Source organism: Lutra lutra, chromosome 15, assembly GCF_902655055.1.
Source record: "Lutra lutra chromosome 15, mLutLut1.2, whole genome shotgun sequence".
Lineage (NCBI taxonomy): Eukaryota > Metazoa > Chordata > Mammalia > Carnivora > Mustelidae > Lutra > Lutra lutra.
The window spans coordinates 69,935,334-69,992,071 of record NC_062292.1 but is presented as its reverse complement, the minus strand read 5'-3'; the positions used below and the strand labels follow the sequence as shown (position 1 = coordinate 69,992,071).

General features: G+C 52.0%; 4 protein-coding genes across 7 annotated transcripts; 1 reads left to right on the top strand and 3 right to left on the bottom strand.

The window, feature by feature from the left end:
• Positions 1-10,639: 10,639 nt before the first annotated feature.
• Positions 10,640-13,567, top strand: S100A9 (S100 calcium binding protein A9). Its single transcript, XM_047704979.1, has 3 exons — positions 10,640-10,853; positions 11,223-11,395; positions 13,218-13,567. The coding sequence occupies exons 2-3, from the start codon at positions 11,246-11,248 to the stop codon at positions 13,458-13,460; spliced, it is 393 nt and encodes a 130-aa protein (XP_047560935.1). The 5' UTR covers positions 10,640-10,853; positions 11,223-11,245; the 3' UTR covers positions 13,461-13,567.
• Positions 13,568-25,557: 11,990 nt separating this feature from the next.
• Positions 25,558-27,074, bottom strand: S100A12 (S100 calcium binding protein A12). Its single transcript, XM_047705164.1, has 3 exons — positions 26,941-27,074; positions 26,249-26,395; positions 25,558-25,814 (listed from the first exon to the last, which is right to left on the bottom strand). Exons 2-3 carry the CDS (start codon positions 26,384-26,386, stop codon positions 25,674-25,676), a joined length of 279 nt encoding a protein of 92 aa, XP_047561120.1. The 5' UTR covers positions 26,387-26,395; positions 26,941-27,074; the 3' UTR covers positions 25,558-25,673.
• Positions 27,075-28,935: 1,861 nt separating this feature from the next.
• On the bottom strand, positions 28,936-52,990 carry LOC125086245 (protein S100-A15A-like). Of its 4 annotated transcripts, XM_047705447.1 has the most exons (5): positions 52,186-52,988; positions 51,511-51,739; positions 49,294-49,480; positions 38,648-38,650; positions 28,936-28,946 (listed from the first exon to the last, which is right to left on the bottom strand). In XM_047705447.1, exons 2-3 carry the CDS (start codon positions 51,655-51,657, stop codon positions 49,304-49,306), a joined length of 324 nt encoding a protein of 107 aa, XP_047561403.1. In that variant the 5' UTR covers positions 51,658-51,739; positions 52,186-52,988; the 3' UTR covers positions 28,936-28,946; positions 38,648-38,650; positions 49,294-49,303. The 4 variants fall into 4 exon arrangements, with proteins under 4 accessions (XP_047561403.1, XP_047561402.1, XP_047561401.1 ...); XM_047705446.1 differs by lacking the exons at positions 28,936-28,946; positions 38,648-38,650 and adding an exon at positions 48,654-49,165 and having other exon boundaries at positions 51,511-51,672; positions 52,186-52,990; XM_047705445.1 differs by lacking the exons at positions 28,936-28,946; positions 38,648-38,650 and adding an exon at positions 48,654-49,165 and having other exon boundaries at positions 51,511-51,721; positions 52,161-52,987.
• Positions 42,257-47,418, bottom strand: S100A8 (S100 calcium binding protein A8). Its single transcript, XM_047705448.1, has 4 exons — positions 47,399-47,418; positions 43,182-43,354; positions 42,587-42,749; positions 42,257-42,444 (listed from the first exon to the last, which is right to left on the bottom strand). Exons 3-4 carry the CDS (start codon positions 42,725-42,727, stop codon positions 42,316-42,318), a joined length of 270 nt encoding a protein of 89 aa, XP_047561404.1. The 5' UTR covers positions 42,728-42,749; positions 43,182-43,354; positions 47,399-47,418; the 3' UTR covers positions 42,257-42,315.
• Positions 52,991-56,738: the final 3,748 nt, after the last annotated feature.

Below are 56,738 nucleotides of genomic sequence, written 5' to 3'. Positions count from 1 at the left end.
AACCCTAACCCTAACCCTAACCCTAACCCAACCCTAACCCTAACCCTAACCCTAACCCTAACCCTAACCCTAACCCTAACCCTAACCCTAACCCTAACCCTAACCCTAACCCTAACCCTAACCCTAACCCTAACCCTAACCCTAACCCTAACCCTAACCCTAACCCTAACCCTAACCCTAACCCTAACCCTAACCCTAACCCTAACCCTAACCCTAACCCTAACCCTAACCCTAACCCTAACCCTAACCCTAACCCTAACCCTAACCCTAACCCTAACCCTAACCCTAACCCTAACCCTAACCCTAACCCTAACCCAACCCTAACCCTAACCCTAACCCTAACCCTAACCCTAACCCTAACCCTAACCCTAACCCTAACCCTAACCCTAACCCTAACCCTAACCCTAACCCTAACCCTAACCCTAACCCTAACCCTAACCCTAACCCTAACCCTAACCCTAACCCTAACCCTAACCCTAACCCTAACCCTAACCCTAACCCTAACCCTAACCCTAACCCTAACCCTAACCCTAACCCTAACCCTAACCCTAACCCTAACCCTAACCCTAACCCTAACCCTAACCCTAACCCTAACCCTAACCCTAACCCTAACCCTAACCCTAACCCTAACCCTAACCCTAACCCTAACCCTAACCCTAACCCTAACCCTAACCCTAACCCTAACCCTAACCCTAACCCTAACCCTAACCCTAACCCTAACCCTAACCCTAACCCTAACCCTAACCCTAACCCTAACCCTAACCCTAACCCTAACCCTAACCCTAACCCTAACCCTAACCCTAACCCTAACCCTAACCCTAACCCTAACCCTAACCCTAACCCTAACCCTAACCCTAACCCTAACCCTAACCCTAACCCTAACCCTAACCCTAACCCTAACCCTAACCCTAACCCTAACCCTAACCCTAACCCTAACCCTAACCCTAACCCTAACCCTAACCCTAACCCTAACCCTAACCCTAACCCTAACCCTAACCCTAACCCTAACCCTAACCCTAACCCTAACCCTAACCCTAACCCTAACCCTAACCCTAACCCTAACCCTAACCCTAACCCTAACCCTAACCCTAACCCTAACCCTAACCCTAACCCTAACCCTAACCCTAACCCTAACCCTAACCCTAACCCTAACCCTAACCCTAACCCTAACCCTAACCCTAACCCTAACCCTAACCCTAACCCTAACCCTAACCCTAACCCTAACCCTAACCCTAACCCTAACCCTAACCCTAACCCTAACCCTAACCCTAACCCTAACCCTAACCCTAACCCTAACCCTAACCCTAACCCTAACCCTAACCCTAACCCTAACCCTAACCCTAACCCTAACCCTAACCCTAACCCTAACCCTAACCCTAACCCTAACCCTAACCCTAACCCTAACCCTAACCCTAACCCTAACCCTAACCCTAACCCTAACCCTAACCCTAACCCTAACCCTAACCCTAACCCTAACCTAACCCTAACCCTAACCCTAACCCTAACCCTAACCCTAACCCTAACCCTAACCCTAACCCTAACCCTAACCCTAACCCTAACCCTAACCCTAACCCTAACCCTAACCCTAACCCTAACCCTAACCCTAACCCTAACCCTAACCCTAACCCTAACCCTAACCCTAACCCTAACCCTAACCCTAACCCTAACCCTAACCCTAACCCTAACCCTAACCCTAACCCTAACCCTAACCCTAACCTAACCCTAACCCTAACCCTAACCCTAACCCTAACCCTAACCCTAACCCTAACCAACCCTAACCCTAACCCTAACCCTAACCCTAACCCTAACCCTAACCCTAACCCTAACCCTAACCCTAACCCTAACCCTAACCCTAACCCTAACCCTAACCCTAACCCTAACCCTAACCCTAACCCTAACCCTAACCCTAACCCTAACCCTAACCCTAACCCTAACCCTAACCCTAACCCTAACCCTAACCCTAACCCTAACCCTAACCCTAACCCTAACCCTAACCCTAACCCTAACCCTAACCCTAACCCTAACCCTAACCCTAACCCTAACCCTAACCCTAACCCTAACCCTAACCCTAACCCTAACCCTAACCCTAACCCTAACCCTAACCCTAACCCTAACCCTAACCCTAACCCTAACCCTAACCCTAACCCTAACCCTAACCCTAACCCTAACCCTAACCCTAACCCTAACCCTAACCCTAACCCTAACCCTAACCCTAACCCTAACCCTAACCCTAACCCTAACCCTAACCCTAACCCTAACCCTAACCCTAACCCTAACCCTAACCCTAACCCTAACCCTAACCCTAACCCTAACCCTAACCCTAACCCTAACCCTAACCCTAACCCTAACCCTAACCCTAACCCTAACCCTAACCCTAACCCTAACCCTAACCCTAACCCTAACCCTAACCCTAACCCTAACCCTAACCCTAACCCTAACCCTAACCCTAACCCTAACCCTAACCCTAACCCTAACCCTAACCCTAACCCTAACCCTAACCCTAACCCTAACCCTAACCCTAACCCTAACCCTAACCCTAACCCTAACCCTAACCCTAACCCTAACCCTAACCCTAACCCTAACCCTAACCCTAACCCTAACCCTAACCCTAACCCTAACCCTAACCCTAACCCTAACCCTAACCCTAACCCTAACCCTAACCCTAACCCTAACCCTAACCCTAACCCTAACCCTAACCCTAACCCTAACCCTAACCCTAACCCTAACCCTAACCCTAACCCTAACCCTAACCCTAACCCTAACCCTAACCCTAACCCTAACCCTAACCCTAACCCTAACCCTAACCCTAACCCTAACCCTAACCCTAACCCTAACCCTAACCCTAACCCTAACCCTAACCCTAACCCTAACCCTAACCCTAACCCTAACCCTAACCCTAACCTAACCCTAACCCTAACCCTAACCCTAACCCTAACCCTAACCCTAACCCTAACCCTAACCCTAACCCTAACCCTAACCCTAACCCTAACCCTAACCCTAACCCTAACCCTAACCCTAACCCTAACCCTAACCCTAACCCTAACCCTAACCCTAACCCTAACCCTAACCCTAACCCTAACCCTAACCCTAACCCTAACCCTAACCCTAACCCTAACCCTAACCCTAACCCTAACCCTAACCCTAACCCGAACCCTAACCCGAACCCATAACCCTAGCCCCTAACCCGAACCCTGATCCCAAACCCGAACCCTAACCCGTACCCAAACCCACCTGCACATGGTCTGTCTGTTTGCTGCCCTTGAGCAGAGCAGAGGCTGGGCTGAGCTGGGTGTGGGTGTCCGGGGGAGATGGCCAAGCTGGCCACAGATGCTACCTGTGGAGGACCTATATAGTACCAGCTCCTGGTCCTCAGCTAAGATGAAACAATCATTAGGTGTAGTGACCTATTTCTGTGGACAGGTCATGTGCCCAGTGCCGGGGTGACTCTATCCTCTCCCACTGAATGTTTAAAAACACCTTAGGCAGGTAAGAATACTGTCCATAGTTAATGTATGTGACTTGACCCTGACCCTCACCAAAATCTCTAGTTAAGATATACTCGATTTAGAACATTGCTCATAAATTAGAGGATGGTTTTTATGAACTAAGGAATTCAGGGACAAACCTTCTGTCTTCTCCCTTGAAGCGGGTAAATCGGAACACATTCAGCCACGTGCTACCTGGAGAGTGGCCACGCGGGGGCAACAGGGAGTCAACAGTGCCCCAAACCCCACTGCAAAGCCAATTCTTCCCTCATCCTGTCAAACCATGTTCATTCAGTATTTACAGATCATTGTAGAGATTATGAAAAGTGTGGCTTTGCTGAGTTTTTTAAAACCAAACTAATTCTCTCAACCTGTTCAGAATTGAAGATGTTTTGTAAAATCTCAGACTTGGCGAGCAGATGAAGACCCAGACCTGGGAAAAGGCTATTACTGTTGAATCTCTTCAGGTCTACTTAGGAAACAAGGACGACTTCCACTCCACTTCGTTGCAGGAAGAATCAGCATCCGCTCACAGCACTGAATCCACACAAAAGAGTGCAACTCAGAGGAAAACAAAGCAGAATCCACAGCCTCCAGAAACAGAGAAAGAGCCACACCCAAGAACCAAGAAGAGAGACCAGGAAGGCTCTGCACAGGCCAACTTGCATTTCTGTAGATCCTCTGGACCTAGACTGCCCCCAGTGCCCCAGTGCCCCTGGGGGTCGTGGGTCAGGCCCGGCGCACACCCTGATGCTGCACTGTTGGAACCCGTGACAAGCCCAAGGAGATGGATGGTCCCTTCCTCCACGAGACACCCCCTACTCCTGGACGACTCCAGGCTGCTTCTTGGAACTCCCATTCCTCTTTCTGACCAGATGGTTCACTTTTCCCATCAAGGCCATAATATAGAGTTCGTCTAACTACTTTCTATTCTGTCATCTAAATTTTTCTTTGTCATGTTTGCTCTAAAACTAACCCTTGCATCATTTACCCTGATGTAGAATCACTTGTTCCTTTGCATGACTTAAATGTGGACCCCGAGTGCCCTCACAATGTCATGGGACTAGTGTCCTGGGCAAGGTCCTCACTAAGCTGGCTCAGCCGTTGCAGTGAACGCCTGATCCAGGCACTGCTATTTTCGTGCAAGTAAGGCAGCACAGCCAAAACCTTGGTTTGGGCTCAGAATTGCTCATGGCCCCTCCGCCACATCAGATGACCTGCAGTCACACCCTGAAGACACTGACTAGTCCAGTGTTGCCCTGGGGAATGTCCATGGAACAGCCACTGTGTCCAATGGGGGAGCTCCATAGGAGTGGCGACGACGGGTTTCAGAACTTCTGAGATAGAAGCCACCTTGGAGACTGCCCAGAACTTCCTAGGAGTTCATTCCATCGTCTTGAATGAATCCCTTCATCTAAAAACATTTCCTCATTTTAGAAATGATGAGCCTGAAGCTCCAAGGAAGTGATTCTCCTAAGTCATGCTGGAAATCAGAGAACGAGCCAGACTGAGAGGGGAGACGGCCTCCAGCGGGTTCCCCCAGAGCGGCTTCAGCTGGAGCCGCAATCACCCATTGATCTTTCCTGGACTCCCCGACTCTCATGGGACTCTTCATGGAAACTATTCAGGGAACAAGGGTCATGTCAGGGCCACAGAAACCTCTGACACTGGTTGTAATGAGACTCTGGGATGTCAGTGGAGTCCCAACCCATGGGCCATCTCAGAGTTTGTCTGCAAAGATACGGTTGGTGAGAAACCCACATGCTGACAGAGGGTAGAGGAAGATGGAAATGGCTAGGGAAAGAGGGGGTGCTTACATCACATCTGGCCCCAGACACGGTGGTGTCCAGCAGGACGAGTCCTCCAATGCCACCAGCGGCTTCACAGAGCTCACCCCTAAAGTCTGAGGCTGAGCTTCCTACATGGGTCATGAGCTCCCTGGCCAGCTCAGGGGAGCATGACGCAGGATATAAGAAAGCCACGGCCTTGACAGATGTATAGTCGTGAAGCAGTAGCCTTCTCCAAATATATTCTGAAATGGTAAAAAATTCACTGACAAAACATGGATATTTTTTATTAAAAAGAAAGCCATACTTGTTTATTAATAAATGTTTATGGAATATCTACTTAGTGCAAATGTATAGCTCCGGTCCCACATGGGAGCTTGCAAAGCATGGGATCAGTGATAGGAAGGAATGCACGCTAAGCGCCAAGAAAGCTGTCCTATTCAGAGAGGCCCATTAAGGAAGCCCACAGAGAAGATGCTTTTCAGCCAAGACCAAAAAGACAGGGCCAGCGAATCCATCCGGAAGAAGAGTGGCAGAGCAACTCTATTTTTAATTATTTTGACAATAAAACATAAACGTCAAGATATTTTGACTTAGGGGCGCCTGGGTGGCTCAGTGGGTTAAGCCGCTGCCTTCGGCTCAAGTCATGATCCCAGGTCCTGGGATCGAGCCCCGCACCGGGCTCTCTGCTCAGCGGGGAGCCTGCTTCCTCCTCTCTCTCTCTCTGCCTCTCTGCCTACTTGTGACCTCTGTCAAATAAATAAATAAAATCTTTTTTTTTAAGATATTTTGACTTAAATGTTGCTTTGGAACATTTGGTGCTTTTCCCTACCTATTTGGGATAAAAGCTAACCTTTACTCACTGTAAAATACTCTAAGAAAATGTCTTGTTTAAGCACTGACATCTTTTATTAAAAGGCAAATAAATTGACCCTGGCTAACCAGAACAAGAATCCTTAAGCCCTAACCCCAGAGCTAACCCTACCACAAGGGGGCAGCACACACCTTGCTCTTGCCTGGGAGAGTTGGCCCACTCCTTGGTCATTCCTCCCCATCTCCTTTGTTTTCTTCTCTGCTTTCTCCCTGCTGCACAACTTCTTAATTACAGGAAATAACCTGTAAGCATGGGTTCCACCAAAACCAAGTCAGCCACTCACGTTATTCTTCAAATGGTTATCAGATGTCTCTCCCACGCCAAACTTATCATCCAGGAATGAGCAAACATGACAACACCCTCTTTCGAGGAGCTAACACAACTGGGGCAGCCCCAGAAGCCGGTACTTGGATGCCAACATGCTAATGCACGTGGAAAAGGGCTGCACACCTCCCAGGTGTTCCTGACAAGCAAAGGAAGTCAACGGGGAGATGCTGAGATACTACTGGTCAGGAACCTGTAGAAGAATCTGGAACCTCAAAAATAATGATGGTTCTACAAGAGATACGAGAGGAGGAAGAATTGGAAAAACAGACGACACAAACAGAAAAGGGGCCACCAGGTTTTTCCATTAAGGAAGTACAGTTTCCCAGAAATCACGATGGCTCTGAGGGAAGCCAGCTGAGGTGGAATTGGGGGGCAGTGATTGGACTCAGGGCCACAGCACATGGAGATCTACGAAGCCAGGTTGCTGGAAGGGTCACGCTGGGGATGCCGGAGCAGTGTGGCCAGGGGCAGCATGTCTCAGGGACCTCAGTGCAGGACACAAGGGGCAGTCAAAGCTTAGTGTAGACTGAGCCCAAAGGTACAGGAAGGGGTCAACAGTACCCATGTCCCCCCATTACACACAGAACAAGCAGTGGGGCGCCAAGGTAAGCTCTCCATGGAAGAGCATCGGGGGTCCTGCGCTGGGATAGAAGCAAGGAAAAGGGAGGAGCTGAAGTGAGAGCACATGGGGAGGAGGATGTGCAGCGGGGAGGGCAGCAAGAGGGCAGGGCATGGGGGATAAGGTTGTGGAGGGGAAAAGCCAGCAGGTTGTAGCCTAGAAAGGGCAGGGCCCAGGCTCAAGCTGCTCTGTTAGTAGAGGAAACATGCCTTTATCTGCAGGGTAGCAGCAGAAAACCAGGGGGTCAGACAGGGCCCTGGGGCCATGAGGCTAGTGGTATTCATAGAGCCCACCAAGACTGCATCGAAACCCAGAGTCAGTGCAAGAAAGGACGTGAAGGCCGGCAGAACCAACCTCTTCCCCTAATGAATAAGAAAAGGGAGTCACAGACACAGAAATATTTTCCAAAGCCCATCCAACAAGTCTGGAGAAGCTAGGACTAGAGTCCAGCACTCAGCCATGAGCTTGCACCCAGGACCCTGCAGGCTGAAGGGCACAGAGCCTGGGGAAGGTTTACCTGTGTGCCTCTGTTACGGCCCCACTATAATACCTGGTTTGATACCGACAAGGGAGAAGAGACAAACTTCCCTGAGACACAACAGCTGGATGGGGGCAGACCCATGGGGACACAGACCCACTCTTGGTCCTGGGCACCGTGAAGGAAGACATGCTTACATGGTCGCTTAATTGTTTTAGCCACAGCTGAGGAAACCATACCCTTTTCTTTCAACAGCAGCCTCCAGAATCACTGTCTGGAACCAGGGGAATGGCCCCAAATCAGGGCCTAGCAGGAGACTCTGAGATTCCCCAAGGAGAAGACCCCACTCCCCATCACCCCACATCCCAATCTCTGGCCTTGGTTGGCAGAGAGGGGGATAGATGGCTTCGGGGCAGCGATGAATGGAGCCAGAAATAGCCCCGCCCATGTCAGGACCTCTACAAGCTCAGCCCTAGGCTCTCCTGAGCTGGGACCAGCCTGGGCCCAGGGGGCCACTATGGTCTGCTGATACAAGGGAGCCCACTGCCCACCTGTTTCAAAGCCTGCCCAGCAGCTCACTCCCACCCGCTGCTGCTCCTGGTCTCCGCCTCCCCCCATTTTACTTCAATCCTGGGTTAACCTTCTGCAGTCACAGACAAGGCTCTACGGAGAGTCATGGGGCAATAGACCAGCGTGCGACATCACGCTTCCTCGTTTCTTCATTTATTCATGCATTCCCGCATTTACTCATCCAACAGACATTCATCCAGCACCTATGGAGCTGGGCCTGACCCAGGGCCGCAGAAGTGACTTGCATGGCAGGCTGGACAGTCAGGGCCTCGGGCTGGGCCCACAGCCCAAGCTGTGACCCTGGGGTCGTGCTTTCTTCAGCACACACCATGCCTTCCTCTTAATGCTTTTATTTTTCTTTAGAATTAGTGGACCAATTTTATAAGCAGGAGTTTTCACATAAAACTGATATTTTCTGGGCCTTCAGGAGATGGGACGACACCTGGTCCACTTTCCCACCACAGCCTGAGGCTGAGGACCACTGCCCTTCCAGGAAAGAAGGGTCCCATTTGCCACCACTCCCTAGTGTCCCCGGCCGGAGGCCTTGCGTGAATCGTCCCAACTTGCCCTTCTGGTGATGCTGCTGCTCCAGAGCCAGCAGCCTCCAGGGTCGCTCCAGTGCCTGCCTCCTGTGAAAACTCCTGCCTGGGGTCCGCGGCCAAGAGCGCACGTGCTCTCACGGAGCCCGCAGAGGGCACCATGGGGCGCATGGCCGAGTCCCAGACACCTGCTGGGGCTCTGGCAGATTCCCTAGCAGCCCGAGCTTCCTCCGCAGGTGCAAACAAGGGAGGGCCGACCTCGCCCTGCTCCGTTCACTCCGTCAGGGGGTGACTGGCTCGGCCACTGCAGCACACATCCAGCGAGGCTGTACTAAATGCTGGCTGTGTGTTTGGCACTGTGCCAAGCTCCCAAGATGTGATTAGGAATGTGAGATATAAGATTATGTCCCCTCCGTGTATGATGACTCATCCATCACGTTCCCCCAGCATCTAGCACTGTGTGGCACGTAGTAGGTGTTCAACCAATACTGATATTAATGAATGAAACAATAACTAATAAGAATGTCTCCTACCTACTGAGTTCTTCCCCCTTTACACGTACGGTCTCAATTCTCAAAACAGGCTGTTCTTTTCCCGTTTTAATGACCAAGAAGTGAGCCCAGAGAGGTTAAGTAAACTGCCTAAGGTCACACAGCCAGTCTGAGCTCTTAACCACAATTCCATGTGCCGTCTCAGCAGAGCAAGGCAGGACGTGCTCGAGACCACGGTGCAGCACACACAGTGGCTGCCTGGGGCTTTCAGAAGGCCGAGCAGGGAAGAGGGGCTCAGCAGTCAAAGAAGAGTCATGATGACGGGACAGAGACGCTGGTGGAGGTGAAAACGGGCACCTTTCCAGATGCAGGAAAGGTCGGAGGGAGCAAAAGCATAAGGGCAGCACGCATAGTTAAGTCCTCCGTGCGTGCTTCCTGGGCCGGGGGGTTGGGGGGCGGCGCGAGGCTGCCACACTGGGCGAGATCCTTCAGCAAGTGTGAGGTCTCCCGTCAGCCAAGCCCTGGGCTGTGTCCTCAGGAGGGTGGGAACATGAAGAACCTCCCTAGAGGATCTACAGGCAGTTGTCAGAGGAAGGCAACATACGTGCACAACCCAGGAGAGGATGCGTTGAGAGTCGGAAGTGGGGGGAACGATTCTGGGGGAAGAACAGTTGTTTTCAGTTGAGGAGAGCAGGCAGGCTTCCGGGCAAGGTGGCGTCTGAACCAAGCCACGAGGGGTCGGTAGGGCTGCCCCCTGTCGTGGGTGAAGGACACTCGGGTGAAAGCCCCGAAGACAAAGGCCTGGGGTGCGTGTGGCAGGTGGGCCCCGGAGACCCCAGGGGAGGGGGCGGGAGGGGACGCCGGCGGGGCAGGGCCGTGCTTCCTGGGAGCTTTTTGTGCTGTGCTAAGCAGCTCAGCTTCCTGCCCCGGGCAAGGGAGGTCTGTAGTCAGGGAGGGACCCGTCTTGCCTAACGAGAAGCTACATAAAAATATTTGTCTTCTAGGTTGTAAGTTCCTAAAGGCCTGGCTGTAGAGACGCAGTCCCCCTGAGGCTCTCTCACTCAGACTGTAAGAGGGAGGTGTGATCAGAATCACCCTTAAGCAAGAACCAGGATGTCTGGGCCCAGTTCCTGCGAGGTCACCAAGCAGGCCCCGCTCTGGCCTCAGTTTCCTCCTCTGCCATACAAGGGGCTGGAGCACTTCCAACAACTCTCCTAGCCCCAACTCGTACCCCAAGAGTCTCAGAACCCCACGCCAACACCTCAGCCTCCAAGGAGGGCTTATCAGGGAGCCAAGCAGACATAGGAAGGCTCCGCGGGCCTGGCTGGGCCACACACATGTGGACCAGGGGGAGAGTGAGGGCCGCCCGGGGAGGGGCGGCTCACTGACTCAGGTAGGGCAGAGGGTTGGGGTGGAGAGGAAGTGAGCTCCCCAGCCAGCTTCCTCCCAAACCAGCTCCAGGCCCAGGGCTGGGCATTTCACAAAAAAGCCCAAGGAACTTTGTGGACATTTCCTGTCCCGCCCCAACCCCTTTCCTGGCACTGACAGTCCAACTCAGGGTTGCCACACTGCTCACCTGTGAAGCAATCTTCGCACGAGAGCTGAGGGTCTGGCCAGGGGCCGCCTATAAATGCTGGGCACACACGGTGCCGTCACATTCCTCTGTGTGGCTCTGTGACTTGGGTAAGTGAGCTCTCAGCTTCCCCCCCAAACCCCGACTCCTTCCTCACCTCCCCGCCATGACAGGCCTCCTCCAAGGCCTCCTCCCAGAAGCCCTCCTGGATTGACCCACCCACTTGAAAATTCCCTCACCGTTTCTTGGCTCCTATTCTGCCTGAGCCCCTTGTCCTCAAACACACTGCTCTTGAGCCTTCTCCAGACACCTAAGCCCACCCCTCCCATGTGTGGGACATATCTTCTCTCAGTCCCATCGCAGCTTCTTTTCCTTCTGTGTTTCCCCTGCTGTTCCCACGTGCAGCCTGTGGGAGGTGTCCAGGGAGCTCAGCAGCCTTTTCTTCTGAACACCTGAGTGCCCGCTTATCCGCTCCTCAGACAGGGTGCGGGAATATAGGAAGATGGCGGACCAGATGTCCCAGATGGAGTGCAGCATCGAGACTATCATCAACATCTTCCACCAGTACTCTGTGCGGCTGGGGCACCCAGACACGCTCAACCAGAAGGAACTGAAACAGCTCGTCAAAAAGGAGCTGCCCAACTTCCTCAAGGTAGGCAGAGGATCCTAGCAGGCCTGGGGCAGCCCGGGCAGTCTGGGCTGAGGTGGGGGGCACGAGGGTGCTCTCTGCAGGGCCACTCCTTCAGCCCAGCCTGCAGAGGCACCGGCTGCCCTGTCCCTAGAGTTGCTCCAAGTTAGAGAGCAGAGTGACTGGCAGCTATGCCGTGTGCAGGGCCCCGTCCCAGGTTGGAGTGCGTAGTGGCAAACAGGGACCCACGGTTGGGATACACAGCAAAGACGCTGGGCAACAAAGAACGTAGATAAGGCCAATGCCCATCAGTGCCCCAAAGGGTGCAAGAGAGAGCGCTGTGGGTGACTTGGGCTGGGTGGGGAGAGCCGACTAGGTGGGTTGGCAAGGAGGGCCCCTCCGAGGAGGTGACTTTTGGGCTAACGCTAAACTGAGGAGGGAAGCAACTGAGGACACCCCTTGGCAGAAGCGGGAAAGATGTTCACCCCCAGGGCGGTCTCAGTGCGAGGGCTGAGGGGCTCCAGAGTAGGAAACACACCACGTGTGGAAAAGCCCCCATGGGGCAGTGGTGTGCACAAAACACACAGTAACATAATTAGTTTATTCCCCTGATCTGCAAATGACTAGGCAGCTCTGGGGGGTAGGGGGAAGGAGGAGAATTGGTTTCATCCAATCTTTCAGTTTTCTTTACAAGTTTGGGGACTTTGGGAAAACAGAGGCCTGGACTCAGAAGGGTGAGGTGTCTGAGTTCCAGTCTTGGCTCCATTCCTGGGGAAGGAGGCAGCCTTCCCGGAAGCCCCACACAGCTCAGGAGGCGATACAGTGGGAAGGCTGGCTGCTCCCCACAGGTGCAGACACGGGGAAGCAGGGCGCTTGGTCAACACGGACAGGAGAGGGTCCAGCCAAGAGCTAGTGGGGGGAAGCTCTCCTCTGTGTGACTCCCACACCTGGCCTAGCACCCACCTCCCTTGTCCAGGAGGAGAAGCTGAGACCCTGCGGGGCCACCGCTCCAGAGTGAACAGGGAACAGGGCAACAGGGAAAAGTGCAGAAGAGAAGGCCGTGTGGAGGGGCTGCTGGAGGGGGAAGGGCCTGGGGTCTGAGCTGGGCACCCACAGGGTCTGGGGAAGGGACTCGGCTGAGCTTCTCAGCCAGAGGGCGGGACCAACGGCAGCCTGGCCCCCCACCTCCCATCCTCCCCTCAGCAGACTTCATCACACCCTTTGGGGTCAATGGACAATATCCACTGCTCTCTGGCCCCACACAGGATACAAAGCATCTTGTTCTCCTAGATGCTGCCCCCTGTGTAGGTTGAAATGAATGTCACTAATGAGTAACCTAGAGAGAGAAGGGAGAGTCAGGAAAAGAGAAAGGAGCAAGACAGTCGGGTACACGGACTGGAACAAGGCTGGGCTCATGACCCCCTCCGGCTCCCAGGCCTTGTCAATCCGCAGGAACTAGTTCCCCTTTTCTACCACGGCTTCCTCAAGGAGGGTATCCAAGTTCACCTGTTAAGCTTGTTATAAAGACCAAATGAGGAGACATTTCTGTGCGTACTAACTACATGACCTCAAGCAAGTCTCTTGATCTCAGTTCTTCTGTAAAATGGAGAGAATCATAGTGCTCAAGTTATATGCAGAATAAGTCCGCAAGTGTCACATGTTCAGCATCTGCTAGACCGTGGGCAACCGCCAATGGTCATTTTTAATTTTTTACCTTAGGCCTAGGAGGCAGGTTTCCCTATGCCTTTGCCTGGGGTCATTGGCTGAGCCCCCGTCCCCAGCACTGGCCAAACCACCAGCCTGACCAAACCAACAGCCCTAACCTCCCGGTCCCCCCAACCCACAGAAGCAGAAGAAGAATGACAATGCCATAAACAAGATCTTGGAGGACCTGGACACAAACGGAGACAAGCAGCTGAACTTCGAGGAGTTCTCCATCCTAGTGGGCAAGCTGACAATGGCCTCCCATGAGGAGATGCACAAGAATGCCCCTGAAGGAGAAGGCCACAGCCATGGGCCAGGCTTTGGGCAGGGTGACCAGGGCCACTGCCATAGCCACAGTGGCCATGGCCACGGCCACAGCCACTAGCCAGGAGGCCAGGACACCCTGCCCCTGCCCAACGAGGGCCCCAGAGAGGCCCCACTGCCTTAGCGGGGGGGGCTGGGAAATGGGGAGCAAAATAAAGTCTTCCTCCAAGCCAGCACTGTGCGTCCTTCTTCCACCACTCCTACCGACCTGTCCTTCCAGGGGCCTGGGTGGCACATGGCCCTGCCCCTTAATGGCTGAACCCCTTCATCTGCTAATGACAGAGTGAGAAGCCACAGCTAAACCCCTTGGACTCACTTCCTAACTGTTTCCCACTCCCACCTCAGGCCCCACTACTCAGGTCCCCTCCATCCAGCTCAGGACTTCCCTGTACTGACCATTATCTGGCTCTCGTCCTCATAGAAGGCAAAAGGCGGATATCCCTTCCTCTCGACATGCAGGCCCCCCCCCGTCTGCCCTGACTTTCCTGCACCCAGGGCTGTCTACCATCATCCACAGCCATCTGTTGTCTCCTAAGAGACCTCACTCTTCTGGGACTTACCCCAGGGCTGTCTACCATCTTCCACAGCCGTCTGTCATCTCCTAAGAGACCTCACTCTTCTGGGACTTACCCACAGGTGCGCCTAGAGCAGTTGTGTCTAAGAAGGGAACTGGGTCAGCTGTGTTTGCCCGTCACCTGTGTCCTGGATCCACAGCACCCTCCCCATGGACAGGCGCTGGGGCAGGTGCGGCAGGGATGAGAGCGGGCGAGTCTGACCCGTACCCACCCAGTGCCCGCAAGATGGAGAGAGAAGAGCCCTGCCTGCTGGTTGGAAGAAAGAGCTCCAGTCCTGTCCCTGCAGCCATTAAGGCCAACCACTTCCACGAGGACATGTTACTTTAGGTCCAGAGCTCCCTGCACAAGTGAAGAAAGTGAGACAGAGTGGGGAAGGGCCCAGTCCCAGGACATAAAGCGGTGGAGCTGCTCAAAGTCATGCAGAAGGAAGCCTGGGGGGCTCAGTCAGTGAAGCGTCCGTCTCCAGCCCAGGTCATGATCCCAGGGTGCTGGGTTCGATCCCCCAATCAGGCTCCCTGCTCAGCGGGGAGCCCGCTCCTCCCTCCACCTGATCACGCTCTCTCTCTCTCGCTCTCGCTCTCTCTCTCTCTCTCTCTCTGTCAGAAAGAGAGCTCAAGTGGGCGGGACGGCGGGCAGAAGGAAAGGGAGAAGCAGTCCCAGGACCCTGGGATCATCACCTGAGCAGAAGGCAGACACTGAGCCACCAGGTGCCCCAACAAATAAAATCTTTTAAAAACAAAATAGTGTGGAGACAAAAGGGCCTCGAATCCCATCCTCTCCATGGGCTGGCTGTCCCGGCTCTTTCCCCACTGCTGAGCAGGTCAGAAGGTCAGGTCAGAAGGAGGAGGTCAGGTTTCCACTGCCCCACACTGGCTGGCTGTAGCTGGTCACTGGGCTGTCTGCCGGCGGACCGTGCCAGCCTCTGCTCTAAGGGCCCGGGGCCTCTGCTATGGTTACAGGGATTTGGCCCCACTTGAGGGTATGGTATTTCTAGGAACTCCTCCAGGCTGTGTGAGCTTGGGGAGCAGAGTTTAGAAGCCCCAGGTCTCTTCCCTGCCTGACTTAGGATGCTGAGACTGGGGAGACTCATCTTCTTTTTTTTTTTTTTTTTTTTGGGAGACTCATCTTCTGATCAACCTTCTCCCTGACCTTCACGACCAGGTAGGAGTCACCTTCTGGAGGCAGTTTGGAGAAAGAGAACCACCTGGGGGACCTGGGGATACCCCAGGGTGGGGCAGGCACCTCCACCCCTCAGCACCCCCTCCCTTTCCCAGTGTCCCATGAGTATGTTGTGACCCTGCCTCCCCGCCAGACCGTGGTCTCCACAGGCCAGGCTGCGGCACGTGCGCACCTGGGCCTCATCCCCAGCAGGCGGCTGGTCCATGGAGGCTTCTCAACAAACAGTGACCCTGCAGGTGTTCTAGAATGTCCCACGTGCTCCTTTCCTATGGGAGGTGTGCAGAAAAGAGGGAGGAGGCGGAGCGACCAAGACTGGTAGATGGAAGGCTTCTGGGTGTCACAAGTCTCGAACTGGAAGGGAGGGGGCAGCAAGGTGATGGGACTCCAAAGCCCCGCCCAGCTCTCTTCTGGCATCTCAACCTTCGTCTGTTGCCTACTAGAAGCTTCCCTTTGAGAAAACGGATTTGTCTTGAAAACAGTCTGAAAATCATTGATTAAAACCCACCTGCCACCCGATGCTTGACTGATGCTCCCAACGTCCCCAGCAGGTGGTGGCCTGAACTCCTCCAGGAAAGGGAGCTTCCTAATGTGGCGCTGGCACTGGGACGGTTCTGCATCACACCAAGCCAGAATCTGTCACCTTGTGCCTGCCGGCCCTCCACCCTGGTTCCCCCGACACATCCTTGGAGGCACAGGGAAAATCTAATCCCTTCCAGCCATGCAGCCACCCACCTTTTCAAAGTGTTTCTCCTTAAAAAAAAAAAAAAAGTGTTTCTCCTAAATAACACCCAGACTTTCTCCAGCCTCCACACCTTTGCACCCTGCGGTCTCCAGCAAGTCTCCTAGGGCCTCTATCACTGCCGCCATGAAGCCTTCCCTGACCACCATCTTCTGCAAACATGTAGTGGCTTACCCTCCAGGCCCATGGAACTCTCTGACTTCCACCACTGCACTCCTCATAAAGACCTGGAAGCCCTTATCAAGTCTGATTATGGCCCCGAAGGCAGAAGTGACAGCTCAACTGCCCCAGGTGCCAGAATGAAACACTACAGATGAGCAAGTGGAAGTCGGGGGGTCCCGGGGACCCGGGGACCCGGGGGGGGCAGTTTGCTGAAGAGGGCAGAGCGGCTGCGGGGCAAGGTGGCAGGGGACAGAGCTTCGTAGGTGCCAAGAGTTCCCCTTCTGCAATCTCTCTGTTAGCTCAGTCTGGGAGTAGGACGGAGTTCTAGGCTCCAGGGGAATGTCTGACAGTGAGCCCGCCACAGAGCCCTGAGGGATTGTAGGAGAGCTGGTGCAGCTGATTTAGCCCCTTCCATCCCAAAAAAACTGGTTCTGTAAATAACCCTAAAAATTTATAGAACCACAGAAGACCCTGAAGCCAAAATCATCTTGAGAAAGAAGAACAAATCTCCAGGTATCCCAACCCCAGATTGTAGACTACACCACAAAGCTGCAGGAACCCAAACTGCATGGCCCTGACATAAAAATGGACACACAGATCAATGGAACAGACTACAGACCCCCAAAAAACCCCACGATCATATGGTCGATCAAGTCAACAGAGCAGGCAAGGGTATCCAGTGGGGAAAGGACAGTCTCTTCAACAGATGGTGCTGGGAAACTGGACAGTGCATGCAGAAGAATGACACTGGGCCACTGTCCAACACCATACACAGAAATAAACTCAGAGTGGATTAGAGACCTCAGTGTGAGAACTTAAACCATCCAATTCCTAAAACACAGGCAGTAAACTCTTAGACTTCAGCCTTTGCAATGTTTTCCTGCATAAATCTCCCCAGGCAAGGGAAACACAGGCAAAGAGAAACTACTGGGACCACATCAGACTAAGGGTTCCCGCAGCGATGGAAAAGATCAGCAAAAGATTCAACCTCTGGAATGGGAGAAGATACTTGTAAATGGCGTATCTGATGCGGGATTTATGTCCAAAGCATATTAAATGACTCAAGCACCTCAACACCAAAAACAAATTTTAAAACAGGCCAAGTGCCTGAAGGGACATTTTTCCGAAGAAGACACACAAATGTCCAACAGACACACGAAAACATGCTCAGCACCTCAGTGTCAGGGAAACGCAAACCCAAACCACAGTGGGAGACGGCCTCACACCTGTCCGAACGGCTGCATTAAAACAGAGAAGCAGCAGCGAGTGTTAGTGAGGAGGTGGAGAAAAGGGACCCTCGTGCACTGCTGGGGATGTAACTGAGGCAGCCACTCTGGAAGACGGTGCGGAGGGTCCTCACAGTTAGAAACAGAACCACCGTGATTCTATTTCTAGGTATTTACCTGAAGAATACAAAAACACAAATCCCGAAGACATGTGCACCCTCCAGTTATTGCAACATTATTCACAGTAGACACGGCACAGAAACAACCCGAGTGTCCGTCCGCAGACGAACAGATGAGGAAGGCGTGGTGTGTACGCACGACGGAATGTCACTCAGCCACCGGACGGGAGGAAATCGTCCCACTTGTGACAACATGGCTGGACCCAGAGGGTACCGTGCTCAGTGAGGTAAGTCAGACAGAGAAAGACAAGTACCATACGATTTCACATGTACACAGAATCAAACAAAAAACAAACAAACAAACAAACAAACAAATAAAACCCAAAAAAGGCATAAAAGGACTCAAATACAGAGAACAAAGTTGTGGTTGCCGGGGCAGCGGGGGTTGGGGGTCGGGGTGGGGGGGGGGGAAACAGGTGAAGGAGAATAGGTAAATTTGACTATAACAGATTTCCAGCTGTGAATAAGTAAGTCACAGGGATAAAACGTATGGAACAGGGAACATAAGCTACGGTAACAGTGCCGTGCAGTGACTCTGCTGACGACATGTGCCGGCTTGTGTCGTGCGCCCTGACCCGGCATCGCCCGTCCGCCATACTCCAACTAAACATTAAGAGTAGAAAAGCCAGTCCTGTTGGGTAGAGAGGAGTTGGCTTCCTTCCTCAGGATGAGGGCTCAGATTCCCGCCCGACGTGAGAGTCATCCCCCTATGATTAAGGAATCCTCCGGGAAAGAGGAACTTCTGGGGTTTCCCCTCCGCACAATGGCCAAAGAGCAGAGCCCAACATGAACGCCCATCCCCGGTTCCTGTAAAGAGGAGCCGTCCCCTTCGCAGCAGAGCGTGAACTTCTGGATGACTTTCCGGGAGGGACAAGGAAGGGAGAGTGGCGGCCCGGCCCTTCACAGCGCTCTGAATGTGCTCTGGGGGACATGGGATGCTCTAGGACTGGGCGAAGAGGAGAGTTCTCTCATCATTCACTCCTTTGTCCGTTCATTCCTTCACTTGACACGCACTGATGGGTGGGTGACAAGGCCTCACCTGCAGGCCTCCTCAAATGATTTTCATACGGACAATGCAAGGTTGGAGAGCTTAAAGTTCGGTGGGACTTTGAGGTAGGAACGTGACCCTTGAGCAGAGGCTGGAGGCAAATATAGACCCCCTTCAAGCCTTGTGCGCCTCCTGGGACAAATAAGCAGATGCTCAGATGAGGCCTAGAAGTGGGCAGGTGTGGGGTCTGATCGGAAACGGGGAGCCCTGGGGGTGGGAGAGAAGTGGGAGGGGTCGAGGGGGCCACCCCGTGTCTAGGCCCGCAGCCTGCTCTCTCCACAGGAGAACGGAGGGCAGGAGCAGTGTGGGTTTTAGGGAAGGATGTGATTTAACCATACTTCTATTTTAAAGTCTCTCTGTCTGTGGTTTATGGGATGGATTTGGGGTGGGAACGAGATGACAGGCCCGGGCCGGTGAGGAGGCTGCCAGAGAGTCCAGTGGGAGCTGAGCGAGCCCAAGATGGCCCTTCTCAAAGAAGTGTCCAGCCAGGATCTCAGCCAGGCAGGCCGGCCCCCCACACTATGCAGGGTAGAGAGGGTAATTCTGCGCTATTTCCCAAGACCGCGACAGGAAGAAAAAGGCCTCCACTTTCACCAGGCTGGTGAGGCAAGTTTACACAACCCTGACACAAACCCTCCTCTGAGGAAAACTCCAGAATCCAGCCTCCACACCCACGCCCTCCCGAAGTTACCATAGAAAATCCTGTGTCACAGATTTTGACATTCCAATTACCAAAGCGACAGCAGAGCTGAAACAGAAGGTTGCCCAAGTCCTCTTGCCTCCTGGGGCTCGGGCCAGAGATTGTCCTCCACCCCAGGGCTCCAGGTGGCTCCACAGGGCCCCAAACCCGGCCTGACTGGGCCCCACAACCTGCCTCAAAGATCCCCTCACACACACGAGACAGAGAACGTGAGCACCTGGGAGGGCCAGCTGGCCTGTTCCTCGGAGCACCCCCAGTTTTCCCATTTTCACCCATGCACCCAGAATCATCATGTGCGGGTCAGAGATGGGCAGCTGTTGCCGAGTCCCAAGGGAGCAGCCTGGGCCCAGTTCCAGTCCACCCCTCCTCTCCTCCTCCTGCCTCCCCAACCCCTTCTCCAGGCCACACACGCCTCCCTCCATCAGTCTACATTCTCACTCCGAGTCTTCTCCTCTCATCCTACTTTCCGCCCTCCTGGTCTCGGGGCTGAGACCAAGGAGCCAAGTGCTGAATGCCAAGGAGCTCGGGTCGTTCCAGGAAGGGCAATGCCTTTGAGAAGTAACTCAGGGTCCGATCTAGCCCGGCATCACCCCTCCAAAGCAGAGCATGGGCTACCTCGACAGCACCTAGAGAAATCATGAGGGAAAGAGTAAGGCCTGCAGCCCTTGAGCCTGGAAAAGAGAAGCAAGGGAGGTCATGACAACTGCCTTCAAATATTGCTGAGGTCGGATAGAGGGGAGTCCCCCCCATTGCCAGCACCCTCTGTGCCGGGACCACCCTCCCCACAGCCGCCAGGAGCGTCTCACTGCTTTCTGGACTAGGCACTCTGTTAGAAAACACCAAGTTGGTCCCACGACACCAACACCGCTCGGTCACACACGGATCCAGCGGCTGGACATTGAGGAGCAGCAGCGTGAGGACACCACCATCACTGCTCGCTTGAGTCTACGTCTAGAGGACAGTCAGACAGTAAGCAAACCAAGGAATAAAGAACGGGTGGTTTCAGAGTGATGAGCTCCACAAAGAAAATCAGAGGGAGATGGGATGAAGTGTTGGGCACAGAAGCAGCCAGGGCCTCCCCGGGCAAGCAGTAAGGGAAACGAGGCCCGAGAGTCAGGCTTGGAGAACTTCTGATGGGCTTTAATCAGCTAAGTGGCACAGTGGACTTGGTCTGGAGGCTGTTGGGCTGCTGTGCGGAGGAGGGTTGGAGTCCAGAGTAGAAGTGTGGGGAGTGGCTAGGAGGCTGTGGCACTGAGCCTCGGTCTTCAGATCAAACATGGCGTTAGGTCCCTGCCCTCCAGGAGCCCTCACCCTAACGGGGCAACAAACACCCAAGTAGATATTTTCAATATGATGGTGTGGACCAAAGAAAAGCCAAGACAGGGGATAACCACAGGCGTCCTGGGGAGCTCGGAGGACCCACCTTCTGCCTGTGTCTTTGGCATGGGTGGAGGCGGAGAGAGAAAGAAGACAAGGGTAAGCACCTGCAGATTAATGCCAAGGTGAGTTTTGAAAGGGCAAGAGTTGAGCTACTGTGTGCCCAGGGCTGTGTTACCTAATCAGAGAAATCAGAGAAGCATAGTCGAGTTCACTTCCTTTTGACTTAGATGACTTTTTATATTGGCCAAGCTAAAACGTTGACTCCTAGTCATTTTTGCCCTGGGCTCACGGTAGCCACCTCCTTGAGTGCATGTCCTTTCCTGATTTCCAAAGTCCTGATATGCATGTTGGCTTGGCCTGGCTTGGTTTGCAGTGGGCCACCAGCCCTCCTGAGATGTCTTTCTGAAGGGCTAGGTGTTGCACCCAAGACGATGGAATTGCTGTCGCATACTGAATAATATGCCGCTGCTCACAGCGCTACCCCAATGGGCAGGCCAGCCCAGCGTTCCAGGAATCTACTGTGGATGGGAGAGTGGAAACGTGCGAGGGATGTGAGGGGGTGAGCTCCCCGGTGGATGCAACGACTGGGTTGGGCCTTGGTGGGCAAGCATAGGATCTAGATCCCAGTGATCTGGTGCCTAAAACAGGGTAGATGCCTTAAAGAGACAAGAGGCGAATGTTTATAGCAGCAATGTCTACAATAGCCAAACTATGGAAAGAACCTAGATGTCCATCAACAGACGAATGGATAAAGAAGATGTGGTATATATACACAATGGAATACTACGCAGCCATCAAAAGAAATGAAATCTTGCCATTTGCGACGACGTGGATGGAACTAGAGGGTATCATGCTTAGCGAAATAAGTCAATCGGAGAAAGACAACTATCATATGATCTCCCTGATATGAGGGAGAGGAGATGCAACATGGGGGGTTGAGGGGGTAGGAGAAGAATAAATGAAACAAGATGGGATTGGGAGGGAGAGAAACCATAAGTGACTCTTAATCTCACAAAACAAACTGAGGGTAGATGAGGGGAGGGGGGTTGGGAGAGGGGGGGTGGGGTTATGGGGAGGGTATGTGCTATGGTGAGTGCTGTGAAGTGTGTAAACCTGGCGATTCGCAGACCTGTACCCCTGGGGATAAAAATATATGTTTATAAAATAAAAAAATAATAATAATAATTTTTTTAAAAAAGAGACAAGAGGCCACTTCAGGAAAAGAGGACAACAGCACAGCAGGTGCAGAATCCAAAAACTCCAAAAGTTCACAAGGAAACTAGAGAACATTCCAGAATGGCCACTTCTGAGTGGTTCTGAGACCAGAACCGAGAGTGGAGGACAGGAGGTTGATGAGAAGATGCTGCAGAGAACAGGCCCAGTCTCTGTGGTCCTGTGGTTCAGACCTGTGGTCCCTGGATCCGACTGCTTGATTCACGATGCCGGCCGTCATCTGGGGACAAGTCTCTGCAGTTTTGTCTGGTCCAAACAGCACTTTCCAGGTAGAAAGACTGAGGTTCAGACAAGGGAGACCACTTGCTCAAACTCACAGAGCCAAGAAGCAGTGGCTCTGGGAGTCCAACCAGGCACATTGGAAACCAGGCTGGGGGCCTTCCCTTGCCCTCAGGTACCTCTGGCTGATGAACTTTTACCAAGTTTGGGGGCCTTAACGTTTCTCTACATAGGATGTAAGTTCAATCAGTGGTTCAGTTGGCTCTTTTGAAACTAAATCGTGGCTGGTGAATGTTTTCAGAACAGCAAATACGGTGGGTTTGTTCCCAGTCGTTGGTTGTTGTTTTCCAGCACATTCCGACAGGACTCCGTGTCTCAGAACTGGTCACAGACCTGTGAGAGCTCTGGTCTGGGCAACAGCAGCCTGGTCCTGGTCCAACCATTTCAAGATCTTTAGGGAAAGACAGAACTCAGCTGCCCTTGGTTCCCTGTCCAGCCCTGGTCAACTTTATCCAACTCTATCCTAAAATTACCCTCATCTTTGCTTGGGTTTAAAATACCCTTCACTGTTGGGGTTGCAGCAGTGAGCAGCTGACCAGTGACAGCCATGACTTCCTACACAAGTTAGTGTCTTGCTGTGACCGCTGCTGGCTGTTGAGGGCTTGCGTGGTATCAGGAGATGTGCTGAGTGCTTCCCCTGTTCTGTTAGGTTATCTGGTCCTCACACCAACTCTGGAAGAGAGGGACCATGGTTATCCTCACTTTACTGATGGAAAACTGGGACTTGGAGATTTTGAGTGACTCATTCAAGGTCTCATGGTAAGTAAGTGGTAAAACTAACCCCAACCCTCATACTCCTGACCGCTACCCTTTCATGTCCAAGAACACACTTCCTTCCAATGCTTCTAGATCCCACTCAAAGCTCTCCTCCCTCCCATCAAAACATCTGGAATGTTAAATCTGGGTGACACCTGAGTGTTCCCCTAGTCTAAAATCTTCAAAATGAATTTCTTTAATTCCTTTGGATTCTTCAGAAATGAAGAGAACAGAAGTCCAGAGAGGCAAAGTGCTTCACCTAGTGGGGTCACCCAGCAAGTGAGGGCTTTCCTGACTCTTTCCCTATCATCATCTAGGCTGGGGCCATTCCAAGATCCCCTTCTCTGGGTTCTAAATTCCTTCCTCTTCTGCCAATCCAACTTCACCCCATCTTAGCCTACCATACTTTCCTCCTGCCTCAGCTTTACCTCAGATCCACATCCCACAGATGTGGCAGGCAGCCCAGCAAACCTCCAACCCCAGGCCTCAGTGGTCAGGACTGGTCACTTCCTGGATTCCGTGCTCAATCCCAGCTTCCCTCAGCAAAGAATAAACAGAGAGACAGACCCACCCCTTCCCCAATATAAAGCTCCCCTTCTTAGCGGTCATTCCTGGGCTCCAGAAAATTACCTAATCTTTCTCGAATGCTGTCACAACTCTGCCCTCTGGCCTGTCCCTCCTGCTGCAGACAAGCCAGAGGGAGCAGCCACGAGAGGGAGAGCCACGAGACCCGGGCTGGGTCCAGGGGCTGCTTCTGCGGCGTCCCAGGCTGCTCAGCTGCTGGCATGAAAAGTCAGAGACTGGGGGCTTTAACAGTACACATGTACTTCTCACGATTCTTGGGACTGGAAGTGTGAGAGCAGGGTGTCAGAGTGGTCAGGTTGTGGTGAGGCCTGTCCTCCTGCCTTGAACACAGCACCTTCTGCTGTGTACGCTCCTGGAGAGAAGGCCAACTCTCACTCTCTCTCTGTGAGTCTTCTTCTTATAAGGGCACTAATCTCATTGGGAGGGCCCCAGCCTCATGACCTGATCTAACCCTAACCTCTGGGAGGCCCTACCTCCAAGCACCAGCACGTTTGCCCATAACATTTCAGTGCTCTGACACCAGCTGCACGGAGTGTGACTTCAAAGGGACACCCACCTTCTGCAGACTGAACTCAGCCCCAGAAGGGGCTGAAGACAGGGATGTCCCCAGGGACTTCTACTGACTCAGATGAATGCACTTCTCACCAGGACGCATTGACCCTGTCCTTCAGGGACACGATTGCTGCCCTCAGGGTCCATCCTCCTTCCTCTACCCTCTCTGGTAGGACAGAATCCTACCAACAGCCACCCTGATGTCCGTATGTTCATTCGTGTAAGAGAGGTTCACGAAACCCCGTCATATGCCAGGCACAGTGAAACAGCACCTGCCCCATGGAGGAGAATGACGTTACGCAATTCCATGAGGGAGGCCGAGTGACAGCAGGAGAGAATACAGAAGGAGAGCTGCACTGTTCTAGGGCATTGAACAAAGAACCTGGCCCAGACCTCAGGAAGGAGAGAGGCTAGCCAGTGAAGGGCTCCCTCACCAGGCCCCATGCTGGGTGGAGCTAACCCCCTTCTCCCTGCTCCCACGTCCCTTGTTGCTCCCAACGCCTTCCTGCCCCCCACCCACACCCTTGAAAGAATCAAAGAAATTCACGGAAATTCTGCATCATTTTCCCCCTTTCAAAGTTCTACCCCAAATTTCATGTCCAGGGGTCTACTCCTCCAGGATACCTAACTGACCCCAACACCCCAGCCCAGGCCACTCTCCTACAACAATGTGTGGGGATTTCTGCTGCTTGGATTTTCAGCTGGCAAGGACTTTGTCTCTTGTCTCTGCATCCACAACATCCAGCCCCGTCTCAGGGAAACATCTTCGGAGTTACCCTTGATTTCTCATTGCCACCTTCAAACGTATGCAGAGCCTGAGTATGCTTTAACACCAGCACTCCCGCCCCCCTAGTCTGGCCCCCTCATCCCTCAAATGGGCTGGGGTTGCGTTTCCAGGGTGATTGCCATGAGCTACACGTGATCTCTGGCCTCGTGAACGGTGACCGTCAGCATGAGGCATGCTGGATTTCAGAGTCTTAGAAAAAAGGGAAAGAATGCAAAATATTTCAATAATAACCTCTATATTTTGGGGGTGCCTGGGTGCTCAGTCGGTTAAGCGTCTGACTCTTAATCTCAGCTCAGGTCGAGATCTCTGGGTCGTGAGATCAAGCCCTGCATTGGGCTCTGAACTGAGCAGGGGCAGGGGGACGGGGTCTGCTTGAGATTCTCTCCCTCTGTCCCTTCCTCTGCCTCTCCCCTTACCCCTTTAGCTTACTTCATACCACTTATCACTGTCTACCCCATATGGTAGGATGTGCTTTTATTTGTCTATTTGTTTGTCTGTCTGTCTGCTTGTTTGTTTGCTCTCCTTCCCAGTAGAACACAAGCCCCAGGTGGGACAGGGTTTTGTCTTCGGTCTCTGACTATCACAGACGTTCAGGGAATATTTGTTGAACAAATGAATGAAGGAGCCAAACAGCGGACGTTTAATAGCTGGTGAATAAACGAACAAACAGACAGGGCTTCCCAAGGCTCTAAACGAGGTCTGTCAGACTCTCAGGGGTGAGATGTCCTCCAGTTCGGAGACCGCGGACATGGAAATAAAGAAAGTGCACACTACTGAGAACTTTTCGAGAATACGTTTATTAACTCTCCCTTTCCACGTGCAGGGCTGGGCTGCAATGACTACAAGGAATGGTTTTCTTGGGGACTCTGCCAGAGAAAAGCCCCTGAGAGCTTCCTATTCCTTGTGGATATCCTCGTGGGCAGTAATGAGCACACGGGCCAGGAGGGATACGAATTCAGGGAAGCTGACCTCTCCATCTTTATCAGTGTCCAGCTCTTGGAATGTCTGGTCGATGGTAGCTTGATCTTTGGTGTTCTGGAAGGGGCATGAGAGACAGTGAGCTCAGACTCTTCCTCCCCTTTCTCCAGGCCTCTCGCCCCTCAGAGCTGGGCTCAGGGAGGCCCAGGGACAATTAACTCATTCGCCAAAACTGCGCTGGAGAACCCAACGTGACAAAACAGACCGGAGGGACGCAGCTGTCATGAGCTAACCCTTGAGCCACACGGGTCTCGGCCGGGGCTGTCCCTGCAGCTCACCAGTCCCCCCAGGTGAGTGAGCTGTCCCAGAGGGAGAGGTGAAGAGAGCCTGAGGTGACAGAGTGAGTTCTGGAGAGAAGGAGGCGCGCGCGCGCGCACACACACACACACACACACACACACACACCATCGTACAGCTCAGGAAAGCGCCCTCAGGCCAACCCCAGCCCAGCCCTTCAGCGAGTGAGTTTGGGTGTGAGGGATGTCACCTACCTTGAGGGCATTTGGAAGTTCTCTTATGATCAGCTGCTTCATCTCAACCTTGGAAAGCTTGTCAGGGTGCTTCCTCCGGACTGAATACTGGTGGAACACATTGATGATCCCCTCCATGTGGTCCTCCAGCTTAGTCATCTTCTCAACCTTCAGAAGACACGGGAGGTCCAGGGCAGGTCCAATCCCACCCGCCCCCAGTCCCCTCTCTCCTCTCATTCTGGTTCAGACAAGGGATGACTCCCCCGCCTCTGCTTGGTGTTCTCTCTGCACTGTTTGATCTGCGGTGAATTTTTCATTTGTAGTTAGACTTCAGTTTAAAGTCTAAAAGAATCAGCCCCTGTGGCCACAGTGTTCCGTGTCCCCCTGTCTCCTAGGGAGTGTCACTCGGGGTGCTGTTCACTCAAGCACACACAGGAAGGGTTTGGGGGCTGGCCAGGCTCTTCCCTTGCCCCAGGTGATGGCACTTCGGCCCCAGGTCTCCTGCAGACATTTACCAGCCTCTTCTACCTTCACAACCCCAGGTCCTGAGCCTGGGTCTACCTAGTGCACCAAGGACTGGTCTCCTTGAGGCCAAAATGCGGTCAGTCCGGAGGCGCTCTGGCAAGCAGAATGTTATGGCTTCCAACAGCCTGCGGTTGCCACCTGCAGTCACCGACCTATGAACCCCCCATAGCCAGGGACAGGACACTTACCTTCAGCGCGCTGGAGAGCAGCAGTGCAGGAAGCAGTCGGTGCTGGTGAGGAGGACGGAGCCTGGAGGCTTTTATAAGGCACTGCAGGCTTCACCTTCAACATCGAGTGAAGAAATCTCTCTGATTCATCTTGAGGCAATTGCTAGACAATGCTTTGTTGCTCAACAGAAACTCCAAACCTGTGGCTTTGACTGGAACTTGAGCCCTCCAGATGGCTCCCATGGCACACGCCACCCACCCCTGCTCAGCCTGACACATACCCCCGATCTCACCACCCCGCCCAAGGATCCCTCAGCTCTGGGACGGGACCCCGCCTTCAGGTTTACCTCTGTCCCCTGAGTTAAACTGTGGCCCTTTACTGGGAAACCCTAGTAACGGGAACCCTAGGAACAGGTTTTGCTGTCTGGATGGCACATACCGGGAAAGGGAAGGACTGGGGAGAGGCGTTTGCTGAGTGTCTATTACAACAAAAACAATAATGATAATAAAAACCATCAAAGTGGACGTGCACTCCCCGGAACAGGGAAAGGGCACTCAGTTAGTAATAAGGTATCAAGAAAGGTTCATCAATGTAACAAATGTATCATATGAATACGAGATGTTAATCATGGGGAGACCGACTGTGTAAGGTATTTAGGAACTGTCTACAGTGTCTTATCCACTTTTCCATAAATCAAAAACTGTTCTAAAAAACTTAAGTCTCTGTGTTTTGAAAAGTGAGTCCATGTTGGGCTCTCCAGACACTGCTTCATACAAACCCTCTCTTGATCCTCCAAACAGCGCTGTGGGATGAGTGCCCATTACGCAGATGAAGAAAATGAGTTTGGAGGAGTAAGGTATCAAACCTAAATTTGTCTGCTTTCAAAACATTTGTCATTGATGTCGTTTTTTCCCTAAATCAGAATAGGGTTTGTTTGGGGTTTATTTTTGTTTTGTTTTGTTTGGGGGTTTTTTGGTTATCAAAATATAAAACATGCTCATACTTTTTGTAAAAAATATAATTTGGGGCAGATTTAGACACTCTTATATAAGACTCTGATTTTCCTTCCAGTTTTTTGCCTAATACAGTCAAGTCTTAACTAGCTTTTTCAAGAATTCTTTCCTCCACATACCCCCACACCCCAATTACTGTGTGGGGAGTGCCGTACTTGACTCAGACACAGAGAGCACAAATTCTGGGGCTGCCTTCCTGAAATTCGGAACAAAGTGGGTGCCGACACCTTCTTCAATAATAACACAGGGAGTTCACCACCAATGGGCCGGGGCTGGGAGGGGGGCTGAAGGGTCCAGAGGGGTGGGGGGGTTGCCAAGGGCCAGTCAGCCCAAGATTAGAGACCCAGATCCCACCCTGGGATGGGCTGCTTTGGTGGCCACAGTGGGCAGCTGTGGAAGGGTATTGGGGAATAGCTCTGACATCTGTGAATAGCCCTTGACATCTGTGAACCTGTTTCCTCATTTGTGTGGTCATCTTGCTGTCCCTTAGTTCTCAGAGTTATTATGAGGCTGAATTGGGAGAATATGTAAGAATGTGCTTGAAAAGAGTAAAAAGTGATCTTTACACTTGTTTTCCCTACTACCTTACCTCCTTGACTTGGATGTGGATCACTCTGGGCAGCCCAGCCTTCTGGGGGCCTGGCCACTGGCCACTGGGGCTTCTGGAAAGGGAAAGAGACCTGACTGCAACCATGGTAGAAAGAGCCTACCCCCCGGCCTCCCATCCAAGGAAGACCCCTCACCCACCCAAGCAGGGGCCCCTGATCCGTGCCACCAGCAAAGTCTCGGGGAAAACAAGGGAGTCAACACATAGCCAGCACCTGACACATTTCTTCCTCCCCCCTCCCGCCAACCCAACCCTAAGGGAAAGGTAGGATTAGCCCCAAGGAGAAAGACCAAGCTTCTGGGATGTTTCCTCTGACTCCATGGTGTCCCACTGCTGGCCTCAGTTCCAGGGGCCCCCAGGGCTGTGCCTGAGACTGACGGCCTCCTGGCCACCACCTGGGCTGGTCCTGTGTCCCCCGCGCAACCGGAAGTCCTCCAGGCCAGGGCTGGGCAGGAAGGGTGATGCTCAGGGCAGCCGAGGAGAATGGAAAACATGGAAACTGTTCTATTCAGAGTTGGCCGTGGATAGTCCTGTCCTGCTGGAGACGCGTCATCAACATCTGTCCAGACAGACCCACAGAGTGAGTTCCAAGGGAGCCCCACCCGACGGGGCATGGTAGTCAACGGCTCCCTGCTGGCTCATGGACGGTGGCAAATGGACCACACTAATGCAGGATGTCAGTACCAAGGAACTGGGGTGTACAGGGACCCTCTGCACTGTCTGCTCACTTTGTCCATAAACATAAAACTTCCCCTTAAAAGTAGAGTCTATTCATTTAAAAAAAATACATCTAGAGTCACTTACGTACAAAGAGTAATAACATACGACACGATAAAAAATAAGCTTTTCAAAGAAACATTGAGCCAGACTGACACTTTTGCAACTCCCTTGTGAAGTTAGTCCAAGTGCTTTGACAGTGTTGGAAAACCTTGCACAAGGCAAGAAAACTTTAGCTACTCATAAAAACATGAATTCAAACCCTTTAACCTCAATTTGGAATCCGTAGGTGCTCTGATGGGGACACCCTGTAAAAGCCCATCACAACAATTTCAAATTCGTGTAATGTAAAGAGATGATGGGTTGGGCTGGGAACTCTGAGGAAAGGGTACATGGGAGTTTCCTGTAAAATACTTGCAATTTTTCTGTAAGCCTGGAATTATCAAATTAAATTATATCAAATTGAAATTACATCAAAATTTAGAATTACCCTTATTAGTTTCAGGAGCATGACCAAAAAGAGTCTAGTATCCCCATGTAAAACACCTTTTTATCATTAAAATTTTTGCAACGGCTAAAAAAATAAATACCCAAGAAAATACCCATGACAGCCCAAATGACTCCTTTAGTCATACTCAAGAAGTGGGAAGAGGCCGACCCAGACCCGAAGGTGGAGCCGGGCGACCTGAAGGGTCAGGATGGCAGCCGTCAAGCCGGGTTTAGGGCCCAAGTCAGCCCGAGCCTGACTCTGAGGAGACACAGTAAATGGGAGTGTCCTGCCCTCACAAGCAAGGCACTCCCCGCACAGCTATCTTCTCTAACAGGGAAACGAACTCCCACGCAAGCAGGGAGAGGGGGAAAAAAGTGCCATTGCTGCTATAAACATTGGGGTACAGATGGCCCTTCTTTTCACTCCATCTGTATCTTTGGGGTAAATACCCAGCAGTTCAATTGCAGGGTCATAGGGAAGCTCTATTTTTAATTTCTTGAGGAATCTCCACACCGTTTTCCAAAGTGGCTGCACCAACTTGCATTCCCACCAACAGTGGAAGAGGGTTCCCCTTTCTCCAAATCCCCTCCAACACATGTTGTTTCCTGTCTTGCTAATTTGGGCCATTCTAAGTGGTGTAAGGTGGTATCTCAATGTGGTTTTAATTTGAACCTCCCTGATGGCTAGTGATGATGAACATTTTTTTCATGTGTCTGATAGCCGTTTGTATGTCTTCATTGGAGAAGTGTCTGTTCATATTCTGCCCATTTTTTTATGATTGTCTGTTTTGTGTGTGTTGAGTTTGAGGAGTTCTTTATAGATCCTGGATATCAACCTTTTGTCTGTGCTGTCATTTGCAAATATCTTCTCCCTTTCCATGGGTTGCCTCTTTGTTTTGTTGACTATTTCCTTTGCTGTGCAGAAGCTTTTGATTTTGATGAAGTCCCAAAAGTTCATTTTCGCTTTTGTTTCCTTTGCCTTTGGAGACATATCTTGAAAGAAGTTGCTGTGGCTAGCAATGTTTATAGCAGCAATGGCCACAGTCGCCAAACTGTGGAAAGAACCAAGATGCCCTTCAACGGACGAATGGATAAGGAAGATGTGGTCCATATACACTATGGAGTATTATGCCTCCATCAGAAAGGATGAATACCCAACTTTTGTTGGACGGGACTGGAAGAGATTATGCTGAGTGAAATAAGTCAAGCAGAGAGAGTCAATTATCATATGGTTTCACTTATTTGTGGAGCATAACAAATAGCATGGAGGACAAGGGGAGATGGAGAGGAGAAGGGAGTTGAGGGAAATTGGAAGGGGAGGTGAACCATGAGAGACTATGGACTGTGAAAAACAATCTGAGGGGTCCAAAGGGGCGGGGGGTGGGAGGTTGGGGGAACCAGGTGGTGGGTATCAGAGAGGGCACGGATTGCATGGAGCACTGGGTGCAGTGCAAAAACAATGAATACTGTTAAGCTGAAAATTTAAAAAAAAAAAAGTGCCATTACTTGAAAGGATGGGACACTCTGGGTCTAAAGGGGTCCCATCCCCGGAGATGGGGAGAGAGTCTTATGTGGGCTCTGTAAGGGCCTATTTAGCCAGAGAGATTCCATGAGGTTAAACAATGACCTTGTTGTTTATGCAGTAAAACTTAAACTGTCCCTGCCTCCCCCTTCAGGGAACTTACTTAAAAACAAGTCTGGAGGGGCGCCCGGGTGGCTCAGTGGGTTAAGCCGCTGCCTTCGGCTCAGGTCATGATCTCGGAGTCCTGGGATCGAGTCCCGCATCGGGCTCTCTGCTCAGCAGGGAGCCTGCTTCCTCCTGTCTCTCTGCCTGCCTCTCTGCCTGCTTGTGATCTCTCTCTGTCAAATAAATAAATAAAATCTTTAAAAAAAAAAAAAAAAAAAACAAGTCTGGAAAACCAGTCCCACATAACAAAGCCCAAATACAAGGGTGGGTCAGGCCAAGCTGGAGGTATTCAATCAGTGGGGGGCGCATACTATCTCCCTAGCTACCAAGGAGTGTGGGCCCCGCCCTTTGGGTGCCTTTTGGGTGCCAATTCTGACCAAGGTGATAGGCTAGTTCAAATATCTACTATAGGGTAAATTGTAATTCAATTGGTCACTTATGTGTGACCTAGCAGGACTGTGCAGCTTCCTCTGTGTTACAGTCTCATTGGTCACCTGTGTGTGGCCAGGCCCAAACACACAGCCTTTGCCCTTAAAAGCTAGTCCGTAAGGCAGAGAGAGGTCACCTCTTTGCAAGAGACGGCCCTGGCCGGTCAGTTTGATTCTCGATGCTTGGTACGACATAAAGCTTTGCTTGACCTTCGCTTTGTATCAGTCTCGCTCCTTTGACCATGGACCCAACAGGCTCGAGCCTCTGAGCCGACGAGGGAAGAAGGGACCCTGGCGAACACCTCCCTTGCCTCCCTCGTATCAGCGGGCACAGGGCCAGCAGCAGGAGCGGGGCAGCACAGCCTAGTGCCCTGGGGCTCATCCTGGGGGGACTCAGAGTCCAAGCAGCCTCCCTGGAAAGAGAGGCAAGAGCACCAGGGAAACAGGGGTGTTGCTCCTTTTTGTTTTAATTAGAAATTATTTTTATTAAATGATAACATTTTTCCTTACATTTCTACTTAAGGGATTTGTCTCATACCTTTTGCACAGTTGCCTGCTGGAGGTCAGGGTGGGAGTCTGGCAAGTTTTAAATTTTAATTGAATTGGGTTTGGGCTGTACCGCACAGAGCTTCCCCCGTTCTGTACATCAGAGAGTCCACCACGGTGACAGGAGTTACCACCTGTGGCCGCACCACACGGCGCTGTATTACTGACCCTGTGCCCTTACAGTGCCTGTCATCCCCTGACTTCTTTATCCTGTAACTGCATGTTTGCGCCTCACCCTTCCCCATCGCCGAGCTCACCCACCCCCTCTGGTAACACAGTGTCTTCTCTCTGTTTACAAACTGTTTCTGCTTTTGTTCCCTTCTTCATTTGTTTTGTTTTTTAGATCCCACATACGAGTGAGCTCTTGTATTTACAAGGTGTTTATCCTGCTCAGTCTGACTAGTTTCATTTAGCGTAAGACCCTCTAGGCCCACCCATGTGGTCACAAATGGCAAGATTTCATTCCTTTTCATGGCTGGATAACATTCATTATAAATATATACCACATCTTATTGATCTGTTCACCTGTCACTGGAAACTTATCTTGTCTTGTCTATTGTAAATAATGCTATTTGCAATAAACACAGGATACGTGTATCTGTGTGTGTGTTTGTTTGAACAAGTAAGTTTCTACCTTTATCCTCAGTTTTGGCAAGCGGAGTGTCAGTTCACAAAAGATCTTCTGAGTGTACGGGGGAAGGAGGGAGACATCTGCCTAAGTGGCTCTAAGAGGCAAAGCTAATCCCTGGGTCAATTTTTAAAAAGGATTCCAGGGTTTTCAGGGAGACACCAATTCCTCTATACCTTCCCCCATTTTCCCATCATAATCCCCAAAATCGGCAGTTAGAAAGGGGTTCCACGTTGAACAAGGATGACCACGACCAAGGAAGAGAGGTTAAGGAGGCCTCCAGAACCCAGACTCCCCTGCACGGTTTGCGTTAGCCCAGTTACCATGGCAACATGAACTGAAAGGAACTACAGAGCTCCAGGGCCCCATATGGGCCCACTAAGGCCTGGAAGTGGACCCAGGCCACCCCTGCAGTGCGCCAAGGCAGCCGTGGGCTGGGTTCATTCCTAAAATGAAATAAAATTCCTCAAATTCCTAAAGCGAGGCCGGCTTCAGCTGCCCCACCTTAGAGCCATGAGAAGGACCTGCCCTAGGGGAACAACTGAGTGAGACCCCAGCCCCTACCCCGTCGGCTTGTTGAAGCAGAACAGGTCCCAATGAGGAAGGAAGGATGCCCCTGGGGTGTTGGGACATTTCTAGGGTAGGGGAAGCCACCGGAGGAGAAACTAAACAACTGACAGGGAAAAGAATACATGTGACGGTATTTTTATCCTGAAGAGAGGAATGATGTCACAGCCAGAGTTTGGAAACCCACCCATTCAGTCTACCAGACATCACGGGCTACTTCTCCTCCAGAATTAAATGGCTGATATTGGGACGAGGCTCCGACCCTGGCTGGAAATCTGGTGGGGGCGTCTGTCCAAGGTCCATGCTGCCTTTCTTTTTTCCTTTTCAGGTGAAATAACTCCATTATTCTACACCTTTACTGAAGCATAATTGAGGCCCCAAAGTGCACATATTTAACGTGTGCAGTTTGCTGAGCTCGGACGTGTGCACACACCCATGACACCGTTACCACAGGCAGGGAATAGACACATCCATCACCTGAAGTTTTCTTGTGTCCCTTTGTCTTAGTTTTGGTTTTTGTGGTAAGAACACTTAGCATTGGACCTACCCTCTCAAGAAATGCTGGAGTCCACATACCGTGTGGTTAACCACAGTCCAGCTGTGAGAGAGAGCTGCTTGTCTTCGGCAACTGTGACCCGACTCCCACCTCCCCATGAGGACTGCGGGCTGCTCGTTCTTATGTGGCATTCTCTCCCTCCCTCTGCTACTCCCTCCCAGACCCTTTTGAAATACGCCAACGGCTACATGAAGCATCTACGTTCCTTATAACCCAAAATAGAACACAAACACCTGTGAGTCTACAGGATGCTCTTAGGCCCCTGGACAAGCACCTGTGGACTGGCAAAGTAGTCCAGAGAGCAGACAAGGAAAGTGGCAAATTCTAACCCTCGGAGAGCCCAGCTGAGGTACCGGAGTGATCACATCTCCCTGGAGGACAGCCTGGCCCACAGGGCCTGCGGGGAGGTGGTGCCAGGAATAAAGGGCCCCTGTGACTCCAAGCAAGCCTCTGGGGTGAGTGGTGGGGCAGTGAGGTGCCAGATGCCCCAGGAACAGGCTCTCCTAGTTGGGAACCAAGCTGAAAGTTGTAAGAGTGGCAGACATCAGAGAAGAGGAGAAATGAAGGAGGTCATGAGACACCCTGCAGGACCTTCAAGGGCTTCATGTGGAGAAAGCCCAACGGAACACAAGGCAGGCTCGCCCAGGCCCAGTCATGGGGAGCCAAGCCTTCACAAAGGGCTCAGCACTGAGGGCCAGTTCCAGAAGGGCAGGAGAAGGCTGTGGTCCATTGCAAGACAGAAAAGACAGAGGGACACACTTCACTTGAAAAAGCAGCCAAGGGCCCTGTACAGGCCAGGACACCATGCTGGGACTTGAGGTCCACTCAGAACATCAATCCAGTCAGAACTTCTAAAGCTCCGAAGGTCTGAGAAGGCTCTATTTATGAGACAACCTCTGAGGGCCTTGAAAAAATAAAGTGGCCATCCTTTCACCTTACCGGTGGAGAAGATGGCCATTTCCTGGTGCCCTGAGCCCATTCTGTGAATCTGCCTTGAGCATTCCGGAGACTAAGGCTCACGTACCTCCCACAAGGGTTCAACTTAGTTAATAGGAGGGCTTCCTCCTCCCACACCTGCAGAAATGCTAGGGGAAGGCCATCCAAAAGGAAGTCAGTAGAGGTCTCCACTCCCTCAGGCTGCATCGTACTTCAGAGAACAAGGAGAAGAAGAAAGAGGGATCCCTCAGCAGGAATCAAGGGCCGTCCCTTCCCAGCCTGTGGGAGCCCCAGAACTGGGGAAGTCCTCGACTTGTGGATGAGACAGTGTGGGTAAGGACTTGCACTGTGTGTGAATCCCATACTACTGGCTCGGAGCCTGTACCAGCAGCTGTCCACGCCCAGGCCAGCCAGGCCCATCAGGGACTCCACCAGACTGAGTGGGAACCCAGACAGAGCCGATGTTGGGGTTTGTGCGTCCGTGCAAGCAATTACTGCCCTCAGGAGACGGCAGGAAACCCGCTCCTCACGCAGGTTCCCCGTAGGGTTCCTGGGGCCCCACCCCCGCAATGTGAACTGGCTTTCAGCAAGGCACACTAATTCTTTTTCTTTCTGTTCTTTTTTCTTTTTCTTTTTTTAATCAAACCCTTGGACAGCACAGTGGTTTGCAAAATACTCAAGGAAAAAGAGGGCAAGAAAGGTGTTTTTTGTGTTTTTTTTTAAAGATTTATTTATTTATTTATTTGACACACAGAGATCACAAGTAGGCAGAGGGGCAGGCAGAGAGAGAGGAGGAAGCAGGCTTCACGCCAAGCAGAGAACCTGATACGGGGTTCGAACCCAGGACCCTGAGATCACGACCTGCGCCGAAGGCAGAGGCTTAACCCACTGAGCCATCCACGCGCCCCAAGAAAAGTGTTTTTTGAATTTGTTCAAAGGTTAATTCTCTCTGTGACCCAGGACACATAACAGAAAAGGAAAATGCATCAGATATTAATCTTCCGGTTCCAACCTCAGACTGAATTTCTAAATTTCTGAACCTTTTCCTAGAGGAGGGGATGCAAGGGTAGAAATGTCTCCAGGGTCCTGGCGTCTGGCCCCACCTGCCCTGCTCCCAGCCTGGGGGTTTCAGATCCAGACGCGGAGAAGGCTGTCAAGCCTGCAGAGAGAACTAAAACATGCCAGCAAGTGAGTGTGCTTTCTGGTAGTGACACTGGTAGTCTCAGGGAAGCACCAAGTCCCGCTTGGCTGGGGGGACATGGCTAAAAATTCTGCAAGAGTAGCAGTTATTCAGAAGGAGAAATGGAGGAGGCAACGAAATGCAGAATCGAGAGTGCTCTGCAAAGGGTTCATTTACTTCACGTAGCCTGTGCCTCCAGCCTTCACGCCCCTTCTCATTTGTTTTCTTGTCTTATAACGCTGGCTAGGGTCTCTGATACAATTATTCAATAGAAGTGGAAACAGGGGGGCGCCTGGGTGGCTCAGTGGGTTAAAGCTTCTGCCTTCGGCTCAGGTCATGATCCCAGGGTCCTGGGATCAAGCCCCACATCAGGCTCTCTGCTTAGTGGGGAGCCTGCCTCCCCCTCTCTCTCTGCCTGCCTCTCTGCCTACTTGTGATCTCTGTCTGTCAAATAAATAAATAAAATCTTTTTTAAAAAGTGGAAACAGGGTCATCCTGTCTCCCTTCTGTCATTAAAGGGAAATATCTAATATTTTTCCATTAAGGTTGATATTAATGATTTGGTCTTAATACACACATTTTATAATGGAGGGTCCTAGGACCAAAGCAGAAGAAAAACCCAGAGCTGCCTGTTTTGGTCAGATATTTTGCTCTAGAAAGCACACGGTTAAAAAACGTGCCATAGCAAAACACAATGCTGAGGAAGCTGAACTGGATGGAGGCTTTGCTGGGCTACATTGGAGAGGGCCCTCTATATGGGATGGAGAGGGGCCCATGGGGCTAGGTTGGAGAGGGGCCTCCATATGGGACTAGGTTCACCTGTAAACTAGGCCTGTTCATGAGGAAGGGGAGAAGGCTCCTGCCCACAGAGAAGAGAGGCTACAGACCACTGCAAAGAGTTACTATAGGTCGGCACACCTGGGTGGCTCAGTGGGTTAAAGCCTCTGCCTTCGGCTCAGGTCATGATCTCAGGGTCCTGGGATCAAGGCCCATATCGGGCGCTCTGCTCAGCAGGAAGGCTGCCTCCCCCTCCTCTCTACCTGCCTCTCTGCCTACTTGTGATTTCTGTCTGTCAAATAAATAAATAAAATCTTTAAAAAAAAAAAAAGAGAGAGAGAGAGAGAGTTACTTCAGGTCTACGCCCTGACCTGAGCAGCCAGTTCAGACCTCAATTTTGCAAATCAGAGAATTATTCACATGGGAATTTCCACAGCTCTTAAGACTGGAAGGAAGGCTCCGACTCAGGAAGAAGGGAGAGTTGTCACTGAAACAGCCCCTAAGAGCTTAGGGAAATCAAGATGCTAATCTTCTTATTCTATTGATGTCTGGAGGATTGCTCACACCAGGAAAAAACCCACAGTAAGTCAGTTTCTGAGGCATACCTGGTGATGTCCTGGACAGAGGAGAGGGGCCCAAATGACAGACTCATTCTAGCATCTGCCGTGCTTTGCTACTCACCCCTGGATGGCAGAGACCCTGTAGCGGATGAGGACAAAAAGTCCACAAACAGAGGAAGAGTTGCCCTGTGCCCACTCAGGATGGAAACCCACTAGAAGAGAGCATTCTGGAGTATTAACCAGGGATCCGACCCTACCTCTGCCACTTGCCAGATTAATAAATTGTATCAATGTTCTTAAGTTCTCTGAATCTCCTCATATGTAAAATGGAAATAGTACTTCCCTTTCTCATAAGACTGTAATGAGAAATAAGATCAACTATCATAAAGTCTAGTGCTAAAAAGCAAAATTATCAACAAACATAGTGGGCACAAGTCAAAATTCTTGTTTTAACTCATTACTGAGAGAGTCAGCATAGATTTTTTAAAGCTGATTTGAAGAGTACTCAAGGATCTATATGGTCAGGAAAGGAATGCCCAAGTAAGACTCTTAAGTGAGAGAAAAGACTCGACTTCCAACGGGGTGAAAACACCATGACAGTTAGAGGCTTAACATCTCTACAAGCCTATGAAATCCTATCACCACATCAAGCTGTACCCTTTCTGACTCGTTATTCAAATACACTGTGCCAACCGTGTTACATTTCCCAAAAGAACAACAAGTCACGAGGACTTGCTTCTATTCTAGACAGACTGTAGCATGAGATCAAAGATGTAGGCAACCACCATTTTGTCTTCTTCTGGGTTCAAGATGATTTTTTTTCCTTTCATACTGACACCCAGCAGCAACCCAGTAATTGTTGGTAGCTTTCCCTGCCTTTTTCAGCCCATTTGAATTTAGGCTGCATTCCCCAGGTCAGGGGACCAGAGAATAGGCTGGTAGATAGACCCGGCCTGACTGGTTGTGGCTCCCAAGTGGAGAGACACATGGGAAGCCTCTTCCATTGGAATAAGCTCTTTTGTTCAAATGCTTATACCAACTGCCCAACTTCACATCCTCTCCATGCACTTTAGGACTTTGGTCACAAACATGAGGAACTTGGCTGAAGTCAGGAGCCTGGGTGGAGAAGCAGATTTTAGACAGGTCATCCTTACAGCCCCGGAAATCTCAGCGGCCGGATCTGCCTCAATTGGTGAGCCAAGTTCTCCCTGGTGGACTCAAACGTTGCATGAGGTTTCCTGCTGAACAACTTATTTCTCAACTTCCCACTGCCTTGTTCTTCTTTTGTAGCTGGGGAAACAGGAAACCAAATCACCTTGCTCTGGGCTACAAGCCCTGTCTGACTCTGCCCAGTGGTTCCTGTAATGGGCACAGTCTGTTTATAAGTTACAAGCTTCCAAGGGCTACCTCCCTCATCCCCACCTCTTTCTCCAGGCTGCCAGTGCCAGCTGAGCCACCTCCCTTGCCCAACCATGAGTTTGGGTATCAACTGTTGACAGCCCCATGTCAATGCGATTCTTCACAGCCAGTGGACCATCATTTATGGTGAAACTCCAGAGAGCACCCTGAGCCACCTTCTCCATGGTGTCTCCAAGCTGGCTCAAAGAAAGTAGACTCATTGGGTTTTCCAATAAAGACAAACAATTAATAATGGTAAATCTTTGCCCAAAGGACCCACTAATAGCAAGCCCAAAAGTGCATTTTCAAGGAGAATCAAAGGCACTGGGGTACACGACTCCACCCTGACTCAAGACACACACACGCACACCACCACCAACACTGGATAACTGAGAGACAAACTGGATTGCTCTCCCCTTCGGAGCACTCTCCCATGACATTTCCTAAATGCTGAGTGAGGCCTGGGTATGGCTTGTTGAATCTGTAAACCTTTCTCATCCTCTTCTACCTGGACCACATTTGGGCCAGCAGCTCACCTTTAAAGTACCCCTCAGAACCAGCATCATCTCCGTTTCTGCAATGCAGACAGTGTGTTCACGCTCCCAACAAATGGGAGCACTTGCTTTGGGGGCGGATAAAGCTGTCTTTCAGGAAAATTGAGAAGGCAGCAATCTGGTCCCTGAGCTTTCCACTTGCCCAGCCTAAGCCCATCTCCATGTTTGATGGTAGATTCCCCCATCCCATTCTAGGTCCCAATCTCTTAGTTTTTTAAATTATGACACACAATGTTACGTTAGTTTCACATGTACAGCATGGAGATTCAACATGTTATGTTGTGCTCAGAAGTGTAGCTGCCTCAGGCTCCTGGGGTGCTCAAATCATTAAGCATCTGCCTTCGGCTCAGGTCATGATCCTGGAGTCCCCGGATCAACCCTGCATCGGGCTCCCTGCTCAGTAGAGAACCTGCTTCTCCCTCTGACCCTCACCCTGCTTATGTTTGCTTGTTCTCGCACTCACTCGCTCTCCCAAATAAATAAATAAAATCTCTTAAAAGAAAAAAGAAGTGAGGCTACCAGTTGTCACCATATGCTGCTATTCCAGTACCATTACTATATCCCTCTGCTGTGACGTTTATTCTGATGACTTCTTCATTCCATAACTAGAAGCCTGTTTCTCCCACTCCCCTTTACCCATTTTGTCCACCCCCCAACCCTGTTCCTCTCTAGCAGCCATCAGTTTGCTCTTGGTATTTATGGGTCTATTTCTGCTTTCTGTTTGTTCATTTGTTTTGTTTTTGGATGAAATCAGATGGTATTCGTCTATGTCTGACTTATGCCACTCAGCATAACACCCGTTGTTGCAAACGTCAAGATCACATTGATTTCATGGCTGAGTGGTCTTCCGTTGTATACATAGACCACGTCTTCTTTACCTGTTCATCTATCAGTGGACCCTTGGGCTGCTCCCATTTCTTGGCCACTATAAATAATGGTGTAGTAAACACAGGGGTGCATGTATCTTTCTGAATTAGTGTTTCAGTTGTCTTTGGATAACTACTCAGCAGTGGAATTACTGGATCATAAGGTATTTTTATTTTTTATTTTAGAGGAACCTCCATATTGTTTTCCACAGTGGCTGCACCAGTTTGCAGTCCCACCAACAACAGTAAACAATGGCTCCTTAGGCCCCAATCTTAATTATTTGCTGGCTGCCAAAAAATTTCTCCAATATGTTAGCTGATAATAAAACTGACCAGTAACTAAAGTTTTGGTTGATGGATAAGGGTTTAAGCCATTATCTTTTCCTACTTGATTGCTCTGTTATGTGATTAAAGTCTACTACAAACAAAAAGCCCAATGATCTACAGTGAGTAATCTTGACCACTGGAAGCCAGTCAATCTGAGTGGCATCTTGTTGGGGGAGGGGGTACTTGTTCCCCCTGAAATCTTGGGGGAATTGGCCACCTCCTCTTCTCCCCTTGGGCACAGAGTACTTCTGACTTCTCCAAAGAACCCCTTCCCCATAGCTGATCTCAGGCTTCTGGGGTCAGAGGCACACAATCACCCCAGGGAGGGCTCAAGCGTCCCTGCCATGTTTATGCAACAATTCAGTGCCTCCCGCATGCACAGGGACCCGCTTTCAGCTCCAGCTCCGTTTCAGAGATGCACAATAGACCAAGTTAAGAACTCTGGTTTACAGATTCTGGTGACAGCTCCCGAGCCCCATCTCCATCACTAGCACCTCTACCCCATCACCTAAGTGGGCATAACAGAAAATTTCCCAAGGCATAGTAGCCTGGAAACTCAGCTTGGGGGTGGATACTGGTGAGAGGTGCTCCTTTCATCGCTGGCCTTCCCACTCTACCAGAGTGAAGATCAGGGGGTGATCATGGATAAGCAGAGGATTCACCACCCAGGGTAGCATTTCAGTGCTCTCTTCTGTGACTTGAGTGACCATTTGCCTATGCCTTTCTTATTTCATCACATTGGGTGGTTGAATCCAGAATGAGACGGAAAGCTTCCAAAATCTCAGGAGAAATTACAAGTGTGGGACCTGGGGGGCTGTTAGGATTACTTAATGCTGGACTCTGGACACCCACCTATGGCCTCACCACACACAGAATCCATCTCTCTCCTTCACACTTGCACATCTACTTAGTTATCTCCCTAACTTCCCGAGAGTCACATATAAGACATTTTGCTCTAAACTAAACTTTAGTGCCCAGTGTGAGGGGTACCTAAGTGACTCAGTCCGTCAAGCATCTGACTCTTGGTTTTGGCTCAGGTCATGATCTCCAAATCATGACGTCAAGCCCCACGTAGGGCTCCACACTCGGCACCTGGAATGTGCTTAAGACTCTCCTCCTGTCCCTCTGCCCATCCCACTCTGTGCTTTCTCTCTCTCTCTCTCTAAAATTTAAAAAAAAAAAATCTTTTAAAAAAAAAGGAAGAAAGCAATGTGAGTTTTCCCTACACCACTCTGTTCCCATATCTCTCATTTGGGAACAAGCAGGAAAATCATCGACTACAGTGTCCTGGGTGTTTTCAAACTCTTAAGTCCTAGAACCGAGCCTCCATGTGATGGGACTGGAAGAGAAGGGACTAGTTTGAGGAGAAGGTGGGGAGGAAACCAGACAAGTTTGCCAGTTGGAGCAAGGACAATGGAGGTTTTCCTTTCTCAGAGCTTTCCTCCCTCCACCCCCTGGAAACAACATTGGCAAGATAAAGGCAAGACAGCAAACAAGGCCTGAGGTATCAACAACGACTTTATTATTTGGCAGGGACAGCCCCAGGGCCCAGGGCTCTGCTACTCCCGGTGAATGTCTTCGTGGCTGGCCACGCCCACCTTTATCACGAGTATGAGGAACTCCTCGAAGTTAATTGCGCCATCACTATTGATATCCAACTCTTTGAACCAGGTATCCGCATCCTTTTTCTGTCAAGATGAAGGAGAAAGTAGCGGAGTGTGAAGACCTCCGAAGAGCCTAGGCGGGGCTGTCTACACAGGGTGGCCCTGGGGACCAGGGGCCTGGGACTTGTCAGCCAGAGAACCCTGCCCCCACCTAGCCCCTCCTCACCTTCAGGTACCGAGGGCATTCTGTCTCTAACAATTTCTTCAAGTCATCCCTGTAGAGGGCATGGTAGTTCCCCTTCTCCAGGGAGTACTTGTGGTAAACGTCAATGAGGCAGTTCATGGCACTCTCCAGTTCTGTCAGCATGGTGCCTAAGAGTCTGCCCCACCTGGAACAGGGAGCACATTGGGAATCCCAAGATGGGGACAGTGCCTCTGCCCCCAGCAGAGTGAAGACTGAAGCGAAACTCAGTACCCCAAGTAAGGGCCTTGTCCTGGCCTGCACCATTCAAATAACTAAACCCAGTGGGTGGCTGTGGCTGTGATGGGAAGGGGTATGGGAGGGGGAGGGTACACACACACACACACACACACACACACACACACACACACGGTGCCTGCCTTCTCTCCCTGCGTCCTCAACCAACCAACAGTGCCAGAGGACCTGGCTCTTTTATCCCTGTCTCACTGACATCCTCCAGGAGCTCTGGGTCTTGCTCCAGACCTCCCTGAGCTTTCTCTCCCATTCTCTGCTCCACGTCTGGCCCTCCCCGTGGGGGCCCAGCCCCAAAGCATGGGGCAGATGAAGCAGTCTTACTTACCAGGTCTCCCCAAAACTGAGTTGGCAGAAGATGTGCAGGGCTCAGTGTCCGCTCCCTTTTATAGCAGGCCGGGCTTTGGCCCGCTGCCAGGACTCTGGGCCATGCTGAGAGAGCCCCTCCCTTCCCAAGTTGCCACAGCCTCTGGTTTCCCAACCAGGTGAATGGGGAAATCACTGCACAGAGCGAAAATTTCTGATGGAACGTGGGGGAGCAGGAAAAGCGGAAAGAGGAAGGCATCTGCCAGGCAGTAGTGCCCAGCAGGAGAAACCAGGAAGAGGCCACAGGGAAGACTGCTTTGGAGAGCCATTGGCATCATCTGGCTTGGCCAGCCAGGATGCCCACTCTTGAGCCCTCCTTACTGTTGCTGCTACTGACCCCATGTATGGCTGTCTGTCATATCTGAAATGGAGCGGGAGCAGAAAGCATCATTTTGAGCATTTGTGTAAATAAGCACTTTTCTGCACAGCTTTCGTCAGATTCCTGGAAGGGTGCAAAGACCCCTAAAAGGTTAAGAAGACTTGTACTAGCTGCTGGATTTTGGTAGAGAAAGCTGGCCTGTTTCTACAATTGCTTTTGTTTGTGTGGTTGGACTCCATGGGATGTGTGCTGATCTATCAGGCTCTCCTGCCGCCCACACCCCTTCCCAGCTCTCTTGCTCTGGAAGCTGGGGGTGTATGGTACCCCGGGACACGGAGGCTGGGTTGGGGTCCCTGTGCATGCAGGAGGCACTGAGTTGCTGCATAAACATGGCAGGGACCCTTGAGCCCTCCCTGGGGTGATTGTGTGCCTCTGACCCCAGAAGCCTGGGCTGAAGAGGAACCCAAGTCTGTGGGGATCAGCTGGGGGAAGGGGGTTCTTTGGAGAAGTCAAAAGTACTCTGTGCCCAAGGGAAGAAGAGGAGGTGGCCAATTCCCCCAGGATTTCAGGAGGAACAAGTCCCCCAACAAGATGCCACTCTGATTGACTGGCTTCCAGTGCTCAAGTCTGTGGTGCATCTCTCTTCGTTACAAAACACAGAGAGCCTCAGAACGTGCCTAAGAGGAAGGCAGTGCACAGAACCCACCCAGTCTGCAGCCAGGGAGGCTGACGCCCAGGAAGGTGAAGCAGTTCACCCAGAGCTTCCCAGTGCACATGTGTCAGGGCACCAAGCATCATGAGCCAGAACATGACCCAACAAGAACATGACTCTGCCGAGAAAGCTCTCCTCTCTCCCTTCCTGCATTCAGCAGATAATTAACCTGTGCCTCTCCAGGACGTAGGCCATCATCGCCTCCTGGAGGAAGTAGATGGGACTAGCTTCCCTCTCCATGTTTCCACAGCCCTTCAGGCTTCATTGTATCATTAACTTTATAGCTGTGTGACTTTGGGCCAATCACCCTCTCTGTGCCTTAGTTACCACAATCATTACAAAGAGATTAAAAATAGAGTCTACCTGCAACCTACAGAATGGGAGAAGATATTTGTAAATCATACATCTGATAATGGGTTAGTATCCAGAACATATAAAGAACACCTACGACTCAACCACAAAATTACCCCAATTGAAAAATGGGCAAAGGACTTGAATAGACATTTCTCCAAAGAGGACCTGCAAATAAGTACATGAAAAGATGCTCCACATCTCTAATCATTAACGAAATCAAATCAAAACCACAATGAGATATCACCTCAGACTCATGTGATTGCCTGTTATCGACAAAAACAGAATGACAAATGCTGGGGGGTTGCAGAAATTGGGGCCCTTGTACACTGTTGGTGGGAATGTAAAATGGTGCCACTGCTGTGGAAAACAGTGTGGCGGCTCCTCAAAAAGTTAGAAACAGAATTACTATATGACCCAGTCATTCCCCTTCTGGGTCTACATCCACAATAATTGACAGCAGGGCCTCAAAGAGATATTCATACATCCGTGTTCACAGCAGCATTATTCACAGAAGCTGAAATGGAGAAACCAACCAAGTGTCCATCCAAGGATGAAGGAATAAACGAAATGTGGCATATTCACATAATGGAATATTATCGACCTCAAAGAGGAAGGAAGCTCGGGCACTTGCTACAACACGGATGAACCTTGAGGCCATCACGCTACATGAAATAGACCCGTCACAAAAAGACAAGTATGCTTTAATGCCACTTACATGACATCCCTAGGGTAGCAAATTCGTAGAGACAGAGAGTAGAATGGTGGGTGTTAGGGCCTGAAGGAGGGATAATGGAGACTTAGTGCCTCTAGGGTTTCAGTTGCAAGATGAAAGCACTCTGGAGATTGGTTGCACAACAACATGAACGTACTTAACACAACTGAACACTTAGGTGGTAAATCTTATATTATACATATTTTGCCACAATTAAACATTTAAAACTTTTTGGGAAGCCCGAGTGGCTCAGTGGGTTAAGCTGCTGCCTTCGGCTCAGGTCATGATCCTAGGGTCCTGGGATGGAGTCCCGCATCAGGCTCCTTGCTCAGTGGGGAGCCTGCTTCTCTCTCTGCCTCTGCCTGCCACTCTGCCTGCTTGTACACATTCTCTCTCTCTCCCTCTCTCTCTGACAAAAAAAAACAAATAATACTTTAAAAATTTTTTTTTAATTTTTTAAATGCTTCCTCCTGAAAAATAAATGGAATCTCCTTATATGTTATTGTAAGGATTAACAATAGATGAAAAATATTGATGATGGAGTGCCTGGGTGGCTCAGTGGGTTAAAGCCTCTGCCTTCAGCTCAGGTCATGATCCCGGGGTCCTGGGATCCAGCCCCACATCAGGCTCTCTGCTCAGCAGGGAGTCTGCTCCCCCCCCCACCCCACAAAGCCTGCCTCTCTGCCTACTTGTAATCTCTTGTCTGTCAAATAAAGAAATAAAATCTTAAAAAAAATGATTTGTGAAATTTTCTTATTATGTATTATACTTGGATAAAAAGTGTCCCCAAAAAATGTGTGAAGTACTTGGGGGCAGTGCAGTGCCAGTGAGGTGAGCGCTAGGTGGGCATGTCCTCTGGCAACTGTCCAGCCGGACTGTGAGCCCTCAAGGACCCAGACCAGACCTCCCGTCTCTGTCTCCCCAGGACCCAGCACAGTGCCTGGCAAACACAGTAACAGCAGCAACAATCAATAATAAGAACAAGTAATAGCAAAATAACACTGGTCGGGCTTCCACCATGTGCTAGGAACTGCTGTAAGCGCTGTTTCTACGTCAGCCCATTTAATACGCTCTGTAAACTATGAGGTAGGTACTATCATAATCCCCATTTTACAGACGAGGAACTGAGGCCCACAGAGAGACACAACAAAGTGGCTTTTCTGAGGCTCTCCTTAGGATTAGTTCATGAGCCTGGGTTGGGGCTCATGCTGACCTGTCTTGTGGGGGTGAGGATGAGGTTGATGTAGATGGTCATCCTAGACCCCTGACCCTTCAAGAGATGCCTCCCTTGGGACACGTGGTTCATTCAGTCAGTGAAGCATCTGCTTTCAGCTCAGGTCATGATCCCAGGATCTTGAGATCGCGCCCCACAACGGGCCCCCTGCTCAGCGGGGAGCCTGCTTCTCCCTCTCCCTCTGCTGCTCCCCCTGCTTGTGCTCTCTCTCCCTCTCTCTGACAAATCTTTTTTATAAAGAGAGAAAGAGATATCTCCCTAGAAGTTAGTCCCCTGAGAACAGTCCCAGTGGAGACAGTTTTCTTTATCCAGAAATTAAGAACACAAGACCCCAGGTCCAGTGGCGGAGACCCAAGGCAGACAGAAGCCATGACCTCCTCCCAGCATCATGTGCTTATCAGTAGAACTTGCTGACCAGCAAGACCCTGAAAGTTGCCCCGGAGATGTTCCCCCTGGACCACCGGGTAGAGCAGGGGGCCAGCTGAGTGACCTTGCAGAAGACGGCATCAAGAATTGGGTAAGTGCTTCAGGGGAAAAGGCAGAGCCTGTAATCAGACCGACGGACATGGGGCAACCCGGGGGGAACGGAACCTGTTCCTACCTACAGGAAAGAGTTCAGTCCTGGGTATGTGTCCCAATAGCCCAACCAACCCTGTGCCCAAGGCTGAGGAAATGAGGACACGGGGTTAGAGCCGGTGTAGAAACCCCTGCCCCCACCCCGGGAAAGGGCAGGAGATCTAGGCTGAGCCGCCCCTTTGCAAGCAGAGGTCTGTGGAACCCAGCAGTCGGGTGAAACAGGCCAGAAGGCTCTTCCCCTGGGCCTGGGGCAAGGGGGCAGCCTGGCTCACCCAGCCATCTGCGCCTCTGGTCGTGACTCAGAAGCCCATGGGAGGCAGCACAGGGCCCAACCCCCAGGTACAGCAGGACACGCACCTCTGAGGGGCAGTGCAGACCCCAGGGAGCGTGCAGGAAGGTCGGGAGGGGGACAGCTGGGGCCCAGCCGAGTCCTGAGCGTTGGCACTGGCAGACAGCAAGTGTGCAAAGGATATCAGTGGCAGGCCCGGCCCAGGAGCCGTGAGGCAACACGGTGCTTCAGAGCTTGACTGGCCAGAAACAAAGGCCCCGGTTCAGCCCACAGAGCACTGCCCTGCTGTGGCACACAGACCCAGCTCCGGGAGGGAACCCAACCATGTCCTGTAAATGACACCCGCCCCCCGTATCTGGCACAGGGGCAATGGTGACTGCCCATCATTCTTGGAAAACTCCTCATTGCTGTCACAGTACTCTGAGCACAGGGATTCCCAGACCACCTTCTGAGAAGAAACCTGCCCAGGGCCTAAAGGCAGAGCAGACTGACCCAGAGAGATTTTGCATCAGATCCCTGGATGCCCAGGGAGAGAGAGAAAAATAAACAGAAAGATGGGCAGGGGCAGGTCGTTGTTGGGAGGGGTCAGAGACCATAGGAGAACTTGGATGGTGAGTCACAATAGCCCCAAGTGGAATAATGCCCACATCAGCCTTTATTAGTAAAACCCAGACCCAACCCTTCTCTCCTCCAGGAAGACTTCCCTGATTGACAGTAGCCTAGGTTCCACTCATGTCTCTTCACAATACAGGCTGACCTGTTGCCCTTTGCCCTAGTCCCTGTCTCTGACTCAGCACGTTCGAAACCCACCTCACAATTTTGCTCTCAGAGCATCTCCAATGCCACCCATCCCATGCCAATTACCCACATCATCCTCCGGTCCTGCCTGGCACCTTCGCAGGCCCACGCCACTCCTCCTCTGCACCCATCCTACCCTGATTCCTTGGGACTCCTCCAGAGCAAGGAGACCCTCCCAGAGAGCCTTGTACAGTGTGCCTTTGCCCTCCAGGCTCCTGTCCCATTGTGTATGAGAGGTCAGAACAGTACCAGTGAGGCCTGTCAGAGAGCCGGTTCCCCAAGAGAACAGTCCCCCCCACTCAGACTGGAGCTCTGGAGGCTGGGGGCTGTCTCCCCCCCTCAGACAGGGGCTGGAGGCGATGACCCCCAAGGGAGCAGCCAACCTCCTCTCTGGACCCACAGCAGATACCCAGAACTATGACCAAGGAATTCCCAGCATGTTTGTGGGACGGCTTTATTCTCTTCCCTCACAGCTGCACATTGCACACACGTGTGCACAGGGGCGTGCCCGTTCAGGCACACGCCCTCAAGCGGGGCAGAGCTCTGCAGTGGCTCCGGCTCCAACTCCTGGGCAGCACCGGCGGGCTGGGCGGGCGGGCACATCTCTATCAGTGCGGGCTAGGCAGACGGGTGCGTCTCTATCTAGTGCAGGCTGAGCTGGCGCCTCTCTATCTAGTGCAGGCTGAGCTGGCGTCTATCTAGTGCAGGCTGAGCTGGCGTCTCTCTATCTAGTGCAGGCTGTGCTGGCGTCTCTCTATCTAGTGCAGGCTGAGCTGGCGTCTATCTAGTGCAGGCTGAGCTGGCGTCTATCTAGTGCAGGCTGAGCTGGCGCCTCTCTATCCATTGCAGGCTGTGCTGGCGCCTCTCTATCTAGTGCAGGCTGAGCTGGCGTCTATCTAGTGCAGGCTGTGCTGGCGCCTCTCTATCTAGTGCAGGCTGAGCTGGCGTCTATCTAGTGCAGGCTGTGCTGGCGCCTATCTAGTGCAGGCTGTGCTGGCGTCTCTCTATCTAGTGCAGGCTGAGCTGGCGTCTATCTAGTGCAGGCTGAGCTGGTGTCTATCTAGTGCAGGCTGAGCTGGCGCCTCTCTATCTAGTGCAGGCTGTGCTGGGCGCAGTAGCAGGTGCACAGCCGCCGGTGGTACAGCAGGTGGTAGTCCGTCAGCAGCCGGCCCAGGACAAACAGGAACTCGTCGAAGCAGATCTGCTTGTCCTTGTTCTTGTCTGCAGCCCGGAACAACTCCGAGAGGTAGTAGGGCTCCTTCCGGCCCTGGGGAGGGGCACGGAGGTCAATGCCTGCCTGGCACTCCCCCCCACCCGCTCCACAGCCATTGGCCGTGCCTCCACCATCCTGCAGGGCCCAGCCGCCCCCCACCCCACCCCACCCCCGTCAGGTGGAGGCCAGGACAGCACGTGGGGCAGCATCACACTCCGAGGAGGAGAGGGGATAGGGGCCTCTGCAGGCTCCACACAGGGCTGTGTGGGCGGACTGTGGGGCCTGGCCACCACTGGCCCGCTGCTCGGCCATTGCTGTGCTGTGCTGAGTGGCCTCGGGCCTCCTGACGCCCCCAACCACCAGTGGTGGCTGCTTAAGCCTGTCTTCCCAGCTCCCCTGGGAGCTACCCAGCAGCGATAGCCTGGCCCAGGGGCTTCAGGATGGAAGGCAGTGCCCCTTCCTGCACGCAGGGAGCTCCCCAGGGCACGGCCCACCTGCCCCTCATGTCTGCATCTCCAGGACTATTGCAGGGAAACCAAGGAGAGGAATCAGATGTCTGCATGCTGTGGCATCTGCCCAGGAATTGTTAATGACACCGAGCCTGTGTTGCCTGTGGAAAGTGCTGCATGAGGGAAAGACGAAGTCCTGGGTCCTGGGGCTGGCCAGCACGTCCCAGAGCGGGCGGGCTGGAGGGCTGTGGGTCGGGAATGCTAGAGGGGAGGAGCAAAAGCACTTGAGATGGAAGGGACAGCTGGAAGGAAGGCGGGGTTCAGCAGGCAGCCCAGGGAGGAGAAGGAGCCCCAGGCAGGGCCTCAGAGCTGGTTCCGGCAGGATTTGGCCGGTGGGTGTGGGGACCCAGAGTGGAGTCCTCTGGAAGCCTCTGGGGAAGGGAGTTGTTGCTGGGGGGGGTCTGGAGTGTGGCCCTACCCCATGGGCAGGTTTGCACGTCTATTCCCCCCACCGCCCACCACCATCTAACTCACCTAATCTTATCTCCTCTGCTAAACTGGTTGAACTGAGCCCCGGGAGCTTCCTGCATGGCTGGGCTCTCCCTGGCTCCCCTCAGCTCAGCGCCCCCACCACCTCAGGCCCAGGCTGCTGTCTGTCTGCCCCGTGCCCTGTGCTTCTGTCTGTCCCTGAAGGCCCTGTTCCCTGGGCGGGGCTGTGAGCCCCAGGTGAGAGGGTCTGGCCGTCCTTCCCCAGCCCCACAGTATAGGTAGTTGGCCCTGGAAAGAAAGTTACCCTAGTCCCCTTTGTGACCCTCACAACAACACTCCAATAAACCAGGGCAAGACCCTCCTCTGATGTTTCCCAGAGGTAGGTAAGAGAACATGCCAAGGAGGCAGTGCTCCTTCTGGAAGGTGGTGGCCTCCAGTCAGGGCCCGGACCTGAAGTCCTCTGGAGATGACGGTCCAGAGACCTCTGAGGCACGACGCCGAGGGCAGAGGGCAGCTACCCGGACATTCCTGCCAGCCTTGCAGCCCCCAAGGCGCCTGATAATACAGGACCTGCTCGGGGAGAAGACGCGCAGGCCTGACAAGGTTTCCGAGTTCCCGCGCTGATCCAAGAGCCTCTGCTGGCCCTTCGGACAGCAGCTAGAAGGAAACACTACGTCTCCTCCCCTACCTGGCTTCTGCCCAAACTGTCCTCACCCAGGCACGGTGACGGGGAGGTCTGTACTAGTCCCAGGAGAGGGGGCCTGGGGCTAAAAGGGCAGGTTTGGGGCAGGATCGCTGACTGAATGGGGCTGAGGCCAGACGGGAGACTGCAGACCTGTTCTCTCAGGAAACTGGATGAGCAGAGGGATAAGCAGGTTGGAGTCGGGACTAAGTCTCACGGACCGACCGCGTCTGGGCTGCTGTGGGGCCGGCAGGGAGTTTCAGGAGAGGGAGGAGGAGAAATAAAGCTGGGCCACATCCACCCTCCCTCTGCCAGGGACCCTGCCCTCCCAACTCCCTCACCTCTCCTCACCTAAGGAGGAATTCTCCTGGGAGATGGCTCCCCATACCTCTACCCTCACCACTGGCTTCCACCCCACCACCCACCCTACACTTCATGCCCACCTGACCCCAGACCCCACCCACCAGGCTCTCCATGAAGTGGGGTACATTGTCCATAAGCAGAGCCTTCAGCTCCTCCAAGGACAGGGTCTCCACATCCCCCTCCCGGGCGGCGTACTGATGGTAGCAGGCGATGATCTGGAAGAGGGATTCCTCCATGGGCGTGTGCATCACGGCGGCTGGGCCCTGGCGGGGACAGGAAGTGGCTCTGGAGATGAGATGTGTCCCTGGAGCGCTGGGGACAGTGGTGGAGCTGAGGGGAGAGCAGCACCTTGGCCAGGCCAGCCCAGGGAAGGTGGGTGCTTCCTCTCGCTCTGCCCGCCTTCCCGCACCGGGTCCCAGGTGCCCTCCCTGCACTCCCTCTGCCCCCCTGCAAACCCTGCAAGCACGGACCGGGCCCTGTCCCTCCCGGGAGACCGCGGGCTGTGCTCTCGGCCCCTAGACCCTACTCTCAACGTAACAGTCACCAGAAATGAAGAAGGAGAAGAATGCGGACTCCGTGGTGCGAGACACAAATGGAGTCCCCCGTGGTGACCTCAGGAGGTGTGACCCATCCGGAGCCAGATTCAAACCCGCTAGAGGACCACAATTACCCTCTTGGGACACCCATGCTGGGAACGCGTTCCCAAAACAGGCCAGCCGCCCATCCCTGCTTCCTGGGACCGGCCCCCCACCTCCACCGCTCTCAGAAGTGCTGACCTGGGCTGAGGGGACAGGGCTGCTCCGAATCCGGTGCCGGCCTGTGATCCGTCCTAGCGATGCCGCGGTGCTCAGCAGGAGCCGCTGCGGCAAGCGGGGGCCCAGCCAGCAGGTGCTACCTCCTGCCCATCCAGGCCGTCCGCGTCCTGACCCTTCCGGTTCTCCAGCAGCTCCCCGAGCCCTGACCGCATTCCTGAGATGACGTCACAAGACACTGGCTTCCTGCGACTAACTCGACCAGCTCCAGGGACCCGCCTTCCCTCCGAGCCTGACCTGAGGCGTCTCCGAACCGCGGGGCGCCTCGCTGGCCACGTCCGCCTCCGAGAGGGTCCCCCGGGCTCCGGGGCGTGGGCGGGGCCGGACACACGCAGCCCGTCCTCCCGCGCCTTCCCTCAGCGGCCGCGGCCGGCCTCCGGTCCCCACGCGCGGTCGTCCGTCCCGCAGCCACTTCCGGAGCCCCGCACTGCGCGGGGGCCTCGTCCGGGGCCGGGGGGACGGCGTGGGGCCAGCTCGCGGGCTGAGGGTCCGCGGAGCGGACGGCGTCGCCCACGGCACGATGCCTCGCGAGCGCCACCAGCCCGGAGGCGGGACCGGGGCGCCCGGGAAGGAACCGCTCCAGCCCGGAGAGGAGCCGACGAAGATCTCCTCGGGAGACGCGTCTGAGCCGGACTCGACGGAAGGGCTCCCGGCAGGGGGAGGCGCGGCGGAGGCCGCAGACCTGTGTGCCCCCCGGGCCGCACGTCACCCCTGCACAGCAGGAAGCTCGGAGAGGGTGTTCCGCGGCCGCTGCGGCGGCGGGAGGTGGGGGAGAAGGGGCGGGACCGGCTTCGCGGCGGGAAAACCGCCGCCCGCGGGGCGGAAGTGACCCTTCCGTTGCGCGCCCTGCTCCGGGCGCCGCCGCCCAGGCGTCTCCCGGAAGGGGGCGCCAGAGGACAGGGGACGGCGCGCGGGCGGCCTGAGGGAAGGAGGTCGGCGGGAGAGGCTTGGTCCTCTCCAGCCCGCAGGGGGCGCCCTCCTCCGCCCGACGCCGCGACTGCGCCGGCAGCGCGCGTTTCCGCTCCCAGAGTGGAGCCTCGTTTCCAAAACGTGAAACAACTGGGCAGGGCCAACCTGCAGTCACAGATTCTACCTATTTACTGGGCGGAGGGACAGAGAGGACAAGCAGGCGGCAGAGAGAGGGAGACCAGGCTCTCGGCTGAGCGGGGAGCCCGATGCGGGGCTCGATCCCAGGACCCCGGCATCGTCACCTGAGCCGAAGGCAGAGGCTTCGCCACCCAGGCGCCCCAGTCGCAGATATTTTCATCGAACACCTTTAATTTGGCCGTAACTGTCCTGGGAATTTATCCCAAGAAAGCAATTAAACAGGCATTAAAAAGCAATACGGGGCGCCTGGGGGGCTCAGCTGGTTGCACCACCGCCTTCGGCTCCAGGCGTGTTCCTGGAGTCCCGCAATCCAGTCCCGCATCGGGCTCCCAGCTCTGCGGGAGTTTGCTTCTCCCTCTGACCTTCTCCCCTCTCATCTTGCTCTCGCTCTCTCAAATAAATTAATGAAATCTTTAAAAAAAAAAAAAATACGTAGTAAAATGTTCACCACTGCATTTTCTGTAGCCAAGAAACAAAAATAAAAACAAAAACCTTGAAACCACCTAAGTAACAGATTCGGCATATCAAGACCTCCTCGGACCATCACGGGGTAGTGATCTGGCTGTCACTCAGAAGGAACTCCACTTCTAACCCATAGGTTGTTTGGGGGGAGGAGGTCATACTGCTCCTCACTTCACCCTGACGTTTCCTCAACCAGGACAAAAGAGACCCTACACCACCCCAATGCACAGTGATGACCTCCTTCCTCAACTCTGCTATAACCACCCTTTTCACCTAATGCTAGACTGTGAGCATCTTCCCACCCACCTAATCAAGCTTGGCCTGATTTCTAAGGAATGCCTAGTGATTACTTGTTTGCATGTATCAAAATATGTTTGATTAATCTATTATCCGTAGACATTTAAATTAGTTTAAATTTATACATTTCAACCAACTCTTCCTTAATATTGATATTTCTTAAGAATTTTGCCACGTGTGTTAGGTGCTGGAGAGAAGGGGGATAGAAATGGACTTACATCCCCTTCCCCAGCCAGAGCTGCCCCTGGTGTGCCCTGAACCCCAACCCCGGAACAGAGCTGCCATCCACCTCCCAAATGCAAGCCCCTGAATGCCCAGCTCCATAGCTGCCCCCCCACAGGTGCCCCTGCTGTCTACTACTGCCATATGCACACCCATGAGAGACCCTCTTAGCCATGACTTCCTTCTGCGGGGGGAAAGAACAGGGATACCCCAACAAATTTCCCCACCCTAATATAAAAGTCAATATGTGCCTTTACATATACATTAAGCTGTATATGTCCATATATTTACCTTTACCTGTGAGACATGCTTTCCTGTGCTTGCACATTGCTGTTTAGTGCATTTTCATTTCAATTTTAAGAACTATCTTAAAGCATTTCTTGTAAGTCTAGTGATGAGCTCCCTGTTTTGTCTAGAAAGCAAAAGAGGAAAAACCAGGACCTATGGCTTCATGGGTGAGTGCTACCAAGCATTCAAAGAAGAATTAATGCCAATGCTTCTTAAACTCTTCCAAAAAAATAGAAGGAACACTTCTAAACTCATTTAATGAGACCAACATCACCAGATACCAAAACTAGGCACAGACACTACAAAGAGGGCAGGTGGGTGGCTCAGTTGGTTAAGCTACTGCCTTCAGCTCAGGTCATGATCCTGGTGTCAGATCAAGTCCCGCAATGGGCTCCCTGCTCCATGGGGAGTCTGCTTCTCCCTCCGACCTCCCCTCTCATGCTCTCTCTCACTCTGTCTCTCTGTTTCTCAAATAAGTAGATAAAATCTTAAAAAAAGGGGGGGGGCGCCTGGGTGGCTCAGTGGGTTAAGCCACTGCCTTCGGCTCAGGTCATGATCTCAGGGTCCTGGGATCGAGTCCTGCATCGGGCTCTCTGCTCAGCAAGAAGCCTGCTTCCCTCTCTCTCTCTCTCTCTGCCTGCCTCTCCGTCTACTTGTGATCTCTCTCTGTCAAATAAATAAATAAAATCTTTAAAAAAAAAAAGACACTACAAAGAAAGAACTACAGGCCAACATCCTTGATGAGCATACATGCAAAAATGCTTAACAAAATCCTAGCAAAGTGAGCTCAGCAGCACATTAAAAGGTTCATGCTCCATGACTAAGTGCAGTTTACCCCAGCAATTCAAGGGTAGTTCAGCATTCAGCATATGTAAAGTGAAGTTATAGCACGTCAACATAATGAAAAAAAATACATAATTATCTGAGTAGATGCAGAAAAGGCAGTTGACAAAGTTTAACATCCTTTCACATTAAAACTCAACAAAATAGGTGCAGAAGGACCTTAACACCACATATGAAAAACTTACAGGTAACTTCATATCAATGTGGAAACAAACTAAACGTTTCCTCCCAGGATCTAGCACGAGACAAAGATGTCTACTCTTGCCACTTCTTTTAACATGATACTGAAAGTCCTGCTACAGAAATTAGACAAGAAAAAGAAATAAAGGCATCCATATAGAAGAAGAAATAAAATTATCTCTATTTGCAGATGACATGATCATACATAGAAAACTCTTAAAAACTAAATAATAATAAACCTGTTATAAATAATAAATTCAATAAGGTTGTGGGATCCAAAGTAAACATACAAAATCAATGTATTTTACACAAACAACAAACTATCCAAAAATGAAATATTTTTAAAAAGCAATCTCATTGGGATGCCTGGGTGGCTCAGTTGGTTAAGCCGCTGCCTTCGGCTCAGGTGATGATCCCAGAGTCCTGGGATCAAGTCCCGCATCCGGCTACTTGCTCAGCAGGGAGGCTGCTTCTCTAGCTGCCTCTGCCTGCCTCTCTGCCTGCTTGTGTGCACTCTCTCTCTGGCAAATAAATAAAAAAATCTTAAAAAAAAAAAAAGGCAATCTCATTCACAATAACAAGAAAAAGAACAAAATGCATAGGAAATAACTTACTCAAAATGTCGAAAGAACTTCACATGAAAATATTGATGAAGATAATTTAAAAAGACATAGACAAATAGGAAAACATCCTATGTCCATAGATTGGAAGAATTAATATTGTTAAAGTGTCCATACTGCCCAGAGTTATCTACAGATTCAATGCAATCCTTATCAAAATCCCAACGGCATTTCTTATGGAAATAGAAAACAGTCCTAAAATTCATATGGATCCACAAAAGACTCAGAATAACTTAAGCAATTGTGGGCAAAAAGAACAACGTTAAGGGTATCACACTTGCTGATTTCACAATTCATTACAAAACTACAGTAAACAACAGTATGGTATTGGCATAAAAACAGAAATGAAGACCAATAGAACAAACTAGAGAACCCAGAAATAAGTCCACACGTAGGTCATGATCTTTGACAAGAATGCTGAAATGAGGAAAAGGTAGTCTCCTCAGTAAATGGTGTTGAGAAAACTGGATGCAGAAGAATGCGGAAGAACGAAGTTGG

What these genes read in the sequence shown, in the direction of transcription:
- LOC125086245 (XM_047705446.1), bottom strand. Translation starts at nt 51,657, where the DNA reads ATGCACACGCCCATGGAGGAATCCCTCTTCCAGATCATCGCCTGCTAC. An exon ending in CCCACTTCATGGAGAGCCTG is followed by an intron (nt 49,481 to 51,510) that starts GTGGGTGGGGTC and finishes GCCCCTCCCCAG; the next exon opens with GGCCGGAAGGAGCCCTACTA.
- S100A9 (XM_047704979.1), top strand. Translation starts at nt 11,246, where the DNA reads ATGGCGGACCAGATGTCCCAGATGGAGTGCAGCATCGAGACTATCATC. An exon ending in AGCTGCCCAACTTCCTCAAG is followed by an intron (nt 11,396 to 13,217) that starts GTAGGCAGAGGA and finishes CCCAACCCACAG; the next exon opens with AAGCAGAAGAAGAATGACAA.
- S100A8 (XM_047705448.1), bottom strand. Translation starts at nt 42,727, where the DNA reads ATGCTGACAGAACTGGAGAGTGCCATGAACTGCCTCATTGACGTTTAC. An exon ending in AATGCCCTCGGTACCTGAAG is followed by an intron (nt 42,445 to 42,586) that starts GTGAGGAGGGGC and finishes TCATCTTGACAG; the next exon opens with AAAAAGGATGCGGATACCTG.
- S100A12 (XM_047705164.1), bottom strand. Translation starts at nt 26,386, where the DNA reads ATGACTAAGCTGGAGGACCACATGGAGGGGATCATCAATGTGTTCCAC. An exon ending in AACTTCCAAATGCCCTCAAG is followed by an intron (nt 25,815 to 26,248) that starts GTAGGTGACATC and finishes TGCCCCTTCCAG; the next exon opens with AACACCAAAGATCAAGCTAC.